The sequence below is a fragment of the Scomber scombrus genome, chromosome 9 (genome assembly GCF_963691925.1).
Source record: "Scomber scombrus chromosome 9, fScoSco1.1, whole genome shotgun sequence".
Taxonomy (NCBI): domain Eukaryota; kingdom Metazoa; phylum Chordata; class Actinopteri; order Scombriformes; family Scombridae; genus Scomber; species Scomber scombrus.
In genome coordinates this window covers 18,970,041-19,041,626 of record NC_084978.1, presented here as the reverse complement: position 1 = coordinate 19,041,626, position 71,586 = coordinate 18,970,041, and the positions used below count along the sequence as shown (strand labels likewise).

General features: G+C 39.6%; 5 protein-coding genes across 7 annotated transcripts in view; 1 reads left to right on the top strand and 4 right to left on the bottom strand.

Moving 5' to 3' along the window:
- The window catches only part of LOC133985610 (uncharacterized), a 27,624-nt gene extending 16,803 nt beyond the window's left edge, over window positions 1-10,821 (top strand). Inside the window, exons 2-4 of the mRNA XM_062425269.1 lie at window positions 2,962-3,107; window positions 8,507-9,528; window positions 10,508-10,821. Of these exons, the coding sequence (XP_062281253.1) occupies window positions 2,962-3,107; window positions 8,507-9,528; window positions 10,508-10,745 (1,406 nt within the window). The 3' untranslated portion in view covers window positions 10,746-10,821. The remainder of the gene's footprint in view (window positions 1-2,961; window positions 3,108-8,506; window positions 9,529-10,507) is intronic.
- A 1,777-nt stretch (window positions 10,822-12,598) lies between these two features.
- On the bottom strand, window positions 12,599-28,045 carry mapk9 (mitogen-activated protein kinase 9). Its single transcript, XM_062425009.1, has 12 exons — window positions 27,832-28,045; window positions 20,554-20,700; window positions 17,976-18,105; window positions 17,507-17,565; window positions 17,059-17,197; window positions 16,489-16,654; window positions 15,205-15,276; window positions 14,199-14,381; window positions 13,640-13,764; window positions 13,469-13,532; window positions 13,275-13,346; window positions 12,599-13,029 (listed from the first exon to the last, which is right to left on the bottom strand). The coding sequence occupies exons 2-12, from the start codon at window positions 20,667-20,669 to the stop codon at window positions 12,893-12,895; spliced, it is 1,263 nt and encodes a 420-aa protein (XP_062280993.1). The 5' UTR covers window positions 20,670-20,700; window positions 27,832-28,045; the 3' UTR covers window positions 12,599-12,892.
- Window positions 28,046-29,228: 1,183 nt separating this feature from the next.
- Window positions 29,229-47,278, bottom strand: gfpt2 (glutamine-fructose-6-phosphate transaminase 2). The gene is made up of 19 exons (XM_062425008.1): window positions 47,141-47,278; window positions 45,728-45,835; window positions 44,735-44,842; window positions 44,262-44,387; window positions 43,372-43,430; window positions 41,093-41,227; window positions 39,974-40,035; window positions 38,080-38,159; window positions 34,920-35,037; window positions 34,551-34,714; window positions 34,056-34,151; window positions 33,458-33,555; window positions 33,179-33,299; window positions 32,760-32,917; window positions 32,395-32,509; window positions 32,073-32,200; window positions 31,793-31,960; window positions 31,445-31,606; window positions 29,229-29,808 (listed from the first exon to the last, which is right to left on the bottom strand). Exons 1-19 carry the CDS (start codon window positions 47,145-47,147, stop codon window positions 29,764-29,766), a joined length of 2,058 nt encoding a protein of 685 aa, XP_062280992.1. The 5' UTR covers window positions 47,148-47,278; the 3' UTR covers window positions 29,229-29,763.
- Window positions 47,279-56,056: 8,778 nt separating this feature from the next.
- On the bottom strand, window positions 56,057-63,598 carry LOC133985535 (putative monooxygenase p33MONOX). Of its 3 annotated transcripts, none has more exons than XM_062425205.1 (8): window positions 63,450-63,598; window positions 62,402-62,579; window positions 62,069-62,256; window positions 61,727-61,838; window positions 61,314-61,441; window positions 58,294-58,445; window positions 57,852-58,027; window positions 56,057-57,293 (listed from the first exon to the last, which is right to left on the bottom strand). In XM_062425205.1, the coding sequence occupies exons 2-8, from the start codon at window positions 62,427-62,429 to the stop codon at window positions 57,088-57,090; spliced, it is 990 nt and encodes a 329-aa protein (XP_062281189.1). In that variant the 5' UTR covers window positions 62,430-62,579; window positions 63,450-63,598; the 3' UTR covers window positions 56,057-57,087. The 3 variants fall into 3 exon arrangements, with proteins under 3 accessions (XP_062281189.1, XP_062281191.1, XP_062281190.1); XM_062425207.1 differs by having other exon boundaries at window positions 62,402-62,524; window positions 63,450-63,582; XM_062425206.1 differs by lacking the exon at window positions 63,450-63,598 and having other exon boundaries at window positions 62,402-63,434.
- Window positions 63,599-64,923: 1,325 nt separating this feature from the next.
- On the bottom strand, window positions 64,924-66,265 carry LOC133986222 (C-X-C motif chemokine 10-like). Its single transcript, XM_062426033.1, has 4 exons — window positions 66,088-66,265; window positions 65,746-65,866; window positions 65,331-65,408; window positions 64,924-65,177 (listed from the first exon to the last, which is right to left on the bottom strand). Exons 1-4 carry the CDS (start codon window positions 66,149-66,151, stop codon window positions 65,084-65,086), a joined length of 357 nt encoding a protein of 118 aa, XP_062282017.1. The 5' UTR covers window positions 66,152-66,265; the 3' UTR covers window positions 64,924-65,083.
- Between the last annotated feature and the right edge of the window lie 5,321 nt (window positions 66,266-71,586).

The following is a 71,586-nucleotide window of genomic DNA, read 5'->3' as shown; positions in this document are numbered from 1 at the left end:
GGAAAGCATTATATTTAATAATTTGATTTTATGTGGATACTCTGTAAGCTTGAATGAGCCTATTTCCTGTCATTGTGTGAGAGACTTTAAAGAGTATCTGATGAATGTGGTCCTCTGCCTATTAAATCTCTGCTTTATGGTCACCCTCTTACACATAATCATATTTTGGAAAAGGCTCTTTATTTTACCTGGATATATGCTCATGGAAGGATTGATAATGGTTTGGGAATTGTGTTTGATAGATGGACTATTGGTCTTCTTGCTATGCACTATAAAACCCTCCCATATCCTCCATGGGAATTTGAATGACTATCCAGAGAAGGAAGCGAACAATTGCACTGTGAATCTTTTATTATTGTCATTTGTAACACAAGTCTCTTCTGAGCCTGAATTAAAGAGAGAGCAATCTTTCTATAGATAGCAAATGTCTGTGCCTGCAGGGCTGGAGGTGGTAGGTGTGCAGAAACATGCACGCACGCATGCACACGCAGAAGTAGACAGTTGAGTATGTGATCATCAGCCCTCCCACTGAGGAAGACAGTGGTGTGAAATAGAGACATACAGCCTCTGGCTCTTCTTAGTGTTACTTTCACCCTGCTTCATCTCTATTTTCTATGTCTCTTCTTTAGTTTACCACTAGCACCACCGTCTCTGCACACAACTATAGCAGCAATGGAGCCAAAGACAGACTAATAACAAGAAAACATGCCATTGAGATAACAAACATTACTCAGCTTTGCAGATAAAAAGACGCAGATTTTTTATAATCTGTCCAACTTTTAATCAGGAAGCAAATATTTGTTAACCCTTGTGCCTGTTTCAGTGTCCGGCAACAAGCAAAGTCATTGAATTTTGAAGAACACACCAGAGATTTGGATAGATTCCCTCGAAGGCTTCCTGTTGTGACAGTTGTATCATTAATATTCAGCTCAGGTTGTCAAAATGACCAAATGGAGAACTGTTTCTACTGTAGCCACTCTGCTGCAAACATATTTGATGAAATGTGATATTTCTACAATCTGTGCGTCTCTCTGCAGTTATTAACATATCAGTTCATGCCGTCATACAGTAGGTCTGAAATAAAGTATGAGGAAATTAAAATCAGACATTACACAAAAAGGTTTTTGTTTGAACTGAGACGTGTGGTTTAAAACACATGAGGCAGCAGGGAGACAGAATATTAAGATAATCAAATAAACTAATAAAATGCCAAATATTTGCTGGTTGCAGCTTCTCAAATGTAAGAATTTTAAGATTTTTTTGTTCTAAACAATAGTAAACTGATTATCTTTGGATTTTGGACTACTGCAAGACATTTGATTATGATGGGCATTTTTCACAATTTTCTTTCTTTTATAGACAATACAATAAATTATTAATCAAGTAAATAATCATTAATTCTTACTTACTTACTTAGTCTTACTTTCCTATTCTGTTCTTTCCACCTTCACCCATTAAGTGTTCATTTTGTCCCCTTTATCAGTTGTTTTAACTTTACAAATCTTGATGTTAAATGTCAGTTTCATATTACATTGGTATTGTTTCTATATAGTTTTTTCCATCATAGTTTTTTGATAGTTAATTGCTGAGATGTGGCAATACAGCAGAATTGCTGTAAAGGTTTAATTGTGACTGATGACAGCAGAGACTGACACGAAACAGAGAGAGAGAGAGAGAGAGAGAGAGAGAGAGAGAGAGAGAGAGAGAGAGAGAGAGAGAGAGAGAGAGAGAGAGAGAGATAAAAGGGTTGATGGCATGCAACAAAGGCCCCAAGCCAGAACTGGGGACATTGTGATTACATGGCTATTTAGATTACATTACAAACAGAAAATCTTTATTTTCCGTTGCCAGGTGATGGAAATGTGTCTTTGACGAGGCTCACACAGTACACATAGAATAAAAACATACATGAAACAAAAATATACACATGTACACACATAGAGCTGTGAAAATGTGAACATGAAATGCCAAAGTGGAAATGACACAGGTTAGCCCCATTGAGGCATTATTACAAACATTGTAATGTAATGCTCACTTAGATAATATGGCTAAATTGCTGGCTTGGCCCAGATCACAGCAGTTACTTTGTTATCATAATGGATCAAAATGATGGCCAAAACTACAAAAAAAAGGCCACCAAATTATAATAAGCTGAGAGAAATGTGAGTGTATATGCTGATGGGTGAGGTAGAGCAGCAGTGGCTCTGTGTGTCTGTTTAAGAAATGAAAGCCAGGCACAATTCCTGTCCGTTTACAGTGTAAACAGCACAGAAACCGACTTCCTACACTATTCTCAGAGGGGGATAGGGGCCTGGCAGGTCTGGCTACAGAAACACATCTACAGTACACACACGCCACACACAATCACTACAGATACAATCATCACCCGTGGAGTCATTATGATCGGTTTCCCACTTTATGTTAAACCCTCTGTGCTACGTAAAAACACAACGATCGCTGAGTTGTGTGAACGTTCATCCATAAAACAAAGCAGTTTATCTCTGTTGTTTCATAAAGCCACACCAACCGTGAGCTCATAAATACACATATCCCTGCTTATCTGCAGCATAACAGCCCTCAATTCTGCTATCTCAGTGTGTATCAGTTGTATAAATAAATATGAGCTGTGGCTTTCTTGGAGCTTATAAATAGAAAGGGACCAGGGGTAAACGCCTGTGTCTTACTCATGCTGCATTAAGGCTTCGCTAACTTGGACAGTGTACACATGCAGTGCTGCCTCAGCACAATCGCATGCACACATACACACACTTTGAGAGAAGCAAAGAATAATATGATTGCTACGCATTCATTTACATGAAAGGATATTTGCTGCCTGTCCTGAGTGTGTATGACAACATAAGGGTGCAGCAAGGAAGGTGACAGCTCATATATGTAATCCACCCTGCTGACCTCTGACCCTCACATTGGCTATTCCCATCATCCCATTGTTTGTTCTCCCAGACCCCATCAGCCACCCCAGGACCGTCTCCCACGGCGATGTGGGCCTAGCCAATGAGGCGAGCTCTCCTGGCACTCTGTGCAAACTGGACGTCTTTCAAATGTGTGCTCATCCACACACACATTCTGTGGGCTTGGGAGCCAACACTGTGAGCCCAGATCATCCTGTTTAAACTGAGAAACTGTCAGGCCTCTGTCTGCCTATTAGCTGCCAGCTAGACAGTCGGACATGTCCTTACTCCTCACAAGGGCGTGGAGAAGAAAAAGCTGATAGTCCCTGCAATTTCTGCCGTGCATTTACATCAGTGCACATATCATTTTTTTATTTTTTCATTTCATTTTCATTTCTTTTTGATTTAAAACCCTACTGTTGTTTTTATTTTATTTTATTTTTGGAACATTTTCTTTCCCATCTTGCCCTCCTGCCTTCCTGTAGCATTTGTGTCCTACCCTTATCAATGTGACAGATCAGCATTGGGCCCTTTAATAACTCGTTTTTGTGCTCTAACCCTGTTGATGGCTGTTGAGGGCCCCACAGTTTGCAGGAAAGAGCATTCACATGCTGTCTACATCACTTACATCCACCCGTCCTTCCCTCATGTCATCCTCCCTTGCTATCTCACCTCCTCACTCTCTGTATCTGTCTTTCTGTCTGTTCTACCAGCCCTCAGCTCCACCTCCCACTGACGCACAATCACATATGCAGACACTTCAAACATGCTACTTTTCAAAGAGATCTTTGGAGGGGTGCTCCAAAGAAACCATGAATAAGTCCTCAAATCGGCAGCATTTCCCCTTTGACCCTCCACCCTCTCGTCTGGGTGCTTGTTCTGTTTCTTTTGACTTATGTGGACAAATTTTTTTTCCCCTTACTTTCCTAAGTTATTTTTCTGTTCTGTTTACTTTGTTTATGTCTCCTCCCTTTTCTCAATTCACTTTCACTCCTCTCCATCCATCCAAAATACCAGTAATAATTGCTTTTATTCCCAAGTTTTTCTCACAGATTTCCTCCTCCTTTCCCCACCCAGGAATCCAACAACAGGACACACTCATAACAGCTCGGCTCAAAAGGGGATTTCCAGTGAAATTCTCTTTCCCTCCATTTAATTTTCAGCTTGAGTAAAGTGAACATCTGTCTCACCTTACTCTGGGACGACAGCTGTGTGATGCAAAGTGGGAGTTGCATGAATACATATAACACATGCATCAGCAGCTCGGGGCTGCAGTCAGTCAGACAGGCAGGTTGGTTGTTAAAGGTGTTGCTCCAGAGCGCTCTTGCCTGTGCTGTCTACTCCAAAAGAAGTTGTTCCCATGGTAACTCTGCCAGGTCTGTTAATTGACCATCAAAATGTATGATGGAAAAAATCCTGCAAACAAATGTATACCATCATACTACTGGTTAGATAATCACATCACACAGCTGCCTCAAGAGATAACAGTAATGATAATGTTAATGATATGAGCTATAATGAAACTGTTGAGCCTGTGGACACTCACACGAACGTGTGAATGTGTCAGAAGTTAAAATGTGCCAAGGCTTTTAATCTAGGATACGTGTAGTGGAGGGATGGTTTAAAAAAGCAATATAATCTAATTTGGCATGGCAGCAACATAACCTACCCACACAGGGATACCAATGACGCACATCTCCAGTGTATAAATTGATGTAGGATTGTTTAAGAGGGAGAAAAAGAGGCACAGAGATAGAGTGTGTGTGTGTGTGTGTGTGTGTGTGTGTGTGTGTGTGTGTGTGTGTGTGTGTGTGTGTGTGTGTGTGTGTGTGTGTGTGTGTGTGTGTGTGTGTGTGTGTGTGTGGATTTGAGTGTGTTGCCAGAAGACACCTTGTTCATGTTCTCAAATAATCCACTGTGGTGAGTGAAACCTTGAAACAGACACGTTTTTAAAAAGGATGAGAGCGATGTACAGATGCTTCATGACATGAAGATTTATAATTCTGCTCAACAGGGTCAAGGTCAATTCTGGATTTCAAACAAAGTTGAGGAGCCAATAGAGACTGGGTCACTGCACTTGTATGTATCCCACTCCTTAAAATAGAGAAAATGTGCCCAGCGTAGTTAAAGATCACCTCCAGAAAGGTTTTAGAACATACAAAAATACTCAGTTTGGAAGGGTTAGGGATAAGGTTAGGTTTAGCATTATTTCCCACACAAATTTTCAGTTATTTGGTTTAAAATCCTTGTAACTTGAAGACGTTTCCACATCACATCTGTGTAAGTTGTTTACTGGCCCTCGATTGGCTTCAAATCATGCTCATAGATACAATTCCTTAAACTCAAAATTTCCCCTTCAGCAGATGAACGTGAAAACAGCCTTCTAGTATTAAACTCTGCACATACATCATTCTGCACACTGTGAAAAATCCAGCTCATCCATCTCAAACTTGAAGGAATATCTGGAATATATTTGTGTATCCAAAAACAAACAAACAAAAAAAAAACGTATGATTATCTACTATATCGCTTGATTGTGAGTTATTGGATTCAATCAAATGTATTGAAACTCAATACATGACAACTGGACAAATTCAATTTACTGATGATCATGTGATATGATTAAGAGAACCAGAATAGCTGTTAAATGGACTTTGTTTGATTGTTTTATCAACTTATTATAATAAGTTTAGTTTCTGAAGCTCAGAAGATTGGAGCCCTTCTTTAAATATGAATACAATTAGAAAAAAGCCCTACTCTAAAGTCACATACAGCACTTTTCACATCATCGAAGGCAGACTGTGAGGAGCTGAGCTACTGAGGTGACTGCAGAATAGGAAACCATGGTTGTCTTAATAAAACATGAGTAAACAGCAAGGAAATAGTATATAATATATAATCTGCTCAGGTAGTACTGCAGCTTTAAAGCACACATGCAGAGAGAGAGAGAGAGAGAGAGAGAGAGAGAGAGAGAGAGAGAGAGAGAGAGAGAGTAAGAGAGGAGGGGGGGGGGGGGGGTGTTGGGGATCAGAGGAAAGAGAGGCATGAATGTTAATCTCTCAAAAACACACCTGCAGGAATACACCATCATATTACAGACCAACCCTGCCTGTTTTTCCCCTTATCTCTCCTCTCTCCCTAACAGTCCCAGTTGCTGCCAATCTGCTTGTCCCCTTGTCAACATCCACAGCCTCACATCTGCTGATTTTTCTTAGTTTTATACTAACTGATGAATGTATAGCCTGGACTATATGTGCATTATGCCTTTCTATATCCACTCAGCAGTTCAGAGAGATGCTGGCTGTGCGTTGCCCTTGGAAGCTTTGCCTGTTAAGCAGACTCCGTCTCTTGTTAACAAGGGCCCTCCTCAATTACTCCATTGAGACACTTGCTAAAATAGCCACAGAGCCCTTCCTCTCTCCACCCTCCCTCCCTGCTTCATCCATGCACCTTTATTATTTAGAACCATAGGGATCTGTGCTGCCATGGATTCCGTCGTCATGGCTACAAACAGTTACGCAGATGTACAGGAAGTGGAGAAAGACGGAGGAGGAGGGAGGGCCAGAGTGATGAGGGGCCTTGAAGGAAGCTTAACCTCTGCATGGTGGAGATCCAGTCACAGGGTTAAGGGATGAGGGGGTAAAAACGACAGGTGAAGGTCGGGGCAAAGCCTCAGAGGGACACAAGAACAATTAAAGCAAATGTTTGTTGGTTCAGTTTTCTGTCTGTTGTCCCAAGTATGAACATTTCAGAGCATTTTCTAGACCCACCTTCACAACACAGACATTCTAAGAGTATCCCACATCATCTCCCCGTATCTGTTTATGATGCCACATGAAGGACTTTAGGAAACGCAGGGTATGTTTACAAACAGATAAAACATTGAAATTCTGTCTGTGCAGCCTTGAAGGGCGCAGAATGATTTACATAGGGCAGATAAGAGTGGAGCTTTATCAGTGTTGACGGACAACTGACTGGAATGAAGTTTGCGGTGCATCCTTGATGTATGAAGCATTGCAGTGACACTCCAAGGCTCTTGTGGAACACTTTGTTATCGGTAGTGTAAAACAGTGCTTCCAGTGGTTTATCACAAACTGGCAGCACTGTTAAAAAACAGTTTGAAAGACGTCACTTACTCGCACTCTGTCCAGCCATTTGACTGGAGGTAATTGAAGGACAACGCGCAGAGATGTGCATTGATGTTTCCTCTGATTAAGAGGAAGGGCCTTTGATAATGATTTCCCCATGGCACAGTATAGTACAGTAGATAATAGTGGATCAGTAGCCCTTACCTGGTCTCTAAGAAGCTTCAGAAACCAACTAACTCCCTCTACTCCTCAAACATGGAGCAAAAATCAACTGTAAGGAAAAGCAGATTGAATAATCACATCCATTTGGATTCAGTGCACTAAGAAGTAAAAATAATGCATGGATAAAAAATATCTCAAGATCAAAATAAATCATATTAATCTAAATATGATAGCACTAAAGCAGCATCCTTGTCTTTAAAATAAATGTCTTCAATGATTTCAAGGTACACCGCCCATTTAAAGTAAAAGCTCTCCTTAAATGTGCCTGTAGCTCCACCTTGTGGTTTAAATACTCATTGAGTATGGGACCTGTGTTAAGAGTTTGAGTTTTTTTTTTTTTAACCCTTTCTCCCTCTCTGCCTTTTCCTAATGACAAACTCCTCCTACCATTGTGTCTTTCTTCTCTACCCCTGAAAAATAAAACATTCCAGAATATCAACCAGAATTCTCTCCTGTTGACTGAGAGATAGTGTGATTTGTCACCAGGCTCCTCTTGATGGCAGCACTGATTTGGTGCAGAGCAGCTCTCACAAATGAGATAAATGCTCAGTAGTAGATTCCACAGGGTGAACTCAATGACTCAGCTGAAGTAAGGCCAGGCAAGATGAGTGTACAATCTAAAAACTGTGTCATTTCTTTAACAGGCTTCAGTCAAATCATATCAAATCTTTACATTTTTGGTTATACATTTGTGTCTTTGGCAGATTTCGATGCATGAATATTGTGCTTATAGCAGATTATGGGGTTTATTGTGTGTGTTTCACACTTTGTACCCATGGCCACCGTCTATTTCTGTGGTTGCAGTTATGTGTGACTGTCTTTAGGAATGAGCCAGACTATATTACACCCTGGTCCCTCCCTCAGAAGCTGTGCTAAAGTAACAGCTGATATCAGTCTTGCTTAAAGACACACACACACACACACACACACACACACACACACACACACACACACACACACACACACACACACACACACACACACACACACACACACACACACACACACACACACACACACACACACACACACACACACATAGTCCCTGTCGGCTACACCCACACTACAACCTGACTACCGTTGGGCAGCAGTGTCAGGGGCACAGCAGACAGCCAGCCAAAAGGGAGGAGGGCTCTTACACCTTCCTCTCCCCACCACACATCACGTCTTTCTTAGTATAACCACCAGGGACGCTCCATAGCACGCTCACAAATCCACAATCTAAGGGTCCCAGAGGAGGGGAGGGCAGTTATCTAAGGCTCTCAGCACCCACATGTGCTTGTTTAGATCATGGAGCTGCCCTGTCTTCCTGTTGAAACCCCCACCACAGACAACTCCAGCTCCACGGATCCCCTGTACGACAACTGCCCACCTTTTGCCCAGCGAGGCAGGGCCAGGGAAAAGGAAATGGAGAGTAGAGTTCTGTGCCCTGCTGTAACCAGATTCCCAGGCCCCTGCAGCCCTCACCCTGGTTTGGCTCCAGTTGTGGATGAGGTTCCCACACTAGCTGGTGGGGGAAGAGGGCCTGGCGCCTGGCCAGATCACAGCTACTGCAGCTGGAGAGAAAGCCTGGGAAGACAGTGCTGGGGAGCAGAGATGGGCCCAGGCATGAACAGAGCACGAGGAGGAGAGAGAGGGGGAGAGCAGGGGAGTAGCTGGGGAGCAGAGTGTAGAGGAAAGGACAGAGCTCATCTGAACCAGAGCCCCAGCCCATCACAGAGTGAAGAACACCGGAGTGCTCTGTCTCTCTATGATAACCTTCCTAATGCTGTCACCCCTGATAGCCTCCAGGCTGCCTTTGACATAGAAACAAACTTCCCAGAGCACCTACAGGAACAGATGTACCAAGCATGGGCCCCTGAGCAGCTCCAGGGATTGATTGAGGGTGAGGGAGTGAGTGAAGAGAAGAGCCCTTGGTCTTCCTGTGAGATCATCCTCCCTGAAAGTGGCTCCATCAACCGGGACCAGAATCCAGACCAAGAAAAGGAGCATGAACAGGAGCCTGAGCTGGACTCAGGATCCTGTGGATTTCAGCAGGGGGACCCGATGCTGCATCCCCTGCTCTCTCAAAAGATGTCGCCTCCTCAGCCACAACTTGCAACAAGTTCCCCTCAGCAATGCCAAACTGGGTGCCAAGCTCCTTGGCTTCAAGCTGAGGCCCAGCACCAAGAGCATTCATCCTGGGCTCCTAGGGTGCCCCCTCCCGTACCCCTTGCTGACCCCTCTGCCAGTGCACTTCGCAGCCTCCTCACCAGCCTCCAACAGCAGATAATGAGACAGAGGGAAGAGTATGAGGCTCGAATAATCAGGTAATGTTCATTTTGTTTTGTTTTCAATTTCAATTTCAAACTACACAGCTCACATAAACACGTTACAGAGATTAGGCACACAGTGTTAAAGACAAAAGGGAATGTCTTAAATTTCACAGGCTTACGTTCTTGGCTTCAATACATTTTCACTTCACTGGCTTAAGTATGAGCATTTTCTAGCCCCTTGCTGTATTTCCATTGAGAAAAAGCACAATGTTCCCAGGCTCAGAAAGTGTGTGTCCAGTCAGCTGTGCTGCTCCGGTCACTCATTTGACCCCAAGCTTCACCTTATATCCTGTTTAGTTCACAGTGCACCAACAACTGTTAATAAATTCTCTTCAAGTTTCCCATGACGTAAACATGTCGGAAACACTGACTATATTAAGATGTCAAAGAATGATTGTCTACTGTGGTTCACCAATGCTGATTTTTTTGCTTCCAGTTTAGACTGTAAAGCTATATTTTTACTACTCTGATATGCTATATCTATGGGTACACTGCGTGTGTGTTATAAAAACCCTATTTTGTAGAGTTTAAATTGAAAATAAATCCTATTCATTTGACCTATAGAAAAAAGCTCATGGCACTGGAAAGAGAGCTAATTTAAGGGTCCATGCTGCTGACCTAGACACAACACATACCTTATTTACTACTGATATAGATAGAGCAAGTCTCAGTGTAATGTCAGACATTGGTAGTGGCTGACAAGGACAAGAGGAAAACTACAGCTCATTTAGCTTAACATAGAAGTTCATAATAGCAAAGGAAAGATCTTCAATCATAATCCAAAATAATTCATATTAATCCTTGAAAGTTGAGAATAAAATTCACCAAAATCAAATGAGATTCAAATCCACTGCTTATCTTTTCTCACTCTAACCCACTGGCAGAAGTTCACAACCAAGTTTATGCTTTTTACATTCACCTAATTTAAAAAATCTTGTTTTTCTCCTTTCCTCCCCCTTGTCCTGAACCTCAGCTTGGAGCAGAGAAACGAGGAGCTGCACGTAGAGGTTGCTCGGTTGAAAACCAACCTCGCACAGCAGCGACACTGGTATCAGGCTGTGCAGGCTAAGATTGCAGAGTCTGAAAGGGCCCGCACTGATGCAGAAATACGCAATTCAGCGCTGCAGAAAGACATGGACCAGTTCTTTGACACCTTTGGGGAACTCAACAGTGAGGCAAAGAAGACAGAGTACATCGTCAAGAGCTTTTGAGAATGAATATGTGTGGTGTGTGATGATATGAACAGCGAGTGTGCAAAGTATAGGAATAGGAATAAAGGCAAAATACCTTGTAGAGTAGTTTGTATCTAGGCAGAACAGGTCTTTCCCTCTTCATAAACAATCAGAAAATATATAAAACATAAATGAAAGAAAGTGAATCACTGATGTCCACTTTATTAGCTGCGTACAGGCAAAAGATGTTGGCCAAGTGATAATATTGTTGAAATATTGTGGTCATTGCAAACGGAACAAAAATGCAAGATGTACAGTGCTTACAATGGAGCTTTTTTAAAAACATGATAAACACACAATATGTTCTGAGCATTGTAATGCTCAGTCCTTATCTGATATGATTTTTGGGAGTGAAATTGCCACTCCTCAGGTCATTTAAGGCATGACTCAAAGAATAAGGTCATGGTTTTTAAAAGGAAAATATCGTGTACAACATGGTGCTTTAGTCCTCAGTGACTCCATAATGTCATATTTCTGCATGTCCATCACACTGTGCAATTAGTTCTGCAAAAAGCAGCTCCACAGTTTGTTTCATCTTTTAAGTTTCCATCTGGAGCTGCAGGGTTCAGATTGTGATTCACGACTCCACAGTCACGTCCTCATTTCTAACCGCAACACATCTGCTATTTGTTTGTCGTTGGGTCGACTTCCTCCATAGACTTTGCCTTTACAAAATGGGGTGACTGCTGTCTTTAAGGACAATTTAAAAGGAGACACAGTACATTTTGATAATACATACACACATATAGGCTTACAAGGCAAGAAAAAAAACAACAACATCTCTCAAACAGGCTTCCTTAACTGAGAATATCAAGGTACTGTAAATAAAAGAACTGCCCTGAACGGATCTCTCTTTATGACAAGAACTACTGTATCTTAATGGCATCTTTAATGCCTTCATGCAAGTTAAACACCATTATTTGTGTTTTACTGCCTTTACATGTGTTCTACATGATGTCTGATTCATGGCTGATTTCGTTCCAGTACTAATGGAATGGTTTAGAAAAGGAGTAGCCCATGCACTGGTTTTGTCAATGAAATGCTTCGACAAGAGGCTTGATTTTTCATGGGCCTCAGCATGATTGTGTGCAACATTTTGCAAGAACAGAAAAATAAATACCACATGTATGTCTTTGCCTCTCCTAAATCTTAAGGATTACAATGTTCTTTTGATATACACACTGATTAATCAGTACCTTATGTAAAATGGGGGTGATTGCAATACACAATTCTACAGGTACGTTCAATTTTTTAAGAAAACAAACACACCTTACCTATTTGTAACGAAACAGCCACTATAGGTGTCAGATCATGACATCTTTACATACAGTACATTAAATCAGGTAATAAAACTGTAACACTACAACCACAGCTTCCCCATGCTGTCAGGAGTAAAAGCTTGAAACCTATATCACTCAAGCCAATTAATAAAAAAAAAAAAAAATAAAAATAAAAAAAACCTGGTGCAGAAAGCACCACTGACGAGATCTGCAATACTGCTAGCTAGCTGAAGGCTCGATCAAACTTTCGATTAGTGTTTGATCATCAGATGAATATCAGATAGTTGGTGCAATCAACTTATTTTAAGCTTTGTTCGTTTTGGCGTAACATGCATTAGAACAGCTGCGGTCTATGTTCAGTGCGTGTCTGCTCAAATTTGATGACAAATAACCTCTCATCTCAACTTAATATTCCCTAAAAAAATAAAACTGTTAAAACTATTACAGGCATACAGAACAAACAACAATCCCCCACCTACTCCTGGTAACCTGAAAACCAATATTGATGCATACATCATTTATATTTGATCAAGTTAAACAATATCCACAAAGTAGAGAATGATAAACCTTTGACCCAACAGATAGCACAGCTTTGACCTCTAGGATGCAGTCCAAAACAAGTTGAAGAGGATCAACAAGATCCATTAGATCACACATGAAAAGAAAATAGAAAAATAGACCTATTCATTGAAGTTGAGAGGAAAGAAGGAAAATACAGAGAACAAAAAAAATGAAAATATGGGGAGTAAACAGAAGAAAGGAAGGTGATGGTTGATTGATATTTGGATATTGTAAATGGGGGGGACGGGGAGGGGGCAGGCAGACACATGTGGCCATGGACTGTGTTCACTGACTCTCGTCCAGTGGTCCCGTCAGTGTGTCGATGCTGCTGCTGTCTGTGTCCGAGGCCAATGTGTGCTCCGTGGACATAGATGAGATGTCATTGGCTGAGGAGGACTGAGAGGCTGAGCCGGACACCACATCTGATACATGACATGCACACGAGTGGAAGGAGCCAAGACAAGAAAAGTTCAGATAGTTGCAATAGTTGGATCATATTTAAGTGAATTTAATATATTTTCTAATATATTTTTATATAATATATATAACATCTTTTTTTTAAAGTGGCACATTCTTAATTAAACTACTCTTAAATTCAAGGCTTTAAATGCCACTAATTTGTTTCACAATATAACCGATAATGACTGAAGATGGCAGATATACATACCTGAGCTATCTTCTTTCATTAGACCATTCTTGTTCCTCTCCTCCCAGTCAATCACCTCTTCATAAATGAGCTCTGAGAGAAATACACAATGCTACGTGTCATAATGGTGTGCTCAGCATGAAACTATAATTAAAATGTAAAGGAAATAAAAGCTGCACTGCTGTGATGTTTCCCTAGAGGGCAGTGTATCCTACCTTTCCACTGCTCAATGGTGTGCTCTCTCTCTTCCAGCTGCTTATCTGAAATCTGGGGAGGAGGCTGCGCAAGAAAGAGAAATACATAAATCCCAGAAAGGTCATGCAGAATCACTGAAATGATAAAGATGTTACAATAGTGAACCGCCTCGAGTGGAAAAGTCTCCTCACCGCGTCAGCCTCCGCAGGGTCGTACCACACGTGAATGTAGGGATGGTTGAGGGCTTCCTCTACAGAGATGCGGCATTCAGGATCAATGACCAGCATTTTGGACAGCAGGTCCCGGGCTTGACCCGCTGTTATGGCAACAGAGGAAGGGAACTGTTACTATGGAAACGGGACTATGACATCACTTCATTTAAGCGGTCTTCATGGGAGATGATTACTTCCTCTCACGGCACTGGGTAACATCTCTGGTAATGTTAAGACTTGTTTCTCTTGTTTCGGTGATTTGATCTCTAAATGCTACAAATTATGATAGAAAAACGTTGTCTCTGCATTGTCATTCTCTGGACTGGTCATACAGAGGCTCTGTTTCAGCCTCTGCGTCCCTGTAATTTTGTTAGGTAATGTCTCATTTAATCAATATACTGCAGACAAACGCCTCTGTTTTACTGTGATCTATACATCAAATCTAAATACCTAAATAATCTGACAATCTTCTAAAATAAGTTATATTATGCATTTACATTTAGTTAACCAAGTGTATTTGAGTTTCCAGCACACTTACTTTTAAGTTTGTCATGTTCTGAGTCAGATGGAAAGGCCCAGTCTGGGAAAAGCTCTGCAAAGCTGACACCCGGATACTGTGGCTTGTTCATGACATAGTTCCTCACGGTCTCCATCAGACGGTTCATAAACTCCAGACTGGGCGTGCCCAGAACCTCAATCACCTTATTCCACTGGTCAATGTCTGTACAAGATGCTTGTTATGGAAAAACCCTGCTACATTATGTAGAGTGAGTATGTAAGCAGATGAAAGAACTACATGAAAAGGTGAGGAATCCAATGACATATATGTGAAATTACATACCATGTAAATATATATCTTGAAACAGTTCATTGCTGAAAAGAGCTTAATAAGTACTGATATGCACAATCAAAAGCCATCTGACTTACATCCGCAGTAAAAAGTTATTACTTTCACCAGATGAAAAGGTAAGTAAAGAATAGCACGGGTCGATGCATCCATCTGCTGCTACTCAGGTGTAAATGGACAGTGCCACTGAAAGGAGCTGGTGAGTGAAGAGGGAACCAAACCCATTAGCAACAGAGACACGACAGATATGAATGCAAATGATGTTAAAAAAAATAATTTCAATTTGATTCCCTGTAACTATCTAGTTCTGTTGTATTTGAGAGAAGGCTTACATCTCTACAGCCAATATCTCCAAAACTTGGCTACTCTCTGCAACAATCTAGATGGATAAATAGCACTACAGGCAAGATGAAAAATATGTATTTTTGATTTTGGGGTGAACTATGCCCTTTAGTGTAATAAAGATATCTGAATAACGGTTCCACTGATTACTGAAGGTGGTTAAAAAACATAATATGCTAATATAATAGCTCTCTGTTCAAATTGGGGTCTGCTGGAAATCTTGCGTGGTACTATTCAGCAGGTAATGTTTAGAGGGCATGACAAGGACCCGTCTAGACATACAAGAGCCATAAGACAAGAAAATTGTAGATGGAAGTAGGGGGAAGACGGAGACAGTGAGAGCGGTGCAGGATACGGTCGGTGCCTTGGAAGATGACACTGCCTTTTACCATCTCTCCCATGATACACCCCACTGACCAGATGTCCACTGGGAACAGAGAACACACACACACACACACACACACACACACACACACACACACACACACACACACACACACACACACACACACACACACACACACACACACACACACACACACACACACACACACACACACACACACACACACACACACACACACACATATATATTATATATTATATAAAAAAAGATTGCATTACATCAACCACATAATACAATTCACACTAAATGCAAAGAAAATGACATATGGAAGCTACACAGTTGCACTACATGCTCCACAGTTTAAATTCAATTGACAAACACTGAAATGCAGAACACTAGTGCTTTGTATTTTTGTGCATTCTCCAGCTGTGCCACGGCCTGTTGCCTTCATCATATTCATCTTAAGGCTGGCTTTCTTTTCTCTCTCTGGCTTGTGAACAACTTGCAGCCTTCCAGGCCTTTCTCCTCAGTTCTGCTTATCAGTTTACACAGCTGTTGCTATGAGAGTGTGTGTTTAGCACAGTAGGATGTAGTTTGTTTTTCTTTCCCTCTCCTTCTCTCTTTCTCTCTCTCTCTCTCTCTCTCTCTCTCTGAGTTGACTGTTGTACAATGTGTATATGTGTCAAATAACCATTGACTCATCTCTTCTCTGTATTTCAGTTGAAGCTAAAAGCTCTCAGCACAAATAATGCATCCTGATCACTTAAGAACACTTCCAGTCAAATCTACATAAACACCATAAATCAAACATTTTAGCAGTTAGACTATGAATCGTGACTGCTTTTATCTGGGACAGGGTTAAAACATTTTCCTGTTTGACCAGGTTACAGAAAGGCCTGATAAGACTCCTTCCTTGTAGGTATTTAATATTTAATACAAAACTTTGTGGGTAAGTTAGTTTGCACAGGTCAGGATCCACTGTGGACGTGCTGGGCTCTCAGCAGAGAGAGAGATACACTTGTATTTGTTAAAGCATGTATTATTTCTCAGCTGTTTACCATTGCTGCTTTATCATGTCCTTCTAATAAACATATGGAAGTAGATCATATGATGACAAGACCTTTGATAATACTGCATTTAAAAGTAATTCCATTAGGACACAGCAGTGTTGTATAACAACTTAGTAGAGATACATTATTCCTTCATCTATTCCTCTAAGCTCATTCCAACATTTTTAGAGATATAAAATCTACTATCTATCAACTAGGACTGCTGCTCAATTGTCCCTCTTACCATTCTCCTTATACTTCATGCCCAGAATGACTTCTGGGGCTCGGTAGTATCTGGTCACCACATAGGGGGTCATCATGAAGTTAGTGCAGGCTGTTCTTGCCAGGCCAAAGTCCAAGATCTTGAGAGTGCAATCTGACTTCACCACAATGTTACTGGGTTTTAGGTCCTGAGGGGATAGAAACAGCAAAATCTATAGGAGCGTGCAGACATTAACACAAACACATTGACCTAGAGGTATTTAATTCAACACATGCACTGGTGCATTGAATTACTATTATAAATGTCTTTTAGTCTCACAATGGTCTTAAAACCTGCTAATGACTCAGCAGGACTGAAGGGGTTAAATACCACCACAAAAGTCCAAACTACTCAAGCAAGTATTAAAAGAAGTGATAATTACTTGCTGACTTGAGTTAAAAGTTCAAATTTCACATTCCACGTTTTGACTTAAAAAAATACTTTGTGTAAGAATCAATACTTTATTAAATTAAATGGTTTATTAAGAGATTTCTGCAGTGGATAAAATCATTTTTAACTACTTCAGTGCTCAGCACAATCCACCATCCTTACCCTATGGATGATGCCAACAGAGTGCAGGTGCCTGATGCCACAGAGGATCTGGTACAGCAGGTAGGACATTCTCTCATGGTCCAGGTCCATGTGGATCACTTGGCACAGGCTGGCATCCATCAGCTCCATCACCAGATATCTGAAAGATGAGGAAGGAAAAAAAGTAAATGGCAATTGTCTGGTCATAGATACAAGCGAAGACAAATGGATATTGGGAAAAACAGGCACAAAGAAGAGGGAGAAAAAGTAGTGAAAAACAATTTCAGTTAATAGAGCATATTTAAGAAACCCAGAGCAGCAGAGTTTTTAAATAGAGGGATGCTAAGAAAGCACAGTATTCTTAATGTGAGGTAACACACTTTAGTTGAAATCTTTAAATCCCACAGAAAAAGATAGCACAGAGTAGATTGTCACAGTCAAAAAAACACAACCCTTGACTGCCACTCACAGATCCTGGAATTCCTCCAGGGACTTCTGAGGCGTGAACACGTTGATCAGACGGATGATCTGCACAGAGAGAGAGAGGCCTTTAGTCCACTCTGTTACTCTCCCATCTACATCCACTTCACAGTGGAGAGCCAACTGAGGGCAAAGCATTACGTTGGATTGTCTGAAATCTCTCACTCTGCAAGAAATTACATTTGTATGCAAGCTTACTCTTGTTTTTCCAGATTTGTATTTTTTGAATTTTTTTTTTAGCAGAGTGCTTTGTGTTTGTCATATACCTTCCTACTGCAAAACACATCAGTTAAACAAAAGAGGAAAACATGAGAAGATGTGAAGTTACATTTTGATTCGACTGCCAACAGTTTTTACTACCTGGCAGATTTTAAGGAGCAGTCTCACTACTGTACATTTGCTGCTTTATATGTCTGTAGCAGGTAGGAAAAATAACCGACATCAAATCAGATTCTTACATTTTTGTGGTTGACACATTTTAGCAGCACCAGCTCCCTGTATGCACGTTTAGCATGTGTCTGGTTCTGGAAAGGCCGACACAGCTTTTTCACTGCCACTGGTATACCAAGGACTGTATCTAGTGCAGAGCTGTGGACACATCATATGGAAGACAGAGAGAGACAAAGGTTATCAAGGGAGAAAATAAAAAAATCCCACAGAGCAAAGATGACTCACCACAAACTTGACTAGCAAAAAGCCAGCTTCTTGTCTCAAGTAATCAAATCCGCAAAGATGAATCAGTATAAAGAACATGACTTCAGCCTTAAAGCTCTGCTTAACCTACAATATGGAAATGTCAGACTAAACAAACTTAAAACAATTTTTTGCTTTTAGGTTGCCATAAGTACCAGCAAATGAAATATGGATGTTATATTATGAAAAACCTTATGTCCAACAGTGTAATTTTGGCCCCGGGGGCAGCTGAGGAAAGCTCATGGAGAGTCCAAAATGGAAAGGGCTCATTGAATATGATCATGGCAAACTGCTTATTACTGAGTCTGATATTTGCCTGTCAACAGGTCACAATACGCATCATAAAGACAATGAGTATCCTCAGCAAATTATATAGAAATTTGGCCACTGGCTTTCTTGATACTTGATACACCATGTTGTCCGAGGGGAAAACTCTGAACTGATAATGGTGCTTAACGAAAGCTTAAAGTTAACCAATCCATTACAGAAAATTGGTTAAGGAAAATCAGTTTTAAATGTAAACACTTAAATCACACTGTCGGTATGAAGTTATGCTGTACAGCCAAACATACTTTATTTTAAACTCAAGTGGATATTATCAAAAGTGTCAGTTTGAAATTTAAGCATTTATGCCAAATCATGAACATTTTAGAGTAAATGTACAGAAGGGTCCAAAAGTCTGAGACCACTTTCCCATCCACTTGAGTGGGAAAGTGGTCTCAGACTTTTGGACAGCATCCTAATATAAAGAATATCATATATGTATTATTGCCAGACAGTGTGGAATAAGATTATTTAAACCTTAATTTTAACCTTAAAGCTGCTAAAAAGGGGAATCTTGAGATTAAGGGCGTTTTCACACCAACTCTGGTGCGGTTCCGGTGGTGAGAAAGCAACCCGAAACAAATAGGTAAAAACGACAAAGTTGTAACGAATTATGGGTATGGGGGACACTGAATTGTGGATATAATTATATATTTCATTTCATATATTTTATATTTCATTCATATTTCTCGCTGAAGTGACGTGCAATGCGTCTTCGGTGACTCCAGTACATCATCAGATTATTTTCCAGTGGGAGCTGTGCCTTGTTTTCAAACTATCATTTGCCAAAAATTAGCAGAGGTGGGAAGTAACAAAGTATTTGTACTTCGTTAGTCTACTGTACTTAAGTAGATATATCAGGTATCTGTACTTTATTTGAGTATTTATTTTTCTCACAGCTCTTTGCTTTTACTCCCTACATTTGAACACAAATATCTGGACTTCCTACTGCTAAGGTTGTCAAAACAGGATCGTTACTTGTTTCAACCTTGGTGACTTTATAAAAATAAGACATGACGTGCAAATAAATGAAACCGATCTTTTTCTTTTCTGTGTGTGCTCCATGTCATCCCTGGTAAGATGCTGGTAATATGACTATCAAAATCTGCTACTGACAGGGCGAGTCCGTGCAGACAGTGCAGGAATATGACAGCAGCAGTGAGACGCCTGACATGGACACATGCTGTGCACTGTGCACAGTTTATAGAAGTCCATTATAACGGCAGACTGTGACAGTGAGTCAGTGAGGAGCGATTAAAAAATTAACACGTTATACCCGGCCTTTAATCTCTTTGCGATTAACCCTTTAACGCTGACAGTCCTAATATATATATTATATATATATTACACATTTATATATATATCCTGTCTGATATTTGGCTTGCAGCAAAACTAGACTATGTCCAGTGATTTTTTTCAGTACGGGTTGTTAACAAAAGAGGAAAACGAAGAAGATAAACACCAAAATGACCTACTGTATGAGGAGTAATCAGCTCAACTATTACATATTTTGGTTCGTTTAGAAATATGCGTATGTGAAACCGAACCGTACCAAAGTAGGTACGCTACATTGTAACAATTTATGGCCTGCTGTGGACCAAACAATCGAACTATAGGTGTGAAAACGCCCTAAGAGGTTAATGTTAGTCTAGCTAATAGTTATAAAGATTTCTTGCTTTGCTATAATGTGCTGGACAGACACAAACAAACTATCATTCTTTTCACAGTAGACATTTTGACTTGTCATTAGCAGGAAAGGCACAGGTGTTACTAATAACATTAATTATATGTCTATTCTATTCAAGTGTCCCACTAAGCCATGATAGTCTGACAGCGAGCTAGGGTGCACAACACCAGCACAACGGCACTGAAGCAGCTAATTAGGTTCGGCCATCATTAACCACTTGGTGGGAAAAAGTTTACTTTACTCATGCAACAATGATAAGTGTATCTAATTAGAAAGACTCAGTGTATAAACAACACTCTGGGCTGATGTTAATGCAAAGTACAGCAGCTCACCAGACGATGCCTTGGGCCCCGGAGCCGATGGCGCGGAGTTGCTGGTAGCGCTTGAGTACAGTGAAGGTGGAGTCTCCCACCTGAACGCTGTAGAACTGGCCTTCCGCCTCACTCATCCTGCTGAACAGTCAGGACCACCGGCACTGTCTGCAGGAAGCCAACACACACACAGAGAAAGAGAGAGAGAGATAAACAAATAGCATAACTGACTTAATGCCAAGTAGGTCTGCTGTATACAACATCTACCCTCTCCAAGCGGTTCAGCAGAATGCTAAACAAGTTCAAGCTTGTTAAAAAAGCCTACAGAGGGTGCCTACATACTAAAGGTTATTACACCGTTGAAGGACTTGAAACCTTTTTTCAGTCCACTCAATCACTCAAATGTTCCACAGTGAATGGCAGGGCCTAATATGGTTCCATCTGTCTGTCCCTGGCATCACTCCCTTCATTTTCAGCCCAGTCTAAAGCCAACCAATCCATTATCGCTTTCTATCCCCGTTTGTTCTTCTGACAAAGTGGGTTGGAGCTGAAGTCGAGGCTGCACATGCTTTGGTGTGTAAGTTTGTGTGTGTTTGTGTGCATGTGCATGTGTGTTGTAGAGAGCAGAGGCAGCTGACAGCTTGGGGTTCCTAAGGCTCTCACTGCCATCTCTAAACTCATGCTGACACACTCCTGCTCAGTAAACACATACATAACACACACACTCATGCAGACAGCCTGCTCATTATTCTCTGTTCTGTATCCAGCTTCACTAAAAGTGTGTGCAGCCATCAGCATGGTGTAAGCACATGGTGCTTGATACATGTTAATAGATGTTAAAGCATGATGTGTTTGTGTGTTCATAAAAAAATGTAGCAGTGTTAGCACTGATTCCTGAGGCAGGGAGGAGGAGTATTATTCTTGGCCAGGGTTTGTGTGTGTGCGTGTGTATGTGTGGGCGAGGACATGCAATTGTGTAGCTATGCAACAGCGAGCAGTCACGGCTGTTTGTCATTCCTTCAGAAAACAGCCACAGGTTAAATGGAGTCTGATATTTTAGCCGTTCTGTTTTACAGGCATCAAGGGCGCAAGCGCTCACATATTTTTTCATGGTCAGACTGGGCACAGCGCCAAAAAGAAAGAAGCAGCAGGGGAGAGGTTGCGATCGAATAGAGCCACAAAACAACTCCAGTAGCTTGAACTGTAAAGTTAGTCAGCTTTGACTCTGTCACAGAATTGAAAAGAGCTGCAGCATGTGAGCTACATCAGGAAGTCCAGCGGATCAAATGTCAGTTAACTGTTAGTCTGAAAACGTTATTGAAGCGATGGAAGAGTTTGCCCTTGACATCAAATATACAAACATTTTGTGGCTTTTCTTTCTTTTCATAACACTATGAAATGATCAGCAGCCAAAGACGCAGCCACATTTTTGATAGAAAAGGTAGAAAAAGAAGATGATTTCATTTCTATAACGTCACAATGAAGAATCATTAATGACAGATTTTTAAACTGATAATTACTGATGATTACTAAATCAACAGAATTATAATTATTGCAGTCACTGTTATTATCATTATCATTATTATTATTAATAGTAGTAGTTACAGCAGCAGTAGTAGTAGTGGTGATATTATTAGTAGTATTTGTATTAGTAGTAGTAATATGATCATTGTTATAATATTGCTGGTGATCAGAGAAATTAATCTTTAAAAATTATAAGATGACACTTAGAGAGCTCATTTATTTAAAGTTTTAGATTTTGTTTTTCCAGTAAATTACTGATTTAAAAAACTATCAATGGATTCATCATTGCAGACTCAGCTGATATCTTTTTTTTACAGATCAGTAATCAGTAATCAGTGTTGGCAAAAGCATCTCTGACATAGGGCAAAAAAACCCCCAACAAACCAACAAACATATGATAGTAAAATGAGCATTACATCTTTAGGTACTTTTGTACTTTGAGGAAAACATATAGTGTATACATCACTTTTAATTATGTATTATTACACAGCTTTGTTGAATATTTCATTCTGATTGGTCACTTACAGAATTCAATGGTCTGTTATTTCTGAATAACTGACCAATAATATGAATAACCGACCGTTGCTATGGACACAGTTCTGATCCCAGTCTCTGAACCCTGTCTAATCATATCGGTCCGCAGAAGTAAAATTACCAACTGCAGCTCACTCTAAACACCCTGTGGCAACCCCCCCCCCCCACAAACAAACAAACAAACAAACAAAAAACAAGTATTGGGCTCATTGCAGAAATGGAAAAGTGGAGCAAGATCCTGTCCTCTAATCCAGGCAGTGGTAGCAGATCTGTTGAATGCCTCTCTTTGTTGCTTATTGCTACATACTAACCTTTGTGATAAGCGAGAGTGATAATAGTAATCTTTTTGTAACATTATTAACAATTGTATTTCCAGGTGTGTCAACTGCAAAGTCCCAGTAAGAAGGAAATGTAGAGAGATGACAGAAAGCAGACAGAAACAGCAACATCAATGTTCCCAAGGAAGTCCCATTCAGCAAGTCTCACTTCACCATCAATGGAAATGTTTAGTTTAAAGTGAATTATAACGCTGAGCAGGCTCATCTTAAGGAGGCTACAGAGTTTACGTTACGATTAACACAGGTCCACCCGTAGCACCTAACAGATTATTTTTTTTAGCTGAAGCAATAAATTCATTTTTAAATCAATAAAATCATTTTTGAGTCAATATGTTGTGTTAAATGATTGATTTCTTTAGTAAATAGCAGTGTAATAAGATGGATAATGTACAGCAAGCAGGTTATTATTGTGAAATGAATCCCCATCCTGTATCACCCTGTCAGGGTTCATTTTGCAATAATGACCTGCATGCTGTACATTGTCCCTTACATAACACATTATTGCTTGTAATGCCCATTATATCTCAATACATAAAGATGCAGAAAATGAAAACAAGGGAAAATTAAGTTTGAGGATGTTTTAAATAATAGCATAACAATCTTTGTCTTGTCACCGTCTTCACTGGCCACTCCTCACATAGTCTCTAAACCCCACCCCACCCAACCTCTCCCTTTAAACACACATTACCTGTGTTTCCGCAAATTCACACCCTTCCTACTTTATCACCATTCATCACTCTGTTCATTTTTATGACAACTGCTGACTTCCCTTGTCATTTTATGTATCTGGTTGAAGTAACTTCCACCATGTTTTTGTTGTCCCACGGTGTCTATGCTTATCTTTGTTTATATCCTGTGTTTTTTACTGATTTGTTTCTTCTGTAAATGTGGGTTTTTAATCAGTCTTATACATTTTCTCTAGTCTGTGCTTCTTTTTAAAAGCACACACACTGAGGAAACAGGCCCTCAGATGTACAGTAGGAGGTGTGGGTCTGCAACCACACTATTACTCAGATGAAAAATGAATCTGTCTCATCTCTATCTACTTTCTTCCTCTGCCTCCGTGGCTTTTTCTCCTCCTTCTCACATGTGCGTCCAGCTGGCCCTGTTGCTAAACCCATAGGGGAAGGCTGCAAAATGCCTTTACTTTCATTGTGCTTTCCTGACTCTTTCAATTTTCCTTGGCTTTACCTTCCTTTGTCATCTTTTTATGTTCCTGTCATTCTTTCACTCCTCTGCCCTTTCGTGGTTTTCTCCATCTTCCCAGTGGCTTCCCTTAAAAGAAATCCCTACTGAGGGCCTAAATTGTACTGACACACTTTTGTTGAATATTGGAATTATGACATGCAAACTGAGCTTTTGGACACACATGTCCAAAAATGCAGTCGCAAAAGGAACAACATACTAATGGCTAGTCTGTGCTAAATTAGAATAAAATGAAAGTTTCCTTGACAGGCAGGCAGAACAAATTCTAGGCCATTAACACCTCTGTGCAAAAACATTTCCTGGAACATGTTTCCCTCTGAGAAAAATACAGGCTTTGATATTTCAGTTTGAAAAGTGCATTAGCTAAGAGTGGCATTATGGGTTTTTTCTCCAGTATTTTTTTTAACTAAACATCCTGTGCACTGGTTCAGAAAACACACATCAAGCTAAAGATCACAATGATGGGGCAATTAATCATAACCAAAACCCATTTCAGCTGCAGAAAGCACAGCATGTGTACCATCCTTCACTTGCTGCCAAGCTAGGTTAAATTACCGTTGACTCAGCACAGATATATGGACACTGATTAGAAATAGCTGATATAAAGTGAAAATTGCAGGGAAGCTCAGAAAGCCAGACAGACGTGTGCAGACACCTGTTATAGTTCTGTCCAGCAGGCATTGAGGGGGATTCGATTTGATTAGTGGAGATGAAAGTTAATGTCCCCTCGGGAAATCTAGGCCACAGCAGAAAGGGTACAAGTGGGACACATCAAACACTTTGAGGATATAAAGAAAAGAATAAACAAATGCAACTGCTTGTTACATCTCTGTATTAAAGATGTAACCATAGCATTAATCAAAGCAATAAAATCTAATTATCTTCCAACACTATGAACGTATGATGATACAGACAGTACTTTAATACCTTCATCTAGAGCAAATCTGTACATGGAGGAAATCATTCCCTGAGAATAACAAAACACTACAAAAACCAGACACCAATCATGGGGGAGACAATTAATCATGTAATAATGGTGATCACATATCTGGCTAACACAGTTAATTAAACCTGACCCGTCACAATATTCAGGGTGTTGCCAGTTTCTAAAGTACAAACTATCTGATGATCAGATCAGTACTGTAAATAACCAATCTCTACTACTCTCTACTAAGGCCCAAATCATTAAAGCTGCAGACAACCTGCCAGTATAATATCACTGCATTTTTCTACATAGGAGTATATCTATTTAGCTGCATGGTCTTTGATAACATTCTTGATCCAGTTTCATAGTGAGGAAAATATAGTGTTTATTAGAGGTGTCACAATCTCGATTGTAAATCGAATATCGATCGAAATGACCTCACGATCTCGACCTTCGAAATCAAAGGAAGAATCGAGGATGTAGCCACGCCCCCAATGTCACGTCCCGCAGGCGAGTCAAGAGGGGAAAATATATAACTCATGATTAGTCTGAAAATGGCATCTGTGCTAAAAGGACCCTCTCCCCAAAAAAGGATTGAGAATCAAATCAAATCGAATCGAATCGTGACCTTAAAATCGAAAATCAAATCGAATCGAGGATTTGGAGAATCTTGACACCCCTAGTGTTTATATTGTGATTCAGTGCAAACCCAAAACTATCTTCTTCCTAAAGATGGATAAACTATCATAATAAATAAGTGTGACACTACATTCAAGTCAAATTATAGCCTTAGGTAAATTACATTCATTTGACTCTTTTATCTGGAGCAATATAATATTTTTTCCTGTCAAAGGCTCCAACTAACAATTATTTTTATTACTGATAAAGCTGTTGATTGTTTTCTTGATTAATTGATGCTTGGTCCATAAAATGTCAGAAAATAGTGACAAATGTTCACTGTTTCTCAGAGCAAAATATGACATCTTCAACAGTCCACAAACTGAAGCTATTCAGTTTACTGTCAGGGATGACTAAAGAAACCAGAACATATCCCCAGTTGCAGCTTGAATCAGATAATTTGAACTGTTTTTCTTCGAAAATTACTTCAAATGATTAATCGGATATAAAAAATAGCTGGTGATTAATTTAAGTGGTCAGTTAATCCATTAATTGATTATCATTGCAGCTATATTCCCATTCACTCACATTAGGAGCAATTTGGAATTCAGTATCTGGTTCTAGGATACTTCAACATGAGGACAGGGCCACACCACCAGACCTTAGATTAGCATCCACCCACTCTACCAATTGAGTTACAGCTGCCCCATTATCAAGCAAAATAATTGCAATTAGCCTTAGCCGCTAATTGCTGCAACCCTGTTCAATCTTATAATATTCATTCAGTGCATTATGAGTTGCTAGCAGTTAACGGCAGTAACATGTGCCATAACTGAAAATATCAGGCAGACATAAAATGGCAAACAGTTGAAATGTGAATGAAACTGTGGCGGCAGGCAAGTACAAATTTCTCTTTAACTTATCTTTTGAAAATCATAGTTATGTAAGCTATGATTTTGTTCATTTTAATACTCAACGACTGACCTTCACACAAACATCACCATCCTCAACCTACACTCATCATGACTACAGTCCAGCTCAGTCCAGTCCAGCCTTGGGGTCTGACATGGCCGTGGCTCTCAGTTGCGAGCTGGATGGGAGTCAGTGAGCTGGCTCTGATATCTGATTAGCATGGCCTAAAGACTCAGCATCTCATAGTGATGTAGCAGAGTTACAAAACACACACAGGGGCGGATAAAAACTAGGCTGCTGCTGCACCAGAGATGTGCTTTGAGGCTCTGGGACTAGTGTCTTTAAAAAGAATGAAGGATGCTACAGATGTGTTGTTAGATATAGATGACAGGAGCACATGCTGTCGACACATGGCTTGACGAGAAACAATCCTGGTGCCCCTTCATATGTGTATTGTGTGTGTGTGTGTGTGTGTGAGAGAGAGAGAGAGAGAGAGAGAGAGAGAGAGAGAGAGAGAGAGAGAGAGAGAGAGAGAGAGAGAGAGAGAGAGAGAGAGAGAGAGAGAGAGAGAGAGAGAGAGAGAGAGAGATATTGTGTACTTATATTGCAAGTGTAACTAGCTCACACAACCCATGTCAAACTGTTTTTGCTTGGGTGTGTTTCAGTGTGACATGGCAGACTTATCCTGTATCACAGTTGAAAGTTGCCTCTGACATACCAGGCCAAAAAAAAAAAAGGGGGGGGGGGGGGTAAATGAAGGGATCAATAGCAGCAGCTTTTATCACATGTACACCTGTGTTGGTGCTCGGCCTGCATGGGTGTCATTCATTCATCTAAATGTACAGCTGCGTAGCTCCATGGGTAAGTTAAGCTGAGGACATTGACAATCATGCGTCATAACTAACGTATAAAACTGAGAATTATTATATTTTCTGCACATCTGCTCTCTCTCACACACACGCGCGCACACGCACACACAGAGAGGTATGAAATCACCCATGTATGACACACCGCGGCCGCAGCAACGCTGGTACGGTGCCCAAACAGCCCCAAATCATCCGGTTCACATAGACCCATCTCAGTTACACAAAGCCGGTTAAATTCACACCACGTCTCGTAGATTTATGAAGTTCCCGAGGCCTAGACAGCCCTTCTGTCTCACTTCGGAGGCAGCAATGCGGTAGTCGGGGCCGGGGAGCTGAACTAAAAGCTCGGACGGCGGAGGAGGTGGCAGAGACCTACCTTCTCCCTTCGCCGCTCCCAGGGCACTCCCATGCATCGAAAACACAAAGGAAACACTCTGTCCGCCCTTCAGTCACAACCGAGACTCAGAAAAGTTTATATGAACGGGCTGACCGGACTGTCACGACAGACAGACCTCCTCCTCAGTTTTTAGCTAACTCCGGCGGCAGCACGGAGAGACCACGGGAGAGACGGCTGCGGAGGAAGGGAACGCCACAACAACCACGGAGCCTGCGGATGACGTCATCACGCACGTTCTGGGTGCGCGTAAACTTCTTACCTCATCAAAAAGTTTTTGGGTAAAACTTTTCGTGTCATGTCATGATTAACAGCCCAACCTAAAAGTACAGTTTCAGTAAGTAAAAGTTCAGCACTGAAGTCCTCCTCCACTCAAAAATGTTTTTTTTTTTTATCTTGTTCTTTTATTTGAATGTTTAAGCTTCACCGTGAAGAATATGTATGTGCAAAGTTTTACACAAAAAGGCTATTTTCACATTCGCCGACTCAATTTGGAGCCAATCCTGGTCCAATATTCAGTTTATACAAGTGTGCTGTGGAATCTCGAAGCCTCCAGGATACATACACTGAGACTGGACTTTACTGTGAAGTAGGGACCACCAGTTAAACTTTTGAAATAAAATATATTTGTGTATTTATAGACACTGTAATTTTATGAGAAGAAGTATATGTTATTTTAAGGATTTTAACAAGATAATTGAACTTTTTTTGGAAAATATATAAAAATATATCTGATCACCCGACCATAGAGTGAACTACCCCCATTTTAGCATCTCGTGTAAATCAAATATTAGAAACACACACAAATTTCTCAGTAAGTAACAAAATCTGATTTTACTTACAATAAACAAAAGCAGGTGGAAAAATAAGGAAAAACAGCTGCACGCTTTCAGTAGAATGCTTTATCTATTTATTGATTGATAGTGCCTGTTTGTCTATAAAATATACATTATAAAATACAGTCATAGTTACAGATATAATTCAAACCCCTTCCTTAAACCCTATAAAATAAAAATCAGATAAATACAGAATATTATCATTATTATAAACCAATACAAACAGCTGACAAAACAAAGAATTGTTAAAAGTCTCATACATTTAAAAAAAAAAATGCTGCATGATTGCTCTTTAAATACGTATGTTCATAGAAATTATCTGCCCTATGGCATGAAGAATGTCTGCAGAAAGGATCATGTTCTACCCCAAACTACCTTTGGAAACTGCTATTCTGTTAAACAGAATAGACATACAGTATATTTTAAATTAAAATGACATTAGAAAAAATGTAGCAGAAACATGTCAAAAGATTAGAATCAAGAAATAATTTGTAAGCTAGATATCTTCTGCTGAAAATATTGTATTTATCGGATTACAGATTTGAATTCTGGAACACAAAATGCCATAATCTAAAGGACAGAGGAGAATCCCCCAACGGACATACTAAATTCATAAAATAGGAATAGAATAAATCACTTCATTCATGATTGTGTACATTCATAATGTACATTTGGTCCCCATATTGCACAACTGTAAACACTTCAATATACCATATCAATGCTTTTCTATTAAGCCTGTTGTGTATGTTTTTGGCTCAAGTCACAATAAGAAAAAGGCACAGCTTTGGATGTGTCAAAGTTGTTTTCATAGATTGTTCCACAAGGCCTCGATGGCACTGGTACTTCCTCAGCAGTGTATTGGTCGGACTTCACATTTCTTTTTCATTTTTCTTTTTTATAAAAAAAAAAGTAATTGTATCGTAAACCTCCCCTTCTCATTTGTCACAGTCTCTCTCACACTCAAACTCTCATCTGCACACGCAGACACACACACACACACACACACACACACACACTGTAAATCTATGAGCCTTCCTTCCTCTCTCCTCTCTCCTCTCCTGTGCGTTGTGAACTGTAATTACTCCACGGTCACAGACTTGGCCAAGTTTCTGGGACAGTCAACCTGCAGAGAGGGAAAGCAGTTTGTTAGAGCAAATTATCTGTGATCAGTGATTCTGTGCTGTTTCCCACTTTGCTACTTTGGAAACATTACATCATATTACAAGGCCATGGATGTGAAGATGTGCAGTGATATAGATTTTGCTACATGTGTTATGTTACATAAAGTGTGCGAACACCGGCACAACTTACTGCATATTAATAAAGGAGCATACACACATTTTATGCAAAAACAAGTGCACAATTGCAGGCAATGCACACATCGATGCCTGAGTTGCTGACAGTCCCTGACCCTCTTATAAGAAAATGAATTACACTACTGTAAATCATCATGGGGACATGTAAAGAATGGTGCTGTCCAACTTGGAGAGAGAGATGTCTATCAAGGCAAATGTGTAAACACTCAATTCACGGTATGTCACGGTATAATTAAACATGAAACATTTAACAGAAAACTAAATCCTGAAGTGGTACTGCAGCTGCCATGAGACAGTGAAAATTGCACATATATACACACACACACACACACACACACACATACACATGCAGATACACATACCGGACAGCTTTAGCTAGCACAGCTAGTCGCGACAACCACCATACAATATATTAATAATGAATTAACAGCAGGCTATTACATGTAATACTTTCTCAGAGTCACATGCTAAATTTAAATTAAATTCCATTTAAGTATATATTTTAATAAGAATAAAAATATAATCTTTAGGTTGTGCCACCTGCTCCTACTTCTGGTAGAAAAAGCTTGAACCGCTGTATGTGTATAAATCATGCATATGCATATCATGACATTAAAACAAATATGCAACAGTATCAAATCCACGTGCAAATAGAAGCAACTGAAAACATTTCAGTAGCAATTTAGGTGTGCAATATGTTTTAAAATATATGTACATTCAAAACTCATTCCTACACAGGTTTGAATTAGTATCATAATACAATTTTGATTTTAAAAATATGTGACAATATTTACTGACCTACTTAAAATCACATAATGAATATTTAAATTCAGGCTAATTCAGTGAGTCCAGTGGGTATACTGTATTTTAGTAAAACATAATCAATGAAATTTGCAGTATTTAGACATGACAGTTACAAGAAGGTCCAAGTGAAGTACTGCAGATCCTCCTCAGACCTCTCTCCTCAGTACACTCTCATGCAGGTATTATCGCCCCCCGGTGGTCAGAGGATGTATTGTATTTTCTTTTAGAAGTCAATTGCCAAGTCATAGTTCACAGAATATAATTATATGAAAACTATATATTAGAAATCTCATTATAAATATTAGGGCCCGCAAGAGGGAGGTTTGCAGATGGTCCCTTATTGACAGTTATGACCCACAGCATCTCCTGATTGGATTTCATAGAAAGATAATGACTTAATATTTGAATTGTATGGTCTTCCTTCTTTCTGGGACTCAGATTTGTAATCAACCAATAAGCAGACAAGTTGACAGTCTCTCACACATCTCCTCAGAGTGCAGTTGGATAAAAAGTGCACAAGTGGTTTATTACATAACACAAATCTTGAAGAAAAAATATGCAAAGTACGAAAGATTGTTCTTTAATGCACTGAGAATTGGCACAGATGGACTGACTCAAAAAAATATGTTGTGTACTTACGTCAAATCCACGCAGCACAGCCAAGTGGAATGACATGAGCTGCAGGGGGATGACACTGAGGATGCCCTGCAGACAGTCCACAGTATGTGGCAGCTCAATGGTCTTGTATGCATTCCTGGTCACTTCAGGGTCGTCTTGGCAACAGATGATGATGGGCCGACCCTGATGGAAAGAAAGAAAGAAAGAGAGGCATGGAAGGCAAGAACATTAGTTTTTTTCCCTATAACTTGTCAAATGTATTTCCTGTGCACTTTTCCCTTACATGTCTTACCTAAAGTCATGTTTGTGTGAATGTGCATGTATCTGTGCATTTCATAAGCCCATTTAATATAGTTTTCTAGGACCTACCGCTCTGGCAGTGACTTGTTGCAGAGCATTCTGGCACTTAGTGTAGCAGGCATCTTTCATGATGATCATGATGACTGGCATGTGTTTGTCTATGAGCGCCAGAGGACCGTGCTTCAGCTCACCGGCCAGGATGCCCTCTGAGTGCATGTAGGTGATCTCCTTGATTTTCTGCATTAGAAAAAAAAAGCTCAGTACATAATCCTGAATGCTCTGTTGTCATGATCATATCAATTTGCATCAAATTGTTTTTAAACATACTACAGAGGCATTCACGACTCACCAGTGCCCCCTCTAGGCAGGTGGCATAGTTGAATCCTCGGCCCATGACCAGAAGAGACTTTTGCTCATACAGTTCGTTGGCAATGTCTTTGATCTTGTCATCCAGGGTCAACACCTTCTTTATCATGTCTAGGAGAGCAGAATAATAATGAATCATGTGGATGTGGAGTTCTTATAATGACATTATGACAGTGTTTTGTTAGCCTGATTTGTCATATGTTGCTAAACATCACTGAGCATCTGCCTGTATAAAGATGTGTGCTTGTGTTCAAACTGTGACGGGCATAGGGTTGCTGTTTATTAGTGTTGCTTAAAGCACTGACCAGGTAGCACCTTGAGGCTGTTGATGATCTCCAGTCTTCTCTTCTGTAGGGAGAGTCTGTCCTCACTCAACATCAAGCCAAACATGATGAGGGCCACAAACTGACTGGTGTACGCCTGGATCACACACACACAAGAAACACTCATATTACCAAGCTGCACTGAACAGTGCGGTATTAGCCTATTTAGAAAATAACACTGCTCTGTTATTGTGCAGCTTTCATAGAGAAGGATATTATCATTAAATTGTATGCAAAGTATGTTGTATTTGTATGTTTTGCATGTTGCCGTTGCCAGGTGAAATTGCTGTAAAATTTGACCACTGCGTAAAGAAGTAAGGTTTAAGTGAATGTTGAAGAAACTGTACCTTTGTGCTAGCCACTCCAATCTCAGGCCCAGCATTGATATGGACTCCGCAGTCTGTTTCTCTACAAATGGAACTTCCCACAGTGTTGGTAATACCCACTGTCAGACCACCACGCTCCTTGCAGTAGCGCAATGCCATCAACGTGTCTGCTGTCTCTCCTGAGGGAGCAAAGGGAATGAAAAGATAAATGCTTATGATGCAGTATTACAGCACAAGGAGGCAACTGTTAGAAGTAAAGATCATCAAAAGAGGATCATGCTGGAGCAAGTTTCATGTAAGAATTGTCATAGAAACAAAAGACTGTTGTCTCAAGAGAGTTTTTAAAATCAAACAAAACTAAACAAGTGACCTCAGGAGACAAAAATATGAGCACAGATTGACTATACGCAGGTGTCCTGTATTTTGTGTGTTGCCGTCACCTGACTGGCTGATGAAGAAACAGACATCATCTCTGAAAACAGGTGTGTTGCGGTCCAGGAAGTCGCTTGCCAGCTCCACCATGACAGGCAGCTCTGTCAGCTCCTCGAGGATCTGTCTGGTCTGAAAATTATCAAAACAAAAGAAGCAACCATCATCATCATCATCCTTACACTCTTAACCGCTACCTTATCTTAATCATTGAACTAATTATCAAAAACTGTCTGTCCTACAATATGCCATCATTTGAGCTCAACTTAATATTTGATCTCTCTACTCACAGCCACTGCAGCGTGGAAACTAGTGCCACAGCCAATCATAATTAGCCGTCTGCAGCGCTTAATTTCTTTCAGGTGATCCTTTAGCCCTCCGAGAACCACTGAGGAAATAGAAAGTGAGACAGTTAGGTTACTTGAACCAGCATACTGTTGATTCTCTGAACATTTCTGGTCCCTAAGGCATTAGCTATTGAATATGTTGTAATTCAACATATCTTGCATGTAATGTTTACAATTAAGAGATAGTAGAGTGAACAGAGATGTACAGATAGTACAGACAAGTCCAGTGATCAAATTAGGCATCTTTGAACAGTTTCAAATGTATGAAATAATTTTACATGTACACGTTTTACATGGATGCTGGAAGATGACGGAGAGGGTGTTTAAATGTGGACTGCATTGATGTGCAAACAATGTATTATTCTATGACTGCACTTTAAATAAACAATTGTAAGAAGGGCACACAACAGATCCTGTATGCATAACCTTAATCAGTCCTTGCTAATATTGATTCAAAGGATCAACAACCTGGTGGGGTGTCTGACACAACCTTAAACCTTGAAGGTAGGGCAGGTTATAAGATTATAAGATCTCTGATCACCTGTATTGGAGTCGAAAAAAATCCGGCCTCTCATTGTGTTGACCACTGACTCCGGCTGCTCAAAGATCTCTTTCTGCATGAAGGCTTCAAAGTTTCCTGCAAAGGGAGAAGGAGATTTTGGATTATTGACATGACACATTTTTTCAAGAGATAAGACAGAAAACAGAGGTATATGGATCCAAATGCCATGCAAAAAAAACTAAAAACTAAACAAAACAGCAGTTTTATGTTATTTAGCCAGGAGAGGGCGTGCAAGTATAAATCTATTAACCAGGATTGTAGTGTCTACTACATGCATGTTACTGTTTGTATGCTACATAATTTGTTGGAGGCTGTTGTTAGTTTTATTTGTAACTTCTAAGCTCTTATATGCTAATATAATTTCCCTTTTAAGCAAAACTACTTGTCTAAAATAAAATAAGAGCAACGTATTGTCTAAGTGATTGTCATAATCTCCACCAAATTCCAAACTGCGTTTTTGATCCATCATCTGACCTTTCATGATCTGTTGCAGCTCCATCTGTAGGGTCTGGATTGCCCTCACTGGGTTCTCACCAGCCTGTCGGTTGACCCTATGGATGGAAAGGTTCCCTCCGGTCACCACTGCAACGTCATTATCCTCCAGGTACAGCACCTTGTTGGTGTGCTCAATAATGGCACTGTGAATTGAGGAAAACACAGAGACATGGTGATGATGTATTTTAGTGTGATGTAAATGGTACTATGCATGTTTTTTTGTGTGGAATATTGTTCTTGTATTTGAAAGATACGGTGGAGAGGAAAGAAGTCAGTGACAAATGAGAATTCAATGATATATTCCCATGATGGATACATTACAGGTCACGCAGATGATTGGTTTCTCACCTGGCGTCAGAGGCAAAGTAATACTCCACAGCCCTGCCATCCCCCACAGAGTTGATGCCATTGGAGCTGTCAGAGCGGTTATAGCTGTTCTTCTCCTGGACTCCCTCCTTGAGGAGACCTATAGGGTCAAAAGTCAGAGGACAAGTGTCAGAGGTCGCACAGTGGCTTTGAGTCACTAAATTGCTTAAATTCTTCATCACAACTGCCAGATGTAGTCAGGGTTTAATGGGTTGTGAAATTCTGATTCTACGGTAGGATTGTAAGAGGAAACTTCCAGATGGCTTTATGGTAACAAATGAACAAGGAGTGAAAATTATGTGATAGGCTTATATCCTGTGAAAATAATCAGTGCATATCATCATCAGTTTAGTTCTGTTTTGCTGAATGTGTGTATTTGTCCTTTTTCAGGGCTCAGGAGGAAGAGCAAGTCATCTTACTGATCACAAGGACAATCCTCTCCTTAGTTTACAATAGGACCGGCATAACTTAGAGTCAGTCATGGTCTTATTAGGCAATTTCACCATGGTGTTTATATGTTGTTTAAATAGGCTCAAGGTGCACTCAACACAACTCAGTACACAAAGTTAATTAAATTGTGTGATAATAAAGATATTTGTCACTATACTATACTATGTCATGTATGGGTGAAAAACATAAAGTGTTATAAAAAGAGAGGGCCAGGAAGCATTGGGAGTGTTTTTAGCCATTAAAACGACACATCCAGCTTGGCTCTTTCCTGGCATCAGACCACATCTGCCTTGGACTTTGGACAGGCCTTACTTCAGCCATCATGAACCATAAATATAAGGTAAACAGATAAGACAGTAAAGGCACAGTCCAATGCACAATAGAGGCAGCAAAACTTTATTTAAAAAAAAACAGGCAAGTTGTTGCTAACATTAAATAATCGTGTTGACAGATGTTTTCTTTGAAACACATGTGTTTTATATTTGTAAACATTACAAAAGATCTCAAAGCCGATCTCTGTTTGGGTGAGAACCGTGTTCTCTGCAGGAAGTATATGAATGAAGAACAATTCACTTTAAAGTTACCCACAGAAATATATGGTAACTCTTTGGGAAAAATTGCTTTTTAATAAAGTTTTTTTTAACAGAATTATCACCCAATGAATAACAGAGCCACAAAACATATTGTAGTACTTATACAGTTGGCCAAGATAATCATTCTGATAGAGTCAGTATGAATTTGATATAATACATCTGAGACAATGAATAGAGCAACAGTAACCTCCTGTAAGAAAGACTCCCTTGGTAGGATTTATGTTTATAGCTACTATATTGTGTAAGCTGGTGAACTCTGACTGCTAAATGAAAATTCTTATCCTGTTAAATGGGAATTAACAATGACTATCTGTGCAACATGGTTTATTAATCTGTAGTATATCAATGATCCACTTGGTTTTATTTGGTGACATTTCTTTCATTGCTGTGGACATATACAATGTAGTTCATTTTGACTCAATCCCACATACATAATCCTGCTGCTGTAAATAACTCACTAGCGTACCAAATCAGTGTCTGAAAATAGTCCCTAACAAATATTGACTCTTTACTCCTGTTTGAATAATGGTACCTAAAACCTACAGTGCCTGTTTCAGGAAATGATTTAGACTTTTTTTAAAAAATAGTATATTCATGACTTTTTTAAAGATTCACAACTTCAGTAGGCATGAATGTGCACGAGGCTGAGAGACAGACTAATACATTGTTGCTTTTGGTCTTTTCATGGGATTTGTTGACAATAAGGACATATTGTTTCAAGTTTAAAAGTGGTTTTAGAATAGGTAAGACATGCGATACATTTTATTTGTGTTTTATGTTCCTATTTGGCATTTATTCTTTATACATTTGTGCTGTGTTATGACCAAGGAAGCAGCTCTTGGTCCACCTAACTCCAATCCACACATCAGTACAATGGGATCTTTAATGACCACAGTGAGTCAGGATCTCAGTTTAATGTGTCATTCAAAGGGACTGCATGTCCTACAGCATGGTGTCCCCCTCACTGCACTGGGGCACTGAGGTCTATTAGAACCAGAAGGAAGACTGCCTCCTACTGGCCCACAAACACCCCTTCCAGCAGCAAGTTAGGGCCCTTTCACACCAGAAAGTCCAAACCAAGGTTTACATTTTTATTACATTCTATACATTTGATCTGATAGTTTTGTTTTCACATTGCATTTATACAAGTGCACTAAAAAACTTGACATGACATACCAATACCCTGATGTCATCACCTGTGTGCGCTGCGTCTACCTATACTTGACATTGATTGGTTTGCAGATAGGCGTGTGTCTGAGGTAGGCATGTTTTCAATTCAGCAGCTAGCCTATCACCATTTGAATAAATGGAGAAAAATGAATGAACAGATTCATTTCATTGCCACTATATTATGTTATAATACTATAAATGCTACAGTTTCTTTAACTTCAGGTAGCACTGATTTCGGGTTTAATATCCTCTCTCTCATCGTCTCTAAAAATACCTTGATGATGAAAGTGTTGGCATTTCTATGAGTCCAAAAGTCTGAATAATCCAAAAGATGCTTTCACTCTAGAAACAAGAACTGAACTTTTTTCATTGGACCAAGGTTCAGCTGCTGGTCCAGACTGTGGTCTGGAAGAGGTTTCACACCTGTAATATAGGTTTGGATCAAACTGAAAAGTCCCAAACTCCAGACCAAGCAAGGTAGATATGAAAGTGCTGTCAGTTTTCCCTATGACGTCACAGATACAAGTAGTAGCCAAGCGACCCATGCTTCAGTCATTAAGCAGAAACAGGGTTTCAGCAGGGTTCATTTGACAATACATTGAAGATCTTATCGGGTACGACTTATGTAATTTATTATCTGGGTGACTGTTGGAGTATCCAGATACAGCTCAGAGGCACATGTGCTGTAAGGTTATTATCAGCAGGAACAAGATTAGTCTAGACATTTTAATGTGCTATCCAATTTGATAACGAAATACTGGATTATGTCAGGTATGTAATTCTCACATTTAGTTTGTGTATCTAATCTCTGCATATGCTGTTGTGAACGTTTGCACCTATAGTATGTCTGTGTGTGAGAGTGCATTTAGGCAGAGATTCAGGGTGTGAGCGGATAATGGCAGATAGAGAGAGGGAGGAACACAGCTCACCACTGTTGTACTGGATTGGGATGTGTTCGGTCAACAGCTCATGCTCGCTTCGCACACCAATGAGCAACGGACTTCCTCTCCTGCCGGGACAAGAATGAAGCAGGCATGGAGAGAGAGACAGAGAGAGGAAGAGTGTGGGAGAAAGGACAGGATTATGCTTCACAGACACACAACAATGCCAGACACTTACTCTCATGTTGTACTTTGTTATGAATGTTGAGGTAATTTGACTGTATTATCCCAAACAAAACAAAGTTTCCCTGGCACGACTCATGATCTCTCCTCTCTTTTCCTCCATCTATTCATCCCTCTACAACTCAAATTCTATCTTTGCAACATTAATTTCACACAATTCTGAGGTTTGTTTCCCACTAGTTCTTATCTTGAACATAGAAACTGATCCTTCTTCTGTCTCAATCCCTCTAGGATTTCCTCACAGATCTTGGACCAAGTCAAACTGCTTACTCATTGGCTTAGTGATTCTATCTGGGCTTCTATGATTGGCTGTGAATGCAGAGACGGTGCAACCACATGTGGACTAGACAGGTGAGAGAGGAGGGTGTGGTTGATCTAACCTTAAGTTCAATGAAAGCTTTACATGCTCATCTTGTGCACTCAATGGTGTATACAGTACATCAAAACAAAACCTCTTCATGGTGGGTTGGTTATGATACAAGGCTCTTATAAAACTGAGTCCAAAATGCCTCTCTTTATTTCTTCTTTTTCCCTCCCTTCTTTCTCTGTCTGGATCCCTCTTTCTCTCTCCGGTTAAGCTTTCTCTGGGGCTCGGCTACACTGACGTAAGACCACGGGTTGTTTTAAGGGGTGTGGGGCTTGAAAAGAGAGGCTTGCAAACAGAAACATGTGGTCGCTATCCAATACAATATTTACCCTGAGGGAGGGAGAGACGGGAAGAAGGGAGGCAAAGGGGGATGAAAGAAAAGTAAGATGTGCTGTTGTAGAAATAGACAGAATGGAGGAACAACAGAATCAGACAAAGCAGGAAAAGCTAAGAAGAGAGTAGAAGTCCTGCCAGAAGTTTGATCCTTGACGACAAAGGAGGGTGACTAGCATCACTAAACAAACATACCTCTATCATGGGCAACAACTAGTTTATCCAAACCGATACAGTAAATTGTCATCAGCTATCAGAAATCTCTCTTGCAAAACTATAAGCAGACAATGGACAACTGAGAATTTATTACCTATGCCAACACTGGGACTGCCAGTAAACCTTTTTGCATAAACTATAAATCATAGCCTGCTTATCTTTGCCCTTCTGCCCTTCTTCCAAGTCTCTCACTCCTTTGCTCCAGCACCCTCCCTCTCTCTGATGCATGACGGCTCACTGAACCAGGAAAGGTATAAAGTAAGATAAAATGATGAGAGGTGATTAACCAGGAGTCCTGCTGGCAGGGGCATTTCCCCCGAGCCGAAACAGGAAACTCTCTAGTCTCTCCGTTAATGAGTCACAGAGAAGCAAGTGGAGGGCCAGCAGCCCAGAGGCCAGAGGCCCAGGAGGTAAAGAGGGAAACTGAACCTCTGCTCTGCTCTCTCTCTGACTGGGCCCTAAGACACAGATAGGACTGGCGCATGCAGTCTGATGGGAATTTAGGAAAACTTATGTGCTCAAAAACAGTAAAATTATTCATTATCATAAGCAAAGCACACACCAGAGTCATAACGTGTGTCACATGTAATGGCTGTTAGCTGAGATAAACCACAACGAGTGAATCAAAGGTATCTCCTAAAATCATCTTTGGGATTGCTTCACAATGATAATAACAAGGGTGACTCATTTCTAGTGAGTTTGTAACATTGTACGGATACTGGACCAATATGTGAAGTGAAATGTCAGCAGTATGTGTGTGTGAGTGTGTGTGCACATACTGACCTAGTGGACACAGCCTCTCCAGGGAAGTGACGGCTTTTAAACACCAGAGCAAAGGCTCCCTCCTGAGACGGAAAGAAGCAGAGAAAACGCAAAGTTTACATTAGCTTGTTGAAAGACTGACAATACACAAATGTTATAGAGGAGGAGGAAAAACAATACATAATGTAATACTTAACAATGTAGTGCTAATCAAGTATTCCTAGAAAGAGAGAGTAATATAAACATTTTGTGAACACAACATTTCTTCTGGCCCTGTGGGGTTTAGTAGTAGTGGTGGGGGTGTGGTTGAGTGTTGGAAAGGATAGGGGTATGGTTTGGGGGGGAGTGGGCGGTGGTGATGGAAATAAGACCTCTATTGTATAACATCAGCTGTGTTTCGAAAGCACAGACTGCAATGCCGCCAGTGTTGGTTAGAAGCAGAACTGGCTGTTTGTGTGCGTGTGGTGTTGAAAGTTTGGTGTGTGGGTGGGGGGGTGAGCATGTCATGGTTGTAGTAAGGCTGTTGTGAGTCGTATTATCTGGTTCCCATTACACCACATTCAAAATGGCTGCTATTGCCTCCTGTGATCTTCTCAGGAGAGAAAACCCAAAAGAGTAAAACTCTGAAGCCTAAAAGTCGCACAATGGAAAAAAGAGGCTTGCTTCACCTCACCCAAAAAATCTGTTTCTGTAAGAGGTGATGTCACTTGTGATGCTGTGAGGATGGTTGCCATAGAGGCTGTTTTGTGATGGTGTTTTAATGGGCAAGAAACTTAAGCAGTTTCACAAACTGTAGAATTGGCCAATGAGTGAGTGACTGTGTGTATGTGTGTGAGTGTATGTGTGTGTGTGTGTGTTGGTGTGTATGACTGGACAGTGACACATCTAATGACACTCTGTGGCATGATGCTGTATCTCATAGTTACCAGAGAGCTGTTTATAACAGTTTTTGTCTTCAAAAATGCTTCAAAAACTGTGGAGGGAGGAAATAAAATTGAAGTTCTCATATTGTATAATATTAATAAAAAAGAGTAGTATATTAACTCAACCTGTCCTGCTGTTTGTGGTTGTGTGTGTTGTTTTTTTTAATCAATCAGTGCTCAGTGTTGTCAGTGATGTGTTGACGTGTGAGCTACTCACCAGCTGCTGAATGACCCTCTCTACCAGTGTGGAGAAAGTGATGCTGTCATTCTCCCGGTTGTCATAAACATATTTGATCAGTTTGGGAATCACCTCAGTGTCCGTCTCTGACTCAAACTCATATCCCTTGGTGATCTGAGATAGGTAAGAGACATAGTATATATTAACATGTATGTATAATTTTGACATAAACACACACAGACTTTCCAAAATGACTCAAAAACCATTACCGTACAAACAACAAGATTATTCTGATGTCAATTTTATGATCTGTATACTTATTAAATATCCACACAAAAACTGTATTTTAACAAACAATTCAATGATCATGTATATCTGCAAAGCTATATCTGCGAACTTATGAACCGAGAGGTAATTGAAATAACGAGTGTGACTTTTTTTCTTACGTCACTTGTGTGAGTGAATAGCTATTTACCTAAAGAAGTTGAAAAAAGGTGAAAATATTCTTGATGGACCAGGTAACATCTTCAGTAATTTGCCAAAGTGATGACATTACACACTACAATGGATGACACTAATGTTCCAGCAATTTCACGATAACACTTGGAGTGCTTCAAGAGAATGATAAAACTATTTTTCTTCTCCATAAACATAAAGACATGCAATTATAGTTTCGTGTCTCTGTATATGTTGTTGCATTCTTGAAAATATATACATATACATGTAGTTTTTGTAGTGGATCATTTGATTGCAGTGGTAACCTACAGGGGTGTAGCGATGATTTTAAAACTGTGGGGGTTGTAGGGATGGGATGTGAGCACTGCAACCCCCCCTTTGGTATTGTCTCAGTCTTCACTACATGCCAAATCAAAATGAATGCCACAAACGTCTACATTTTCTTCACCACCACATACAATTGATATTTTTAATACTGAGTTTCAAAATGTACATTGTAGCAACATGCCCTTCACCCCAAGGTACTATAATCACCAGCATAAAATTACTGTAGTATTATGCAATTACTTTAGACTTTTTAGAGTGAAACAGATTCCCCCATCAATTTTTTCACAAAAAAATAAAGAATAAGTCTTTAATTCTCTTTTTTCTTATTTCATCCATGATAATCAACAAGATGAAAACTGAGCTACATTGTCAAACTTGAATGGTCAACTCAAAACCAGTGTCAGTGGGTGAAATGGTCAAGAACACAGCACAGCTGTACTGAGACCTTTTGTTTGTTCTCTCCCAGTGATTCTTCATACTCTAACTGTGTTCATGTTTTGTCAAAGCTAAGGTCAATCTAAATATAACATATTACATCTGCCACACCTTTAAATCCTAATTATCTCAGTTAAAAGTATAGTGAGTCTACTTGCCTCCCAGGTCAAACCGGTTGTTGATGTTATGAATGTTATACTTCCAGTACAGGAAGATCATGCAAAACAGTGGATTTAGCAGAAGCTACACTAATAAATATGCAGTATTACCACATTGATGGAATAGAGTAGGATAACAAAGGCAAATAGATATACAACCAGAAGACTTACACACATACATGGTGATAAGTTATCATAAATGATAGGTCAAGTAATAATATAATAATAATATAGAATACTATAACTGTAATATAATACAAACAGAGCTGACATTGCAACACAGTTTCTCTCCTTTTATGTGCAAGAGTCTCACACTTTAGAAAAAACAGTGGTAGAAATAACAGGGAGCTTAATTGTCCTTATTGCCTAGTATTATGGCTGTTTAATACCTTTGATCTGTTATTCCCTAACTGTTATCACAGCCAGTGGCAAGTAAAAGAAGCACAGTTTTTCTAAATGCACACTTTACTATGCTTCAACTTTGCCCTGGTGGGTTGATCAAATGGCTGTGATTGGCTGGATGGCCGGTCAGTCAGCCTAAGTTGAAAAATAGGCAGGTTGTCATGTATGGGGAATTCAGTTTTGTTTCACCAGCGGCTACCTCAGGAGAAAGTGTGTATGTGTGTGTATGTGTGTGTTTGGGGGGGGTTTCATGTTTCTTTGAAAATGCAGGAGTAACACCTGCGGCTGCAATGCACCTGGTTATAGGCAGTAAACATGCTGACTTATATAGCAAGCTTAACTGAATGTACATAACTAATGATATAGCCAGCAGTTTACATTTGTCTAACCAGTGGGAAGTGTCAGTATTTCAGTCTGCTCTGAACCATAGGCTAAACAGAGCCACATTACAGTACATTGACACATCATATATCATTTAGTATTATATAATATATGATTATTATATTAATTGTTTGACTCCTTTATAATAGGGTGACCTACCAGGTACTCCTTCAGCTCCTTGTAATTGGTGATGATGCCATTGTGGATGACGACAAACTCTGAAAAAAGGCAACGAGATTGAAAAGATTAGATAAAGGGACTAAAGGACAAAAGCTGGTATTAGTGAAGTTGTAATAAGACCTCTTATATGTTCTCTCCTATTGATAATTCATACTTGAACTGCATCCATGCTCTGTCAAAGCTAAAGTTGAACTAAAAATAGGATTTAACATCCGCCACACCTGTAGATCCAGAACTATTCCAGTCAACTGGAAAGTAGAGCAAGTCTGACTGCCTACCAGGTTAAACTTGTTGTTGTTCAAAGAATGTTTCTTGAACCACAGGAAGATCATGCAAAGCCGTGGAAATAGTAGACTATAGTAGATAGTAGAATATAGTAGAGTAGGATAACAAAATAAACTATATTTACAACTAAAAGACACAAAAATACAAGGTGATAAGGTATCACAAATACCAATAAAGAAAATGTAATATAATACAAACAAAGGTCAAGTGGTAAGTTTCTTTACTTTTCTGTGTGAGAGTCTCACACTCTAGACTTGTATGATGTTACGTACCTTGGTCTAAAGCCAAGGTACATTATTGATAGACCTATGAACAGGGCACACTAATGGCAAAGTGATGGATTTACAGTTGATTAGAATAGAAGGCGTGTGTGAGTTATATAACAGAGGTATATGATGTCTCATTCTTCTACTTTAATGCCCTTAACTTTTTTTTCAATGATAAGCAAATGAAGCTAGTGTGTTTCATTAAAGCTACTTTTACCAACGTTCCTACATGTTTTGAGAAGATTTATGGTTGGTTGATTATGGGTGTTAATGCATTTATATACTGAACATGTGAGCATGCATGAAAGTACAAATTACCGTTATTCTTGTCAGAGCGATGAGGGTGGCTGTTGACAGCGCTCGGCTCTCCGTGTGTGGCCCAGCGAGTGTGAGCGATGCCAAAGTGTGTGCAGAGCTCCTCGTCCAGGTCCAGCGAGTCTTTCTCTGAAACAAGCGAAACACAAAACCACTCATGAACAGACTGCAGAAGATTTTAATGGCAGAAAAATGCAGCACATGATGCTCGGTGAGGGGAGGATGGAGTTTTGCATATTTTCCTCAAAATGTTTTCATGAAGAAAGGATGAGGAAAATAAAACATTTAAAAATAACAACATTCTGAAATAACCGTAACCAACTAAATGAAGCTTTTTCTGCCCATATACATGGAGTACAGTCACTAAAGGCATATTTACTATCTTCATGCGATCATGCAAAAAAATCCATTTACTTATTTATTGATACACAAAATATCTGCTAAGACAAATATAAGTTAATGGTGCAATAACCCACTGTATAATTCCTCATCCAAAGCCTTGACCTTCCCCCTCTGCTTGATCAAACAGATGGTGTTGCCATTGATGTCAGGTTTTGTCTTGTTCGGGCCATCCACAGCGATACCTGCAAAGAGGAATGAAATGTGTACTTTTATAGAGTCATGGAGAAAGAAACTAAACACACAGCTGTCACAGATTGAATTTTTCTGAATGATTTAATTGTGGTGAGAGCTCAAATTCAGCTTTAGTGTCTTCAAGAAAAGTTATTAAGGAAGTTAATCTTGAGGATGAAGTTCTTCTGTATCTGAATTATTCATTGTGTGTGTGTGTTTAAGACACGTTGTTTAACAGCAATGAAAGGACCTTTTAGTCCTGTGACTTCATCCTGCTCAAATAGGATGAACAAACACAACGAGTGCACACATATAGGTGTGTTTTTCTGCTGCATGTGCACAATATTAAATATCTAGATGGCAAGAGGTTCCATAGTTTGAAGGTATTGGAGCTTCCCAATGTGCAGTGCGAGTGTGTGTATCTATAATGATACTTCACCTCCTGTTTTATCGCTTAAGGTGTGCCTAAATGGGAGCTGCTTCACTCTGTCAAGTCGTTGTTGGTGTCACCTGTTATTCAAGTCACACATCATTCCATTCTCAATTATGGATCATCAACAAGCAGTGTCGAAGGAAGCAGTTGTAATAGTTGGAAATGTTGTCATGTTCTCATTTTACCACACCAACGAGTGACTATGGCATTCACTGATTGTTGGTGTAATCATTAAACATGATTCATCTATCGTGTGTTCCAGGAATAAAACAAATATTGTTTTAGTAGTGTTTAAACTCTAAATCATAAAATGTTTTAGGTTTTTTGACTACAGTTAAATTTTGCCTTGATTTATTTTGGATGGATGTGACACACAGGTGCTGGCAAGAATACTAAGCTTTTGTGCCTGATATGTGTGTACGCACTCACATGTTTGGAAACGCTGTGAAGCTGAGTGTCTCACCTGCTGAATCGTAGCCTCTGTACTCCAGTCTCTGCAGTCCCTTCAATAGCGTCTCAAATATCTCCTTTCTGGTGCGAGGCACTCGATAATTCAGGTAGGCAAAGATCCCTTTTAGAGAGAGAAAGAGAAACACTTGAATCCTCTGGGATGTTTAAACTTGTAGGCAGAGTTTCACAATTTTCTGACTGAATCTTTGATAATTTGTCTGATGATGAATCTTTCCAACATGAACGGTATTTGAGCAAACAGTGGCCATTTTACTGACAATAGTATCCATATTATATCCGCTCTGGTTTGTTAATTGGTCATTAGGGGGGGGGGGCATGGCTGCTTAGTGAGGCTCTTATCTTTCCGCTTTATAATTTGTATCATCTATAATCTTTACCCAAGTTGTACACCTAATACGCCTGGGAAGCAAGCACACAGCAGGGAGAATGAGAAACCAGAAATGGCATCTAATTACATTACATTGTCAAGTTAGTCAAGATGATGCCTCTTTATATTAGATCAATACTAGTGTGTATACAGAATGAGGCTACTGGGTATGTTGTCCGTTTATGTGTATATATATAGAAACTGCCACCTCCCCTACTGTGTGTGTGTGTGTGTGTGTGTGTGTGTGTGTGTGTGTGTGTGTGTGTGTGTGTGTGTGTGTGTGTGTGTGTGTGTGTGTGTGTGATCGCGCACGTACGTCCTATAGGAATGTTCCGGGAAGCTCTGCTCCCGCTGGCACACAGCTGGCCATTGACGGACGCACATTGCGCACAGTGTTGGAGCAGCCAGGTAGGCAGGTTGTGGTCAACTCCCACAACCTTGGCCTCTTCCTTGCAGAAGCGAGGAAAGGCCGAAGGACTGTTAAAGATTTACTTTGGGCTATAAACGTCCCCGTTCAACAGTTGCAGACGCGAGAAGTTGTCGAAAGTTGCCAGACGCAGTATCGGGCTCAACTTTTCGTTGTTGTGGTGAATGGATGTGAGTCAGTCACTTCAGTGACGTAGTATAATGACATTTAGTTGCATCTTATTTGAAGATTAACTGGTATGACTTGACTGTTCTGCAGTCAACACTAAGGAGGAAAAAATACTGACACGTAGCAGTTGTGCGTAAAACTCTTCAGGAATCCACACAGTTCAGAAAACAGATTCCCCCATCAAGTCCCCCCCCCACCCACCCCCAAGTGTTGTGACTTAACCACTACAACTGTATCAAGATCGGGAAATGTACATGATGCCAATTAAATCTGATCACCTCACACATTTCTGGCTTTATCGTGTAGTTCACATGCATGGCATCGGTACTGTAGAAAACCACTGGAAACTGCAGGAGCCCGTCAAGGCGATTTCAATGCGTAACACGCGCAATCATTCCAATAAGCTTAACACAATATTAAGTCGACAAAAAAAACAACCTTACCACACATGTCTCAAGCTTTCCGTCGTTACTGGACACTGTTTTGTTAGAAAACGACTTGTAGTTTCCCAGTCGGAGTGATGCTTCGGCTTCTCTCGTGTGAAATCCAGTACAACACTCCCACTTTGCATTTAAATGCTGTTTCCTGGACCGGCAAGCAGTCCCACCTACTAGCGCCTCCCCTGTCCTGTCAACAGCGTCCTGCTTCCTCGCAGGTGTTCACCACTTCATGTGACATAGATGGATGGGCGCCTATTACCTCAATTATTTGTCAAGCGTCCAAGTTAACGTCAGCATTATTGAAATGTTTGAGTACTGACAACGAGGAAACAAAACCTTAGGTGATGGTTCAGTCAGATTTGAGCTATACAGTATACCGTCAAGCATCTCATTTATTTGGTTAAGGTGGTCTTTTTGTACTGATTTCTTTGTAACAACTTGAAGTGTTTTCACCTAACTTTGCATAAAGAATCAGAAACACAGAAACTGAATCACAGCCAGCAGTTACTCTTTAGTCTGTTCTGGGAGACTTCTTGGTTCTTTCTACTCGCTACTTTTGCATAGGCCTAATAAAACATTTGCTATCTACTCCTTTAAAACCATTGTGCTCATTAATAACAAAAAGGATTATTTGTGCCTGATATTGGTGAATATAATTCAATGCAATGTTATGACAGATGGGACACTCATATTTTTTGGAGACACAATTTATGTTTTTCTATCAATTTGTCTTTACATAGAAACAGTTTTCCTCATACTACTTAGGCCTACTGTTAATTAAATTGTACTGTAATTAAACAGAATGAATAGTTACTAAGGAATAAGCAAGGAACTAAATGCTATTAAGGAAACCAGTTCTGCATGTCCTTAATTAAAAACTAAAAAGTGCAACTGAAAGCTTAAGGCGGATGACTTAAGGAAACAATAAAAAATACTGACAACAATAACTAATAATCTTTCATTTGATTTGAAATGTGACTCAGGTATAATATTAATAACTCTCATAATTCCTAAAAACTAGTCCCACTGGCTCATGAACATCGTACCTGTGATGCTGCCGATAAGTGACTTACCATAATAAAGTTCTCAACTCTGTGTTAAACTACTACTTAAAGTCTGAAGCCCCAGAGCTGTAGGTTCATTGTGTTGTTTTCCGTAATATGTTAAATTCACTGGGCGGGCTATTGGCCCATTCGGGTTCAACAGTGCTGTTGAAAAATACATTTGAACTCCAGGTGACAACCTTTGTGGCAATCTTGTACTTGACCTTTTTCCCACAGTCAATGATGAAATGTTTAATTTTGAGAGGCACTTGGAAGAAACTACAAGGAAAGAAGCTCCAGAGTCAGATGCAAAGTTATGTTTATGGCCTAGAAGTGAAAGAGTTTAGGTTATGTCATCAGTCCTTCGTTCAGTGTTATTCAGGAACTAAGTATTTTAATTAGGCATCACTTAACCATTTCCTCATTTGTGCTCATCAGTTCTTGTTAAAAAGCAAACATTTCCTTCATGCATACCTCTAAGGAGGAGTAAGGTGGAGCTGAACTGCTCTTTTGATGAACAAGTTTCGTCGATTCAAATGGAATCTCAGAAATGGAATCCTTTTTTCATTCAGTGGCACGTATTACTACAAACCTGCATTGCCAAGGAACCCGCAGACACAGTGGGAAACTACCAAATCTTGTTTGCCACAGGAGTGGCTTTGAGTTTTGCTCTGTGTGTAATAATAATTGATGATGATGTGATGCCAAGCAAAACCTAGAGCAATAAGGCATGATAGAAACTCACTGAATTGGACATGTTTATTGCATTTTATTGCACAAATATGTGATTTATTTTAAAGAAGCTGAAGGAGTCAGTCCTCTGTTCTTTGCCAGATGATTTTTTATTATCTATGGAATATATCCTGGACTCTGGAACATTTGAGTTCAGTTGCCTGGATAGCTGGGATATTGTGGCTGTAATAATAACAGGAAAATATTCCCAGATAACAGATCCACCTGGTTAGATTGACTAGATTTGAGCTGAAACGGAACAGTTTGACATGACTTAACAGGTTATTCAATAATACACAGCATTGTTTCGGCAATTACTTTATATTACCAAGTTAATAAATCAAAGGTCCAACTAAAGCAGCTTTCCAGCGCTGAAGTCAAGCACTTACCGTAACGTTCCATCCTTATCACTTTGATTACTCCTACTCATTCTAGTTTTCCCTGAGCAAAGCTCAGATCTGATGCCAAGACAGCATTAATAAACAATAATGAATAATAGAAACTGACTGTCTTGAACAGGTTTATATGCACTAATATGTGTATTTGAAAGATACAAAGGGATTTTAGATTATTTGTATAAATTCTGGTTTGTCAATTTAAACTTAATCTGAACTACAGACAGTATATATAAAAACATTTGAAAACAGTTGCTGCCTGTATCTCAGTTGGATGGGTACCAACAAGCATTGAGTGAGTAGAAGAAGGTCATGGAGTGTGTATGAGACACAGTGTGTAGGGAGGAAAACCTATCAAAATTACAAAGAGTGGTACAAAAGCAGAATTACGAAAGTATGAAACGGGTGCTCGTGTGTTCTCTCTGACCACGCCATGTCCACTTACTGTCCGCATCTTTGCTTGAGGAATGTTTGAGTGTCTGGCCAAGTCACACGCCTCACCTCGCTTTGTCCAAACCACATCAGCCCATATGTGATCATAATGAAGAAGAACAGGGATGGCCTATTGTGAATGTATGAAAAAACATAATCCCATATTTGCTTTGAAATTTCCCACATTCAGTCATCCAAAATGGGAGACCCACACAGAGGAAATGCTACACAAATGTACTAATACTGTAGTTGTGCAGTACAACTATTACTGACACATATCCTAATATTTGTGTGTTTTAAGTGCACTGAAATGGTGTTTAAGCCGATTTTTTCTCTATGTGTTTACATGTGAGTATCCTACTTTGTATTGTATGTTGACATGTGTTCAGGTGATCTGAGGATGTGCGTGAGTGAAAACCAGTGACAGAAGCCAAAGAACTGCATTCCTCTCCTGGCTTAAAGGATTAATAAGTATAATCATGTTTGCACTATGACTTTGTTATCCAATGAGATCCACCCCAGAGATCAAAGGTTCCTTAATTGCTATGGTGATATAAAATGATGGGCAGACTGCAAGGTTTTTGCCACAGCTTATCAAGGAATTTCAGGGAGTTATAACAATTTAATTCATTTTCACTTTTAGCTTTTTGAGCCTTTAAACGTTCACATCTGTGATGGCTTCAGGGTAGGCCCTATCTTGCCTACCTTCCTTGTCGGCTGTAACAAAGGGGAAAAACCTTTTGCTCCAGGAAGTTGATGGGTGAAGCTGAGACGCACCACACCTGGGTGCAGGTTGGGCTCCGGAGGCTATAAGCTATAAAGATCCTCTCCCTTTTCCCCTGCCCTGCTGATTGACCATCTTGTGTACTTGATGTTTCACAGACGTACACCTACACACTCTACATACATACTGACCGCTGACAGACATAGCCCCTATTTAATTTAATTAAATAAAGTATTTAGCATTACTTAAAGGCTGACCTATTTATTCACATACTTTTCAGCCAGGTTGTGCCAAATCTGTTCTACTCAGTACTGATTTTATATTGATTTTTATGTTGATAGCTGTACTGGTGATTCATCTTTTCTAATTGTTATTTGGAAGACCAGGTTACTATGTGATAACTGGCAGACATAGAAATACTTGTGAGGGTACACCCAGATAAACTACTCTGATTGTGGGTGAGCCTTGAGGAATTACAGCATTCAGAGATACAATAAAAATATCTGATGCCAACATGACATGAAAACAAATAAACATGAATCTACCCATTCATGGTCCATACTCACACATTAAAAAATAAACATTAATTGCCTTGTGTAGCAGGTAGAATATGCTCAAAAAAGACGCTAGCATATTTGAGGGTCATAAATTAATAGATGTGTAAACTGTGATCATAATTCAGAGTTTATGTAAACATTAATAATGATAATACACCAATATCTGTTTGAATGATGATAAAAGCTGGTTAACAGCCAAGTCATGGAAATAAACTATGATGGAGACATCCTAATCTCAGGCTAGATATTAGAAACACTGCAGTCTGGACTATATTATTCAGATTATAAAATATTGTGTACTTTGGTCAATTGCACAACATATCTCTTGGGTATTAAATTCATCATTTATAGCAGCATGTCCAAGGAATGAATCATCTGAGACACACTCATGCTTCGCTCCCTCACACAGGCAGGGCTGAGCATGAAGTGTATGTTCAAAGTTTCTTGTGTCTAAATCTTTTCTTTTAGTGTTAAACACCAGCAGCATGAGTGCATCATCCGGATGTGACTCTTGTGAGTTGAACACCTCCAGCTGACTGTTCAGGCCTTGTTGTAGGGGATCTCCCCTTCCACATCTGCTTCACGTTAGGGCCTGGGGGCCAGTACAGGAGGGCCCAACAATATACTTCTGCTTCTCTCTCTCTCAGTGGGGGATGGCAGGAGAATTCCTGATGAACACCACAGAGACACATATCCTGATGGCTAGAGGCTCGAACCTGGGTTACACAAACCAGGTAACAGTTTCAATTGTATTGATTTTACAGTTCAGCCCAAAGACAAAGGCACAATAAATTAAAAAAAGAGCAAAACCAAAAAAGTGCAGTACATGCATGATATCTCACTCCTTTCCACTTTATTCACACATATACGTAAATAAATACTCAACATGCATGTATATGATTTTTTTTTTTTTTTAAACTGCTGTCATACAGAAATAGTGTTTGTCTAAAAGTGCAGAGCTAGATTTGTTTTTCCATGATCAGGGAGTGGTGAGGTTTTTTTTAAATTGGGTGACGCAGTGTTTTTCCCGCAGCATTAAGTCCATCACAATCTTGATTTTCAGATTAGCAGGACAGAGACCCCAGATGTAGAGGTGTGGGCAAACAGGCGGAGCTAAGAAATGTTCACTTACGCACTTAAACAGGTCAAATGAGGTGCAGTTTGCTTGATATATGATGAAGCATTAAAACCTTAATTATATACATACTGCACATATATTCATAAAAAGAGAGCAAGTATGCCCTTCCCTACACAGCTGCACAAAGATGCAGATGTCAACATATTGTCACAGAGGTCATGTCTTCAGAATTTATGAGGTCCAGCACTTTGTTATTACATAACATAAGCACTCTGATTCGATATGTGTGTGACCTACATCTGTGTCAATGGCTGTAACCCAGTAACCCCCCAGGTAGTGGGCATGATTGATGTTTGACAGGATACAGTACCTGAACACAACCATCAGCTCTGCTACCCCCTCCCCCGCACCCTGAACAAGCTCCTCTCAGCTTGGTGGGTTCACCTCAGGGCCAGCTCACTGTGAATCAGACCCAGATGTGGTTCTGGAGTCTGATAGTGTAACATGTACACTATGACAAAGCGAACCCACCCAGCTACACACGTCATAAGGGACCCCCTCAAATCCCTTGTTAAGTTTTGTCACCAGCTGTTTTGTGAGAATAACTAGATAGTCCCTGAAACAGCACATTAGTGACCTTTGTGGTAGGTGACATTTACACACACTGTGAGTTTAATGGATATGAGGCACTATAGATATTACTTTGAAGCTTTAAATGAAATGTAATTCCGGTAAGTAAGTCTTGTCTGACGCATGTTGATAACATTATCTCACCAGCAGCTTTCTCCAGTCTTTTCTTCATACCACAGTAGCCTGAGTGGGAAATCACATGCAGTTTACCCTAAGACACCAAAGAGATACGTGCCTTTAAAAGTGTTTATTGCCACCCAATATCTATCTATCTAACCCTAATCCCTCTAATTAACTGAACTCTTGCACTCAAAAGCCACTGTAAGGATTTCTTGCACATTCCTGTTGTCACTCTAAAATAAAGTGCTTCTACCACTCCTTCATCGATTAGATGAAAGTTCACACACTCTCCCTCAAAGCTGACCTTTATACACATTTAAACTTTAACATTATTATCAGTACACATAAACCGGGATTGCTGAAGCAGATTGTTCTAAATAAAAAAAAATAAAAAAATTTCGTGGTTTCTTGTAAACCAGTACGAACATTGTTTCCTACGTATGTGTCCACATCATACTAGTTTGGCTCGACTGGCAAGTCCAAATTGTGTCATATGGGTGTGAGGAATTAAAATAGATGGGGTTTTAGTTGTTTTGAGGTTGTTAAGGAAGGAATTTAGCCAGACTAGTTTTGGAAATGTAGATGAGTAAGTGAGCGTATCGTAGCAGATTCTACATCAGACTCCGGTGTTTGTTTTAGTGTGTGGTCACGCTGGCAGGGTGGTGCTTGCCATTGCACATCTGTGAGTGAACTAAATGATTTGTGTGGGATCTGAGGTAGGGGTGGGGTGGAGAAAAAACGGGGCTTCACAACCACGTCATGTCAGACCCAGAGAGAGAGCCATCTGTATTATGTCATGACTGCCAGGGCACTCCACCCTTTGCTCCTGTTTCTCTGTTTCCTTGTTTCTCTCCCTTCTATTCTCCCCCACCCACTGTTTCTCTTGCTCTAGCGTTACTGCACTGTGTTTCTGGTTTTGTCTAGCTGAAAAACCTTTGCCCAGCTTTTTTATGTGCGATGTTGCATGAATGTAACAGAAATGTGACCCAAGACTGAATATCATCATTTGTGTTTGTATTTTTACCAAACTTTGAAAATAAATAATCATCTACATGGCTACACTTTCTTCATCCACCTTTCTGCCTTTACACATTCCTTTGTTTTCTAACTGTCCACTTCCAGATTTCAACAGACAGTTCTCTGTTCGCACTTGCTTGTCACATTTGTTGTTCCCCTTTACTCCACTAGCACCACCTGAAAACCAGACGTGGACGCCCAGCAGCCTGTAATTAAATACATGTGTGTTCCCTTCAGGAGTTACAGCTAACTTGTAAACAAATGAAAGTCAGAGTTTAAAGCAGATGAGAAAGAAAGTGCCACAAATTGAGGTCGTGCTACCTTTTCAAACCCAAATCCCAAAAGGCCCAAATCCAAAGGAGGATGCAGTGGTGAATTATACTTTTAAAAGTAACGCAACATACAGTGTAAATGTTGTGTATCTTTATCTGCACGGTGTTTTTCTGAAAGTAACAACATTAGACACACTGGTGTTTAGTCTGAAATTTCCCCCTGAAAGTGGCCTATGACAGATTTACACACACAATAAACAGACAATCAGACAATAACTGCTGAGAGCTTTAACAGGGGCTGTAAACCCATCTAGTTCATGGCTGAGCCTGAGGGGAAGGACTCTGTTCTCTAGTGTTTCTCCCTGCTGGTTCATTGTCTGCTGGCCTGGATGTTTGCTTTGATGTGGAGAGCGGAGGCTGCATTGTTAGTAATATTCAGATATTGTGTGGTATAGAATTGCTTGTACAATAAAGTCCTTCTCTCAGACAACAGTAAGCAAATGTTAATTAAATCAGCGTGTGCACAACAGATGACCTGATATACGCTTTATTACTCTCCTCCAGATTCCTCTCATTTCTGCCCATTATGCTCCATGTGGACAAATTAATTAAAATGTGCAATGATCCGTCACACTTTGGGTAACAGAATTATATCATGGCTACTTAATACATCACTTGATTGCAGTATACATATTTCTGTTCTTGATTCTGATCTGATAAAGCTTTAGGCGATTCAACAAATAAGATAAGTTAAAAGTCAAACCAATGAACAGGACCTTTCACATGAACTATGCTGAGCTTATTCTGCCATCTTCTGGCTAATGAGTGTATTTAACGTTTGGTCTCAATGTTTCCATATTATTATTAAAGAGGTTTAATTTCAGGTAGCTTTGCATGTTGATTACCTGATAATGGAAATTATTTCAGACTTTTGAGGTTGTTAATTTACCTAAATGATATCAGTATTACTTTGATGCACGGTTTACACTGACTAAATATGAATACTATGACTAGTTTTAGTGCTGAAGGTCCATTGAAAATGTAACATAATTATGTAAAATAGATAGTTGAGATGGAGCTATGTTTACCTACTTAATATACTGTTGGGTAGTTAAATCTATAAAAATACATCAGTCTTTATCTAAAAAAGAATTATTGACTAAAGTTGTCAATTCAATGTAGTGGATTAAAAAATATTATCTGATTTCTAGTGGAATTTTAAGGATTGGTTTTACAATTTGTCTAAGCCTGTCTTTAAACAGTCGGGTGCACTAATGATGACTGAAACAGGTTTTTGCTTGCTGTAATTATTTTTCCTGTTTGTGCTGACTATTGGAAGGTCACTACCTAATAAGCTTTCAATGTCAGTGATTGGTGGTGGTGGTGGGGGGTCCACAGTCCACACTCATATTCAAATATTTAACTGAAGATAATATGAGGCTAAGTTAGTCAAGTCAATATTTTCTTGAGTTAAAGTCTTTGTAGTATCAAATTACATGTTGGTGTTTCCCTGGTGAGCTGCAGCACAGGATAGTAATAAAAGAAGGAATATTTTACTGACTTGAGTTGATTTGAGACAGTACAACTGCTGAGGCCTAAAATCAAACATTTGACCACATTTCTACAGTGAACACAGTCTGGACTATTACTGTTCCTCACTTACATAGTAAGCTCTTTGTTAATGCCCAGTGTGAACAGGAAGAATGATTACAGCAAGCAAAACCTGTTTTGCTGTCCGTAAAAGCACGAAAAGTGTGAACCTGTCCTTTAACTAACAAGTAGCCTGAAATGGAAAAACTGTCTAAGAGTATATGATTATTTTAAAATAATAAGGGTAAATAAATAATAGGATTAATATACATTCTCATGCTGCCTAAAATTGCATTATGTTTTCATGAAGAAATGAGAATGAGAACCACTTTTGCTTGTTAATATCAGATTTATTTACAGATGTAAGTTGGAGGAAATCTCCCTTGTGCAATTACTTACTGGAATTCGTCAACATTTTCAATTAAAACAGCAGAGATTCTTGGATTGTGACACACCAAAAAATGCAAAATTGAAAATGACCACTTCAATGCTTTGTATTCTTATAGCATATTGAGGCCTATTATGATTCAATATAAAAATGTGATAAACCCAACATACCAACTACTATTTAGAATGAATAATGTTGATTTAAAGCAGAACAATATGAAAAATACTTGAAATAATAATAACAATTTAAAAAAAAAAAATCACTTCAGGTCAGCAGTCACACTCCTCAGGTAAAATGAAATGCCAAATAATATTAAAAAATTGCAGAACTTAAATGGCACAAATGCCAAAAGCAGACACGCTGCAGGCTGAGGCACAGTATCAGTCACACACTACTATTCTGCATGCTAACAGAAAAGCACCACACAACTACAAAACTGTGAGCTTATTTAAAATAAAAAATAATAATAATACAAATGAGGCAACAGAGCATAATAGATTGAAATAGCTGGTCAGTTATAGTATGAGAGGCAGCGCTAAAGTTGTTAGCTTAAGCAAAAGACTGACAAGATATTTCGACAACTTCAATGTTGTGCCATCACTAAAAAAAAAAAATGGAACAAGCACATCAAGGCAACGCATGCCAGTGCATCCATTACGTGACGTAACTACAATATCAATACAAAGCAGTACCATCTTTAGGGATAACAAATCATATTATTTGAAGCTTTATTTGGACAAATTAGTTGGAAGAGACTGGAATCCGTCTGAGTCGGTCCACTGAGAAGAGTAACAGTGCAGTAATGTCTCAGGGGTCGGTGAGCTAACAGCACAGGTGGTCCTCCATCCCCTCTGTCTCAGCGCAGGGAGACAGAGGGGACAAAGGAGGGAAGGAAAGAAAATGTGAAGCCATACAGAGAGGATAACTACGGAGGATGTGGTACAGAGATGTGAGTACGCGGCTGGTTTAGATTCAGAAGCCCGAAGGTGTTAAAACATTCATGTCCCGAGGTTTGAGTTTGTGTGGCCGTGGCTGCCCCCGCTTGGCGTCGATGCCCGTGATTTCGATCTTAGGGGGTATGAAGTTGGCAGGGTCCTCCACCTTGAGGTTGACTTGGGTGTTGGTGCCATCCATGGTGGAGGACTTCTGCAGGCCTAAGTAGGACTGCAGTGAGAAGCCTGCAGGGAGAGGACAGAGCGGTAAAACATGGCATTAATGACTGAACTCGAGTTTTTAATGATCAAGTTTTAGTGTCGTGATTAAAAGGCCCTAATGGTAGTTTTTTTAAACCCATAAATCTGAAATATGTCTACACACATAATTGGAGAGTTTAGGTGTTGGATCAAAAAACATTTTGTGCATTTCTATGCTGTTCATAATTCCATGAAGCTGTTCATAAAGTATCTGTCTGCTTTACTCCCATAATCTCGTCATGACTTATTTTTATTGTTTGTATAGTGTTAGTCCTTGTATAAAAAACACCTGCCTAACATTAAGAGTGATGGAGAATCACCCAGTGTGTCTTGATTGGGTGGAGTTGCCCTTTTTGTTTACATCTGAATCACAGATAAAGGCTTTAATGCAGTCCTGGCCTGTGACTGGAAAATTCCCACTGATTTCACCTGCTATTGAGCTGCAAACAGTGTTCATCTGTGCCAGTGGTACCAGTACTATTGTATTCAGAGGAAAAAACAAAACACTGGGGCAGAGGGTTCAACCAGGTATAAATCTCTCACCAGTGCTGGTGTCCGAGCCGGGGTCAGTGGGGGACTTCTGTACCACAGAGCGAGTTCCAAAAAAGTTCCATCTCTCTCCTCCTCCTCCCTCGTTTCCTCCCATGTCTGTGTTGGGGCTGGGACTGCTGAGCTCTGGGGTTGTAAGAAAGGGCACAGGACTCAGCTGGAACCAGCTCCTGTATTTCCGCCAAAACAGAGCATTTCATGAGCAAACAAGCGAAATAAATAAATAAATAAATGAATCATGGATATGCCATATGGCACCTAGTATGGGCAAAGCAGAATGCCATATTCAGGAATGTGGCATTTTAGTTTGCTACAAGATTAAATGTGAACAACAGCTACTGTATGTGGTCTCTGGTTTCACCCATTACAAACACTTTAGATCAAATAATAATATGAGTTGAAAATGATCTAAATGACTCGGCTGAATCTTGCCTACCTGCGCTTAACAACTGGTGATGAGTAGGGACTAACACAGGGGGTGACAGATGGGGTGACGGAGGGGGTGACACAAGGAGTGCCACTTGGGGTGGATTGTGCTGATGTTGTAAGCCTGTCCTCCTTGAAGTCCCCACTTGGCATTCTCAACTTCTGCAAACAGAAAATACAAAAAAATTGAACAAACAATGAAAGAATGAGCTCCACCGATCCAGAATCACCCGTATATATCAGAAATTCATTCATAACCACAGCTGGCTGGCTGTTCATTTCAGAATAGTCGATTGACAGAAATTAATCAGCAACTATTCAGAATCAGAAACAAGTTTATTGACAAAAAGGTTACACATACAAAGAATGTACCTTAATGTCATGGTGCATAATAGCCCAATAGCCTACTGTTTAAAACACGTGCCATATAAGCACCTCTTCTGTGTAACATGCTGTGTTAGATGTGCTGGGTTACAAACAAATAATTGCTAAACATTTGTTGGTTGCAGCTTCTCAAATGAGAACAGAGAGGATTTTCTGGGTCATCCTGTTGACTTTTTGACTGCAGATCAGGCAAAATAATAAGCTTGAAATCATCATCATTGACTATAAAAAAAAAGTCAGAACAGGCATTTTCCCCTATTTTCAGATTTTATAGATATGGAGATTATATAAGTTTATCAAGAAAATAATTGGCAGATTATTTTAATAGTATACTGGTATAAGCAATAAACTTTCATGCTATATTTATCCCATGTCCATGTTAGACTAACACCACATGTTTGTGACAGATTTGTCAGAGACGTGGCATTGATCTCATTTAAAGAGCAAACAATCCCTGAATACACAATGCAAAAGGTCAGCAGTGTTTTTTGGACCTGCAAATAAAAACTAACACCAACAAAGTGCGTCATGGATCCTTGGATCCAATCATCTGTCACCCTGTGTTATGGGTGGAAAAAGAGAGACAAATCTCCCCACGATGAAGTGATATTAATATAACAGAATAACTCATATTTACAAACTATGAAATAAGCACTGAGAAAGTAAGCTGTACTATGTTCAGTCTCCATTCAATGTTCATGTAATCCCATCCATATGTTTGATGACTGTCCAAACTCATACCCACCACTTGCATTGTGCACAGGTGCTACCACTGAATTATCTGGGTCATATCCTCATAGATTTCATGAGTGCCCCAACCCTGCCAGACCCCAGCCAAACTAGGCAAGCATTATAAACTAGGGTTAGGGCATACGCAAGGGCAGAATCTTGCCTTCTTATTTGTACAACAGTGGTTAGCCCCACTGCCCCCTAGCCCCAGTGCCTCTCATATATCTGTACATTTGTACCATCATGCAGTACTAACACATGGGAGGCACAATCTGGGAATAGTGTGAAACTTGTTAAAAAGTTAGATCAGGACACAACTGCCATAATCATTAACATGTCACCTCGGCAATGTAAAAACAATGAAATCTCCCACAGGCACGGAAGTGGTCTCTGGTGGATTCACTTTCTAGACTAGCGTTAAATACAGCGTAGTGTAATGTTAGTGTTTAGCTCGGTGCTAACCTTGACTGCTAACAACATCCTCAAACTACACAGTAAGCTAATGTAACGTTAACCTCTTTGATTCTGACTTATGGGCTCCACTGTAACCTGTTTTCAGTTGTCTTAAGGCTGATAATTACAGTTAAAGTTATAAAAACATTTGTTTACTCGGGTTAGCTTGAAAATCAGCTCTACCAGCTAGCCAACACGGTTGCTTTGCTAGCGGCCTGGTTGCCGACAGGATTGTACGTTAACACACAGCCTTAATACGGTAACGTCTTCCCATACCTTTTTATAATAAGATTTCTTTGACGTTCCAGTCCGTTATCTTTCTTCATTTTGTCCATAATTAGCGGTTACAACAAGTGTAAGGGAGGATTATTTCTCGAAAACACAAGCGATACAATTTACACAGACCGCAGCAGGCCTCAAATCCTTCCCCTTTTTGTTAGGAGCTCCGTGATTGGTCCGTTTGAGAAAATAAGGGGGCTCGATTCATTTAAGGGCGTTGCCTGGCAACACTGTGCTGATACAAGCTCCATTCTATGGAAGCCGCACAGAATTGATTACGTAATGTGTTTATCAAGCTATTCTTCCAGCCTGCAGTGACTCAACACTCCACTACAATACTGTTTAATGATGTGATTTCTCACAATAATACCTGGTCATAGTAAGTAACAACAAAGATACCATAATGTTTTAGTAGGAATATTTTCCTGATAATGTGCTTTCGTGCTCTTGTGTTTTCAACACTGCGGAATGTAGTTGGACAGATCTATACATAGCAGGTGAAACGCGGGCATGGGCGGTGGGCAGTGAAGCTGAACACATCTAGACAGAAATTAACACATTCACAGGTGCTGCGTGCAAGCCAGGGTGGTACAAGCACAAATATGCATGCACAGCGCCCTCCTCTGTGACTTTCAAAAACAGTCTTTTTGCTAAACCTTTCACCTGGACCCATATAAAGAAGATTGAGGACAATACTTAATCATTACAAGTGGAGAACATTTGACACACAATGTTTCTGTCTGGGCAAGTTCAGTGTTTTTCTTATTTTGTTCTTATTTTTATACATTAGACATTCTTGTTGTCAGTGTTCATTCTGAACTCCGCATTATGATCACAAAAACGTACTTTCTGAGCTTGTTAACTATGTAACATATTCAATTAAAATTTCTCCCATCCCTTGTAATCCAACCTAAGTTTACTGAGGGCAAACAAACTTTGTTTCTTTTACATTTCACTCTAAACAGTCTTCACCATGTATGTCTGATCGGGTACAACTGATGAAAATCAGATCTCCAACCTTTTGTTTAGACAAAAACGTTTTTAAAATTGTATTCAAGTTCTGATGGCCTTTGTAGCATATAGCACCTTCAGGTGTGAAGAGATAATTTTCCAGTTTTTTAGAGGGCAGTAAGAAACGTATCACTGACACATCAAGGCTGCTGCCTCATATTTGGTCATACTCACTGGAAGTGTGCTATCAGCCAGTCGGTGAAAGCGGGTCTCCTCAGCAGAGAGGCCCTTATGGGGAGAATATACAGCCTCAGTCAGCCCCGCCTGGTGTTCAAACCTCTGGAGGTTTTCGTGGGTCTGCTCTATGTGAAGATGGATAAAAAAGTCAGCAGCAAGAATGAAATGAGCCGATCTTTTAATGTGTTGTGATCCATTATAGCAAATTAAACTGCAGCCTTTTCATCCGTAGAAGCTAAGATAACAGAGCCTTTTGGAAAATCCCTGGACAGGAGGTAAAGCTTACATGACTCTGTGATATGAAGTGAAGAAACTTAATCTGTGACTTTGTAAGTTGCATGCCTACATATTTATCAAAATGAAAATAAATGTTCTTCTATTAAGTTACTTAGTAGGTTTTGTGGACTTACTGATCATAATTGAGCTCATTAAAGAGGTGGCTTTGGCTTTCACCACAGGCACTGGGGACCTGGCTGGCATCATTGGCTCAAAAGTCGGCATCTTCATGTAACTTGCACCTTCCTGGTTACAAAAGTGTATACTGTTAGGATTAACTCACAAATCAGTCACACGACTGATAGATGAGCACATCAAATATGTATAGGCATGCACATAACCTTCAAGACACAAGCCAATACAAACATTTTCTTCAAGTAACTTTATGCAACTTTATAACTCTAACTCTCAATTCAAAATCTCCAAAACAAGTTGGGTCAGACAGTACAAAAAAGCAAAACAAAACAGGGAAGCACCTCTTCAGAGTTCCAAAACTTGTGCTGAGGGATGACAGGGTCCTTCCATAAGTTGTTGACAGCCAAATCTGCAGGTGGTGAATGCATGGGGGCATCCATGTGCTCGTCATAGCTGATATTGTGTCTGGTCATTCCAATGGGAGACGACATGGCAGCGAAGAATCCAGATGACGAGCCAGACTCTAGTGCTGAGGCGTAATTTGTAATTTAAGTACAATATTTCTGATAACTCTACAAAACTACTAGCCCATGTCACAAGGCAGAAAATGACTTTGTCAAAGAGGACCAGCATTAGACACTTATTGCCTGTTTTACCTCCTCCTCTCCCATTACCTGGCATGTCTCCCTGTCTTGAGGCCATTTTGACACCAGATCAGAGGGGTTGACCACAGGAGAATTTGGAGGGTGACAGTGAGACAGTCCACTCGGTTAGTCTTTGGACTTCAAACTCGAACCCTTCATCACATGACATGACACATGTTTGTCAATAGGCTGATAGAAAGGCTCAGTCCTGTGGAAGCAAGGTATGTAGTGCAACAACAGCCACGCAGAAGAAGTTAGGTTGATAAATAAATGCATGCATTGCATAATGTTCCTGTTATGTAATGATACGTTGGAGAAAGAACACACCACCAGAGACCAGACTTGTATTTACTGTGCATATAGTGCATGGTGTCCTGTTACTGAGCGGCCCCAAATAGAACCAGAGACTCTGGTTGCAGTGTCATCAATATCAGTTTATGCCAGAATCACCCTCACTTACTAGTCTTTACATCTACCAGCAAGCAGCCAAACTACCATGAAACTATTTATCACAAGGAAATTAGAGTTTTGGAATTAAGGATGTGGTAGAACTTATTCTGCAGTTAGTTCCTTGTTTATACAGCAGAGAAAGCCACTCTATTGTACTGTTGTGTTATTGTGAACCTGCCTGCCTCTGTGACCAGTGCACCTGATCAGCCTGGTCCTGGCTCACTATCCAACTGCACCTTCTCCACGTTAAATCACGGATGACAGGCATGAATTCTGGCAGGGTTCATATTTTGCAGGTTTAGGTTTGTACTTGTAGTCTACTTTCCAGACAGCTGACACTGCTCACGTCAGCACTGGGAAGCCAGATACAGTGACTTGCAAAAACAGGAACCGAAGTCACGCCATTTGGGGTGTGGGAATACACGTCTAAAGTATTATTGCAGCATATAAACAAAAGCATTTCTGAAAAAAATTTTTTTTAGAGACTATGAAAAATCGAGTTGTTAATTGGCATGTTTAATCATTTCTGCATGCATCGAATTTTAATTCTAGCCGGTGTCTTTTTAAATATTCAGTGATCTGCAGCATTTAAAGACAACATGCATGCTACAGCATATTAAACACTTACCTCAATCTGTCAGTGTCTCCTCTCCTGTCGAAGTTATTCCACTGTCACAGTGATTTTTCTGTCGCAGCCGCGTTGATCTGACAGACTGAACGAACAAATAATGTATGTTTGCTCACCGGTTTGTTCATCCATGACTTTTGGACATGCAAAGAGTAAACAGAGCTGAATTGGCCACACAGACAGCAGCGCCAGTGAACGCGCCTCTCCCTTCAGCGGAGCCGGCGGAAGTAATGACCCGAAATTAAAAAAGCCCCGTATCCCTGGAGTGGTGAAATGTAACCATTGTTATTACTGTTTTATAAGCAGCGATAACAACAAGCGTGAGAAAAACACACAATGCTGTTGTATGTCTGCAATGAGATTGTTTGGTAATATGAAGGTATAGGCTATAGGTTTTCTATCAAATTGGGGGAAGAATATTAAAAAAACACTTACTGGTTGAGTGTCATTCACTTTGTGGGGACACAATTCTGTTCACACATGACATCACATTATAGACAACAAGCTGGGCCCCACTGGTTAGATTTATTCGGTAAAGCTTGGGGTTCATGTGACTATGGTTTTAAAGTTAGGGGTAAGTCTCCAGGGAATGAATGAATGCGTGTGCTTGTGCTTGTGCTTGTGTGTGTGTGTGTGTGTCTTTGTTATCTCTTAGTGACCTTTGTTACCTCTTAGTGACCTTTTCCAGTACCTGACCTTGTCGGGACAAGTAGTCCTTCTGGGTTTGATTTTGTCGCAGGGTCTCCCGTCTAATGAGATTATTGCTTTTAACCTATACCAATAATATTTATACACAACCACAATAGTCATACATTCTGTCACTATATTATTCATTACTTTTATTTTTTTCTTTGGTCCCCTTGGAACCACCTTAGGGAACCCTAGGGGACCCCGAACCCCACTTTAAGAACCACTGGAGACAAAAGCCCGGTCCTAATCATCCAAACATGATTTCTGAGGCGCTGGTTACGGTTGGGAATAAAGTGTGAATTTAGGTTAGGTTAAGGTTATGGTCACGGTTTGGGTTAAGCTGACCACAGTGAATAGACTTCAGTGCAATGTCCTAAAAAGGATAGCTGTGTGTGTGTGCGCGCGTGTGTGTGTGTGTGATGGGAGTAGAGGTTAACAGCCTATGAGACTCAACCTGAGCTTACCCGCCCCTGTCCCCTGTCACAGCTTAATGGGAACACAGGGTAGAGGCAGGATATTGACCCTGTAATCCCAGAGCGTTGGTGTCCTCTGATATCGGACACATGTAATAACTTGTAAATCATATTAATCATGTCTAGAACACACCTTAAACTCTGAATGCTTGGCAACCTAAGCCTTGATGAGATCACGAGGTATGTGAATGGGCACATATTCTGCATATTTCTTGCATTAGCAGCCCTGAACCACAAGGTAGCACTCTTGATGTGGGACACAGACAGACTTGAACCAGGAAAGAACTCAACACTAGCTTGATTTTCTTGTTTTATTAGAAAATGAAAGCACAAAAAATGTGAAAGATTATACTGTGGGTATAAATAGAAGATAAATACACAAAGCATTTAATCCATTTACATCTACATTTGTTGAAGGTGCATTTGTCAGTGGTCATCAGAGCTTATTAATCTGAGGAGTTAAAGAGAGAATCAGTTGCGAGCTGTGTTGGAGCTGCTTGGGTTGGAAGTGCCGCTGAATGGAGTTGCTTGGGCTGTGGTAGAAGTGCTCTGCTTCTTCCTGGAGCTTACATAATAACACAAAGATACACATTAGATTCATTGCAGCAGTGAGCAGAAAGTTAAAATATTAACTTAAAAATATGAATGTTAAAAATGGCATTTCATCATGGGTGCGTGGTAAGTGTATGCTGAAGATGATATTGTGAAGTATACTCACATGATGGCAGCCAGGAGGTTTTTCACTGCTTTTTTCTCGGGGTTCAGGCAATAGCGTAAGCCATTGTTGAGGGTGACACTGTTGAAAAGGACAATAGAGGTGAGTTCAGGTGAATGAGAAAGCCCCCTTTCTTCACTAAAATGTAACAGATGAACCATGCAGGTAGACTGATGGGTATCCTGATTGTTGTTGCTTCACCAGGAGTTAATAATCCTGTTTTTAAGTCAAGTGGCTCTTCTCTAATATATGTTGGAATCATTATAACTAACTCTGAGTTTTCATTCAGGCTAGACAATTTTGTGACATTTTACATGGCATATCATTCCTTATAGGACTTTGTTTGAGCTGCACTTTTATATCAACTGAATATTTCAAACAGCAAATTACATTTTGTCTTTATAATACAAATTCTTACATAATCTCCACTTTGTTACAGAACATGGTTGCAGGATAGATCTGGATGTCTTTGACTGCAGATTTGTTGGAAATTCCATTCCTGAGACGTCGACACAGACACTGCTGTCCGGCTTCATTCACTAGAGAGGGGGAAAATAAAAAATAAAAAAATGATTTAATTCAATCAAAAATCCTTTTGACTGTGTAGCATTACAGTGCATAGCTACTAACATAGCCAAAATAAATGCTAAATAATGCTTTGTATTAAGTTACTCTGGTTGTTTGTCTGTCAAGAGTACAGACCTAGTGTTGTCTATGTAATATTGTATATTTGAAATGATAAAAAGGGATAAAAACTTACTTTGGGCTACAGAGACGCAAACCACGGCAGCCAGGAGCAGAGTCAATTTAAAGATGCTCAACATTGTTGGTTTCCCCTTTGGTCAAGATGACACCGGTGTTAAAAACGAATCTTGCTTGTGGTGAAGATGATAGAAAGACACTACAGTAAGTGTAGCTTGAGTGAGAAACAGGTTTAGTGACAGATGCACTGTGATGGGTGATAGGTGAGGGTCAGCTTATAAGCACTGTTAAACACTTACCTCATCCTTCCTGTTGTCATGGGGAATTTTTGCAAGTGGAAACTGAAAGCTCAAAACCGCAAGAATAAACCACTATCATCCTACTCTACTCCTCTACATATTTATAATATTTGACTATATTTAACATTATAATGGTGAATACTGTACATGGAAACACATAGGTATAACATTTAACTAAAATTAAAGTACAAATCTGTACTTGCACTGTTAAAAAATCTTTTTACACTTTTCATTCATTTTGATACCACGAGAAGCAATGACTTGAACAAACAGGTCATGTTTTGCACTTACTATTTGCAATATAAAGTTAACAGGACAGGTGAGGTAAAGGCCCCATCTCCTATTGTTTTCTACCATCTTTGTACTGTCTATTGAAAAAGGATATACAATGTCCAAAATACTTAAGAAACACACACACACACACACACACACACACACACACACACACACACACACACACACACACACACACACACACACACACACACACACACACACACACACAGATATACAGTACACAGTAAATGTGGAGTTGTGTCGTGGTAGAAAGTATGGTTTTTGTATTTATGTCTGTTTTGTTTATTGACAAAGCTGAGTTGAATTAATTGCATAAAATGACACGAGGGGGATACAATCACCTCGTTGAAAATATTTCATGAAAGAAGTCTAAAAACCCAAAAGAAAAAAAGAAAAGAAAATGACAACTAATATATAATATTTTGGTATGTCATTATACACCCTTTGAGGTTTATCTTATCTTCACATACTTGGTAATGGTTTTGAGATGAGACTGCAATTTTTATACTTTTGCTAAGACAAAGTGTGAGAAGTTATCTTTGCAGCTTCAGGGTCTTTGCATGCATCAGTGGTTAACACCTTTAGCATCTATAACACAAAATCAAATGTGTGAATGCTTGGAAACAAAAAATTCACATCATATCTTTCCGCAGTGGTTACGTGGTAGTTTTTTTACTGTCATAACACATTTGCCATGCAATGGATTCTGCCTTTCATTTCTGCCTCTTTTCATTTTATATTTGTTATATTCTGTAGTTGTTCTGGAATGAAGTGATCTCTCAAAGTTTGTACGGAAATGCTTGGTTTCATGATAAAGAGTGGTTTAATGTCAGTTTCAGTTTTGTGTTCTCCTTCTTTATTTTTCTTTTTTTTTGACAGTGTGAAATCCCATGCCAACTTCTTTTTTCCTTCTCCATTTTTAATTTCACTCTCTTTTTCAGCATTTAGGCCAATAAGCTGGAACAACACAAAATAAGGATGAAGTTCAAATTGACATAGTGAAAATACTAAAATGCTTGTCACTTAACAAACACTGTTCCATTTGCAATGAAGGGTATTAGAAAGTGTATGACTGTTCAATAGTTCAAAAGTCATTTATCTCCAAAAGTTCAATTTTCTGAAATATGTAGATTTAAAGATTGATTTAAAGCGTCTCTTCACCCATACTACGAAAATAAATACGCAAACAAAAAAATTGGTTAATATTATTTTTTCATAAACTTGTACAGTAGTAGTTTCTAGCCATGCAGATGATTTCCCTTTTTTTATGTGGTTTCCACATAAATATCTGCTTTGGGGAGAAGTCAAACGTCTCATTTACAGTTCTCATCTCAAAACCTGGGTAAATAAAACAAAAACTAACTTTGTGGCCAGAAATAACCTGAGGTCAGCATATTTTCTTCTCCAACTGAAAAACTGGGTAGGACTTTCTGACCAAACCAGTTTGGCACAGTGATAAACTCTTTTGAATCTTACTTAAAGGTGCAGGACTTGGCAGAAATGGAATAGAATATTCATAATTAAGTTTTCATTAGTGTATAATCCCTTGATAAGCCCTTTACATTTACATAGGGAGCGGGTCCTCTTCAGTTAGGCCGACCATGTTGAACCCCCACAATTTCTACAGAAGCCTAGAATATACAAACCAAACATTGCTCTGGAGAAGGCCTTTCGTGTTTTTTGCAACTTGCAGCCACCATGGGTTCTCCAACACGCTCAGTTGGGCAGAGTGAGGGACGGGGTATTCATTTGGTTTGGTATTCAAGTGCTAAATAAGTGTGTTGAACAAATCAATGACTGGATCTGCCAGAATTTTCTTCAATTAAAAACAAAATGGAAGAAATTGTTTTGGAGCCGAAGAAGAATGATTAAAAGTCAGCACTCAACTTTAATTGGTAATGTTAAAAACCACAAACCAAGCCAGAAATCTTGGTGTGGTCATGGAGTCGGCCTGAATTTCTACAACCATATTAAGAAAGTTACAAAAATCAGCCTGCTACCACCTGAATAATATATCAAGGATTAAAGGTCTTATGTCTCACCAGGATTTGGAATAACCATGCATTTATCATCAGTAAACTCGACTACTGTAACGGTGTCTTTACAAGTCTCCCTAAAAAGTGTATCAGACAACTGCAGTTGATTCAGACGCTGCTGCTCGAGTCCTCACTAAGACTAAGAAAGTGGGTCATATCAATCCACTTTTCAGGTCTTTACACTGGCTTCCCATCTGTCAAATAACATATTTTAAAATACTTTTGTTGATTTATAAAGAACTGAATGGTTTAGGGCCAAAATCAATTTCTGATCATCAGCTACATTATGAACCATTCAGACCTCTGAGGTTTTCTGGGACAGTTCTGCTTTCTGTCCCCAGAGTTCTGCTGCAACTCTCAGTTCTTTTAACAACATATCTATCAACCCTGAAATCTGTCTTAATGCTTAATGTTTCATATAAAGCACTTTGAATTGCCTTGTTGTTGAAATGTGCTATAAAAAACAAACTTGCCTTGCCTAAACATTAGGTGCTGTATATTGTCTTTAAGTCCAGACTTTAAAATTGGTTTATGGTAATCATGTGTTTTTGCTTGATGTTTCACCAAACATATGTCTAAATCTTTGAAATACAAACAAAATGTTAAATTCTGTTGAAATCTGGCAAAACCAATAAATGCTATTTTAAGACATGTGGGTCTTCCTGACATTAACGGCTGGTGAAAGGGACTTTCATATATTACATGGTACAGACTAAACACAAGTGGTCAGGTGGTCAGCAAAAGTGACTTCTCTAAAAGGATGATACCAACTCAATCACATTGCAACACATCAAAAATGTGAGTGTGGAAAAATGTGAGTCACACTTTCTAACATTTTCTGGTTGACTTGTCGGGGGATTTAGGAATCACCCTGCGTGTTGCAGTGATACAGTATACTTAATGCCACCTTCGATAACTCCACTTTCATTCTGACATACAGACTGCACTTAGCAGGCTTGAATATTTTAAATGTATTTCCAGTGAATATTTAATCTCTTTCACTTATTGGGGACTGTAGAGTGCATTGGCTCACTGTTTAGTACAGTGTGTTCCTTTGCACATTCTGACACAGGAACTTAACAACTTTGCGGTTTAGAGCTGAATGGCAGTGCATATATGACCATCATATTGATGGAAATTATTGTTTTTTTCTGATTGCCCTATTGACTGTGTAGGAGGTGAACGAGGGTTTGGGTATGTGGCATGTGCTATTGGTTATGTAAGGGAATTACAAACTATAAATATCTGTAATAGTTCATGTTTCCTTTTTTGTGAAGCAGTGATCACCAAAAGTGAGACCCTGTGTAGGAATGAACCGACAGGAACTAATAACGTCAGCAGTCTCTTCCTCTGCCAACTTTGAGCGTAGTGTGGTTGCACTTCTCATTTCATTTTAGTCAGAATCACTCAGAACAGGAGAAAGACTATGATGAAATGCACAGTGAACAGTGTGAGAAAGTGATGGATGGAAAAAATACAAAAGTACAAAATATTAAGAAATGCATGTGATCACTGCCTTATCTCTTGCTTCAGCTACAAATCCTAATCAGTCAATGTCTGATCAAAGTGGGAACAGCTTGTATATTATTGTATTCAAGTCAGGTCTGTCACCCTACAATATGAATACAATGGTGGTTTTGTGTTTCAGGACGGATGGTTAAGGTCAAAAGGGTACAAAGTAGTTTAAGTTGATGTTTTGATAATTCTTCGGTATGGTTGAAATTATCCATTGTTTATGGTAAGGTAAAAATGTACTGTAATCCATGTAATGGATTACAGTTACATTGATTTTGTAATTAAAAAATGTAACACCGTTACATTTAACTACTTACCCCCCAACACTGTTTATGCCAAATACACTATAGCTAAATCGGGCGAAATTAACCTTATAGGCAGTTCAGTAACAATAATAAAACCTGATTGCCATAAACAGAGCCAACCAAGGTCAACACAGCTGCTTTGGTTTGTCTGAAACAACCTGCAGAAAATACAGACTTAAAAAAATTGTAATTGTGCATAAATTGAATTGTTAAAAAATTGTTAAAATGACTTTATATTTGATAATATACATTACGTTTAATATACATTACATTTACATGACATTATATACTGTCATGGGACCACCATCCCTAAGTGGGTGTAAGTAGGTTGAATGTGGATTGCAGCAAGTGTGAAGAGAAAGAGAGAGTGAGAGTTGCATGTTGACATTACAGCATGAGCCTTTTTTTGAAAGTTTCCAGCGTCTATACTTGACTCTTGTCTTGTGACAGTGAAGGTGTTTTTCTTACGGAAACCATCAGCATTTATATTTCCCCCCCTTTATTCCGATACTTCTGTCTTCCAGTTCATGTTTCTGTGATCACAAATGAGCTACTAATAAGTTGTTTTACAGGATATATATTTGATACAATACAATTTTAGTCTTGTTTGATAGTTTTTATCATATTTTATGATGATGAAGGTAACTGTGATGGAAAATGACAGAGACTGGTTATAAACTAGATGAACTTTGCTTGTTGGCAGAACCACAAAGGAGTTCTCAAAATACTGTATTGATATGAATCCCTCACTCCCACACTCGAAAACTGTATTTGGCCACAGATATGGAAAGAAAGCATGGTGGAAGTCTTGGTAATAAGGTCAGCAAATGTCATTGTTTTCTTTTTCAAATACAAGAGAAAATACATTTCTTTTAACTGAGGGGTTGGTTCCAAACATTTATGATCTTCTGAATGCTTTTTTGACTTAACTGGTAATATTGACAGTTGACCAAAAATACAAATATGACATAGGCTGTAATAAACTGAAATGATCCTTTATTGGACAAATTAACAATTCTGTTGACTTCTGGAAAGAAAGTCCCCGGCTGGGCTAACTTCACTTAAATGTAATGATGGGCTGTAAAATGTATATCCAAATGATCCT

Coding starts and splice junctions, on each gene's coding strand:
- mapk9 (XM_062425009.1), bottom strand. CDS start 20,669: ATGAGTGAGGCGGAAGGCCAGTTCTACAGCGTTCAGGTGGGAGACTCC. Junction 14,382..15,204: donor CATCTTCCAAGGCACCGACC/GTATCCTGCACC, acceptor CATCTTGTACAG/ACATTGACCAGTGGAATAAG. Junction 13,533..13,639: donor ACCCTGCGGAGGCTGACGCG/GTGAGGAGACTT, acceptor TTTCTTGCGCAG/CCTCCTCCCCAGATTTCAGA.
- gfpt2 (XM_062425008.1), bottom strand. Junction 41,228..43,371: donor AGGAGCTGAAGGAGTACCTG/GTAGGTCACCCT, acceptor TACCTATCTCAG/ATCACCAAGGGATATGAGTT. Junction 31,961..32,072: donor CCTGCCTAGAGGGGGCACTG/GTGAGTCGTGAA, acceptor TTTCTAATGCAG/AAAATCAAGGAGATCACCTA.
- LOC133985535 (XM_062425205.1), bottom strand. CDS start 62,429: ATGGCCTCAAGACAGGGAGACATGCCAG. Junction 62,257..62,401: donor AAGACAGGGAGACATGCCAG/GTAATGGGAGAG, acceptor ATTACGCCTCAG/CACTAGAGTCTGGCTCGTCA. Junction 57,294..57,851: donor CGGCTCGGACACCAGCACTG/GTGAGAGATTTA, acceptor CTCTCCCTGCAG/GCTTCTCACTGCAGTCCTAC.
- LOC133986222 (XM_062426033.1), bottom strand. CDS start 66,151: ATGTTGAGCATCTTTAAATTGACTCTGCTCCTGGCTGCCGTGGTTTGC. Junction 65,409..65,745: donor TGTAACAAAGTGGAGATTAT/GTAAGAATTTGT, acceptor CCTTTTCAACAG/TGTCACCCTCAACAATGGCT. Junction 65,178..65,330: donor AACCTCCTGGCTGCCATCAT/GTGAGTATACTT, acceptor TTATTATGTAAG/CTCCAGGAAGAAGCAGAGCA.